This window comes from Myxocyprinus asiaticus, chromosome 48, assembly GCF_019703515.2.
Source record: "Myxocyprinus asiaticus isolate MX2 ecotype Aquarium Trade chromosome 48, UBuf_Myxa_2, whole genome shotgun sequence".
In the NCBI taxonomy this organism is placed as follows: domain Eukaryota; kingdom Metazoa; phylum Chordata; class Actinopteri; order Cypriniformes; family Catostomidae; genus Myxocyprinus; species Myxocyprinus asiaticus.
The window spans coordinates 18,384,324-18,456,412 of record NC_059391.1 but is presented as its reverse complement, the minus strand read 5'-3'; the positions used below and the strand labels follow the sequence as shown (position 1 = coordinate 18,456,412).

Genomic DNA, 72,089 nt, shown 5'->3' with positions numbered 1-72,089 from the left:
AATGATTGTTCTAAGCCCTTATCCAGCAATCACAAATTACTGAAAAAGGCTGTGAAAATTCATTGGTCAAAAATATGGGAACCCTGTTAGGGGTCTTTCATCTGCAGGATTTCCAAGTTATTCCAATGTTGTTTTTCATCCTAATGTCCATTCTGATGTGGTCATGTGTATATTCATCCCATAGAAAAGCTGGAAGGTGAGAAGCTCAATGTTGCTGAGGTGACCCAGTCTGAGATTGCTCAGAAACAGAAGCTACAGACTGTTCTGGAGAGGATCAATGATGCTCTGAAGGTCTCCACAAGGAGTATCAAGTGGAACATTGACTGTAGGTCCCTAGAGCTTTCTCTTAAAGCTTAAACTTGTCATTGAAATGCTGCTGAATGAAGAGCAGAAGTGCTATGTGCTGTTAAACATGGACCTGTATTGGACATTCTTGATGTGTCCATTTAGACATGCAGTGGTGTACTTGGGCTTTACAACAAAGGAACGCTTGTTAGGTTTAAACCACTATTGATGGGTATGAATGTAGCTTTAGTCTTCAAAGGCTCAGAAAACACTTAAGGTTATGTAACAGCATCCTTTATTGGATTTCAATCCTTGCACTTTGTTGAAAAGACACTAAAGAGATTGAAGGTTGTTTTATTGCATTTTATGAGGCAGAAAGATTTATTCGCTTTATTGATTATCGTATTAAATGGAGGCGAACATCAATCGTGTGTTCTTAAGTAACAGTTCACTAATGCTTGCTAAAGCTGAAGCCACTTCTCAGCTTGTTTCATATCAACACGGATCTTAGTTCATTCAAATAAATTCAGGGACTCTTAAGAATTACATATACTGATTTATTTTTTACATTTGTTTGATTCTTGCTAGCCGTCCATGCCAAAAGCATTGTAGCAATCCTCCACCTGTTGGTGGCGCTCTCACAGCACTTCAGAGCTCCAATTCGTCTTCCAGACCATGTGTCCATACAGGTGGTTGTGGTCCAGGTATGTATGCTTTTAGATCGTAATGTTCTATGACTTTGCTTATAAATTGCTTTTGTTATAATGATGTTTGAAGCAGATAACAGTTGAATCAAGGGACTTTAATAAATTATATACCATAGCATTTAACATAACAAATTATTCACCTATATCCTTATTAGGACCCTATAAATTATATGAGGGAAATTTTGCGTTTCCATTTTTCTTTTTTCTTAATTCCATGTTTTAAAGTTTAAACCAGTTTTATCATCACAAGGGTATCTAATCAAATGGATTCATTAAACTTTGCTCAACTTTGAACAATTAATGTTCAACATAACGTTACATGAAGTACTTCTATACAAATCCTCACAGCATAATACAAAGCAACATTTGAGTTATTTTAGTCAGATAAAGTGCTGCATAACAGAGCATCACAGTTTAAATTAAACAATTTATAAAAATATTATGTACTGTATTTAAAATGTAAATATGTTCAAATATGTTTTATTAATTTATAATTGTTGTTGCAGTTGTTATTACTACATAGATTATTAAATTGTACTTTACAGAAGCAATATATTTCTGTTATCATTTCTTCAATTTCTCGCATCCATTTAAATGGAGCTTTTATTTTGTTGGAAAAATTAGTGAATACAGATAACCACACACACACGCACACACACACACACAAAACTACTAAACCTCACTAAAAAATGCACTTTTTTTTTGTCTTTTTTTTTTTTGTCTGTTATTGCAAAAATGTCTATGTCAAAATATGTGAATGAGGCAACAAATAAAGTGACTAAAGAGAAAATTCTGATGAAAATGTGGATGCCACTGAGCTAGCATCAATTACAGAAGCATATAACAACTGCATATACAATAGTACTCGGGGTTTCCACTATCAGGAATTGTAAAATTGTCATTCATAGGCCTTCAAAAATCATAGAAATTAATAACATCTTATAAGTCATATAAATCTGTATAGTTATGCTCATCTCTAAAATATTTTAGGGGCTAGAAATTGCTTTTTTGTGAGTGCAATATCAATTAAATTATTTTTGTAAATATTATCCAGTAATTATGAATGACTGGAAAAGTCATAGAAGCTAATCTGCCAAAAAGTGTGTAAACCTTTTTTGGAAAAGTTACTCGTATACTATTACAGCTAATGATGAAGAATGGATTTTAGGGAAATAGTTTTGTAGGAAAAGAAAGAATCTTCGGACACCCTTTATGTTAATACAGTGTACTTATGTATATACGTGTTGTTGCATTGTACTAACATTTAAACACAGGTAATTTAAATGTAATTACACTGTTAACCAAACCCTACCCCAATTCTAAACCTTCCCATACGTCAAACTCAGTAGCACTAAATGTGCATCTTGTGAGAATTTTGCAGAACAACATGTAGTTACACAATAAAAACATTGGATTATATGTAATTTAATGTTAGTACGTACATAGTAGTTAAATACACATAATATAAAGTGGGACATAAACTTATTTTGAATTTTGCCCCAGTTGCATAATGTAAGGAACCCATTGTTTCCCATAACAGATATTTTGATGGGTCTTACAAACGGCAACAATTTGTTAAGATATTGAACTTGATTTTCATAACCAATCTGTCCTCTTCTGTTTAGAAACGAGAGGGCATTCTCCAGTCCCGACAGATTCTAGAGGAGATAACTGGCAACACTGAGTATGTCAACACTGCCATCACCCTAATTTTCAAATCTCACCCACATGCGTTAATAAATGTGTCAATATCAGGCTTTAAAAATCTTGGCACCTTTTCAATGATTCCTTTCATATGTTTGAATCATTATGCATTAGATCACTGATTACAACATGGTGTTTGAATTTGCCATGGTGCTATTTTGTCACCCTTTATGTGGACACACACCCACACACTGACACACATATATGCACAGCTGACTGTAGAGTGGTCCAGCAGGCACGTGGCAGCTGGGAAGATAAGTGTGTTTTTGCACGTTTTTGTAGAATACTTCTTGAGGCTGTTGTCATACACACACTGAAGCTGCTGCTGCCCAGGCTGATGGCTGGCAGGAGTGATTAGAGAGTGTGGAAGGAGGGGGCCTCATGGAGAGGGTCCCCTGTCCAGGGCTGTCCCAGACTTGCATGACCGATTTGATCACCCTTCTACCCACCCAAATATCTGCCCTATTTTGTGCCTGGCTTTCCGTGATCATAACAGATATTATGGCACTTGATTTATAAGACAGGAATATTCATTTTTTACTGGCTTCCCACAGTCATGGAAAACCTGGATATATCAGGTGATTTTAAGGCCACATCCACACTTTGTTTGCACTAAAAAAAAAAGATAAATATTATATATATATATATATATATATATATATAATACAGTATAACCATTTCGATTTCATAACAAAATTCCATCAAATTTAATTGAGTAATCTTTAGCAAAAAAAAAAAAAAAAAAAAAAAGCTAAATATTTTAAGTATTTAATTTTGTTAAAAATTACACAAATTCAATTTGATGGAATTTTATCAAATTGAAATGCGTAAATCTTAAAAATAGACAAAAATTGTGGAAACTCTGTTTTCTGTTTCCTGACATTATCGTTTTCCATATTCTGTGGTGAAAGAGAGCATTTTTTAAACGTTATGTTTTTGGTGGAGGAAAATGCCATTCTAGTGCAGATGAGATGGGTAAATGAAAACGTATTAGTGTGGACGTGGCCTAAAACTATTTTTTTCCAGGCCTGGAAAAGTCATGGATATTAATAACACTTTAAAAGTCATGGAGATTTCTATAGTAAATATAATTTTAATAAAATATAATTGCTTTGAAATCTGTTCGTTTCAGTGAATCATTTAAAAAAGTTCACAAATGGAAATTGATTAATTAGAGAATCATTTTGAATCAAAATTATTAAAAAAATCCTCCTCATTCAGTAATCTGAAACAAATGGAAAGGAAATGTATTGATATTGGTTTATATAAATGAAGTGCACAACTGATATTAGTCCTTTTTGTATAACACTGGTCAATTACATCATACTGTGGATTGATTTCTGAACTCCTAATAAATACCTCTGATAAATGTCCAAATGGTGCTGCCGTCTCCCCTATTGTTTCGATTTTCAGCATCCATTCACTTACATACAGCATAGAGTATATGAACATATACCGTAGCTAAATATATTTAGATTCAAGATATACTACATTTTGAGTCTAATTTAGTATCTAGCTTGGTATACTGTATTGTGACAATAGTTTTATCTTTTCTGTTTCTCCATAGGGCATTATCTGGCAGGCATGGTAAGGGTTATACGCTGTTATTATTTGCTGTTATAGTAAGTTAAATAACACATTTCCCTCATGGGTTTGTGTCATTTACTGGGTTTCTACGTATTTGTATGTGCATTTTGGGATATCAAATAAAAACTGCTAGATGGAAACACCAAGATGCAAATAAAATCTCCATAAAAAACATGTATGCTTGCTTGAGGTGGATACATTTTTTATTCGATAAGAAGAAATGATGGAAACTATCATGGAAATGCATTTACCAAATAAACTCCTATTGAATTTATCAGGAATACAAGATGCGCAAAAAGTCATGTACCTGAATAATTAGTTCATAACTGGACTAACTAGCAGACCAATCATTGCATCTGAAATGTTGCTCTGGTCATCCTGAAATAACAGTGTCCAGAAAACCTTAACCCTAGCCTGCAAAGAGTTTGCAGAGCAAATAAGTCGAATACAAACTTGAACAGGTTTATTGACACTTTTGAAAAATATCTTATACTGTAGATCTGCACTATAAAGTCATAAGGAAGGAGGATCACACACACACATAGTGCTCCCAGAATTTTGTGACGCGCTGTCGCTCCCCGACATGAGACAAACTTCTTTACCGTGTTTTGCTGATGTGCTATAAACTGCGAATATTTTATTAATATGAGTCACAGTGGCTACAATTTATCCGTAAGCGACGATTTTGTTCTTTTGAACACGTGGGATGGAAATGTGTTTTTTATTTTCGCCCATTGTTTTTGCGATATCATGTTTTTTCGCATAAATTAAATTAGCAACTTGGATGAAAACATAGCTAATGTTTGTTTGTACGTATGCTATTTCTTTAATAGTTAGTTATTTTCTAATTAATGGACATGTTCTCTCACACAGAGCGTGATGCTTTTGACACTTTGTTTGACCACGCACCTGACAAGCTCAATGTGGTGAAAAAGGTATGATGAAAATACATGAATATAGCCAAAGACTCAAAATGTACATCCATAGACAAGCCTAACCACATATGTCACTGTTTTCTGCAGACTCTTATCACCTTTGTGAACAAGCACCTAAATAAACTAAACCTGGAGGTAGCTGAACTGGATACACAGGTATCACCTCATTTAAAAGACACTGACAATAATAGTACAGTATTTTTGTGGTGGAATGTCATTTTTGTATGTTTAAAGGGGTTAATTCACTCAAAAATGAAAATAACCAATCAATTAAAATCATTAACTTAAACCCACAAAGGTTTGAAACCTGAATGGTTCTGGTTCTCATTGAACTTTGGCGCTCAAAATGCCGATGTGAATTTGAATCTGGCTTGAAATGTGTCCTTATCTACTTAACTCTTTATACCTTTATTTCCTCTTCTCTGTCTACTCTTAAAAAAAAAAAAAAAAAAAAAAAAGGCAAACGGTAAAAAAAAAAAAAAAAAAAGTTTGTTTAAACCATTATTGCAACATGTAGCATTAATATAGTTGGTGTCTGAAACAGGATTATCTTGTTCTAACTGCTGCATGTTTGTAGTTTGCAGATGGTGTGTATCTGGTTCTGCTGATGGGACTTCTGGAAGGGTATTTTGTCCCTCTCTACAACTTCTATCTTACCCCTGAGAATTTCGACCAAAAGGTATGAATTAGCAGCACGTCTGTGGTTCCCATGCTGCAGTGTGGAAAGCCATCTTGGTGTGCTTTGTTGAGTGTCATTGAGTAGGGGTGGCGTTGACAGTCGGCCCAGAGCACAGGCGGCTCACCTGGGTCACATCCAGCAGGCCTGGCTGCTGCCAAATGGGCATGTAGTACCAGGATGCATCTGTAATCTGCCTCTGTACAGGAAATGGATAAGTGGTGTGGCTTGTAGCTTAGCGTGCTTATGTGTGGGTTTCAGAGATAACTACTTTAGGTCTATCTACAGTCCAGTTTGGTGAAATGATGTTCTCTTTTTAACACGTGTCCCACTTTGTCCTTCTTTAAGGTGTCACAATATGGCTTTTTTTTTCTTTTTACCTGCAGGTTCAAAATGTGTCTCTCTCCTTTGAGCTGATGCAGGACGGTGGCCTAGAGAGGCCAAAACCCAGGCCTGAGGGTAATTAGAGCATGTCTTTGTTCTTTGCAAATCCTATCAGCTTACTTTTGTCATTGTACTGTTAGGCTATTTTCTAATTATATTTTTCGGCTTGTCAGACTCAGAACTGTACACTGCTACTGATATTTCCATAGTTCTCAAAATGTTGCCTTGTCTTGGTTTTGCTATAAATGAACTTTCCATGATAGATAGATAAAGACTGTTGTAAATGTATAAAAGCATCTGCTGTCAAGTTCCTGACAAGGTCATTTTTTGTTCATCCTTTTATTCCTCTTTCAGATATTGTGAATTGTGACCTAAAATCAACACTTCGAGTCCTTTACAACCTTTTCACCAGGTACAGACATGTGGAATGAAAAGAAACACGAAACATATCTATGGGGAACACAGATTTTTTGACAAGCAGAATATGGTGTTCATTATGGAGTATCGTATAATGCCACTATACTATTATTATATTCAACCATCATTTGTCTTTAAGTAATTTTTCTTTTCTTGGAATCTAGATGGGTGTAAAAACACTAAAGAATTTAACACTAAGAATATAAATGCTTTTATACAACAGCATTCCATTCCTCCAATGATCCATTGAAGTCTTGTGAACTGAAACTGTGACTCTTGTTTGTGGAAATGGAATTAGCAGTTTTTTATTTGTTTGAAATATATTAATCCTCAAGTGCCTATATAGTATTTAAGGTATAAGACACAATCCTATCTTGTACTTCACATTATTCATAACACTACATTATTTTATTAAATTCACAGTAACAGCTCTTTTTTGTTGCTAAAAGCAATCACAAACTCAAACCCCACATCAGCTGCATTGGATTTTTTGCAGCTCTATTTCCAAGTGGGTGTCTGACCAAATAATTATGAGTTAGTTGTAATGAGTGGCGCGCTCACTGCGTATCATACTTTTTGCGATCAACAGTCTTAATGTCTGGGCTGTTGTTTTAATTTTCCACTCAGTAGTACCATGCTTTTCCTGAATGAATTGAAAGTGCAATGGCATCAACCAAAAGTATTTTTTACTGATATACTGTTGCCACAGAAATGTGGCTCAATTTATTATTTTAATGTATTTATCGAAGACTCCAAAGCAATGGTTGCAATTGGTTTGCTTTTTTGGTCTTTTAATTTATTTCTCTTAAATATTTTAAGTGTCTTGGATCATTATTGCAAAAATTGCATTTGAAATGAAAATAATTTACAAATAACCCCCCCCCCCCCCCCCAACACATATTTTCGACAAAGCCATGAATATGTAAGACGTGTTTATATTGTTTGATGTATTCCATTGCATTAGTATTTTATAGAACTGCATATCATAGTTATACAACTGAATTCTACATTAAACATGATGAATCATCTACCCATTGTGATTTTATTTCTCCATTCCATTTCCTCTCCCTCTGCCCGAACCAGTGGCTGCATTCTTGAGTGCTCTACTTTGATTTAAATCGTCTTGTCACAGATAGGCTCCGCTCACTTCACTCTCTGGAGCAGATGCTTGCAGCTTTGAAAATACTGCAGGGATGACCAGCAGACATGGGGACCTTTTGTACTTATTTAAGTGAAAGGCTGTTAGGGCATCATTTACTTCCATTCAAAACCATCAGCATCCACATGGGGATATGCTTAAGAAATGCGTCGACATTCTTAGTGAATTCTTTCAAAAATGACAGCAAATCAATATGATGGTCTGATCTGATCTCTTACAATTTTGCATATTCTATTCGATGGTGCCTGAGTCTTTTACTTTGGTTTATCATAATCTTGAGTCACAATCTGAACAAAGACACTGAATATCATATGAATGATTCTGAATGATTTCAGAGGTTGATTTTCATGCACTGGATAGACTGGTTTGAAATAAAGGGAAATATTCTGAGAGACTTCACTTGGATAGACTTCCCAAAGCTCTTGTGTCTTCCTATCGGAACAGATCAGGCATTTTTCAGAAAATTACACTTGCACCAGAAGCTTGTGTCTGAATTCATGTGCCTGTTTGCTTTAGGAAATTGTAAATATTTATAATGTTTGTATGCATTATATGCTAGATAGATAAGAAGAAAACATTAGAATGGAGAACGTTACATAACTTAATTGTTTTATTTTTTTTTGTTGCAAAAAACACCACCAAAGCGTTCAATTCTGGTGACTTTGAGATAAGCATTTGTTATTTTCTTGAGTATGAGTAGCATTCATGTAAATATTGTAAAAAAGCAATATGCACCACAACAAATAGAGCAGAATGCAGGTGTCTCGAGACGTGTTTTTATCAGTTGAAGAAGTTATTTTTAACTTGACAGCATCAAAAAAATGCAGCGTTCCCGTGAGAGATGCTAAAAACACAGTGAAACGTGACGCAGTTGTCAAAAGACATCCATCTAGCGAATGTTTACATGGAAAATGATTTAAATAAACAAACAGCAAACACGTTAGGTTTTTACAGCCCCTTGTTCACATGACAGCACTAGCTGAAGTTTCTCAAAGTTACCTCCCAAAAAGACAGCCTTTTGTTTCAGTTGACTGTAGGTAAATTTACACTGTATCCAGCGCTGTATTCGTAAATATCCCAATACTGTTTTACTGTGTGAGAAACCGCTCCAAATGATCCAGTGAGAGAGCAGTCCGAACGAATTGTACTGAATCACGAATCGATTCAGACCGTTTTGCAAGCCTGTATGGTCAAATCACTGAAAAGAACCAACTCAAAAGAATTATTAATTCGCAAATTGGGCATTGCTATTTCTTTTAAACAGCCAACAGAAATACGGGACACATTTTATTATTGATTAAATATTCTGAGTAAATATTTTTCAGGGCAGTCAGAGCACTCATGGTACGCACAGTGCATACGGCTGTACAGCTGCAGGCGCCACTGCAATTAGTAGTAGTATTACTATTAGTATTGAATATTACATAACTTTACAGAAGTTATATATTTCTGTCATCCTTTTTTCCTTTAAATATACCTTTAAATTTTACCTCTATGTTGTTTTGACCAAGGAACTCTGACTTGACTTTATGAAGGCAGTTTCCCAATCCAGAAAAGCTGGTTGCCACGTGATTCAAAGTGATTATTAAACCACAAAAGGCTGCTATTTCATAAATATGTATGTACTCTGTATGTGCCTCGCAGTACAATGTGAATTTGTGCTCTGTTTACTGTCATCTGCTACAAAAAGAGCACATAATGCTCATGACGGTGTTTTTCCTGTAATAGCCTAGGAGGAGCCATAAAGGTGCAAGCAGTCTGTGTTAACACATCACTGTCTCCACACATTCACAAATGCTCACGTTTGAATTGCATGCAAACTATATTTATCTCATTAAATCACAACTTTTGTGGTTAAAGAATCTCACTAGGACATAACGTGATTTTAATTTGTGGGCTGAATGTTTACATATTGACATTCGTAGGTCAGATGGTATCGGTTTTTGGTATCAGACAATTTTTACGAGTACCAGTACATGAGTGCAGTATCGGACCCGATCGGGACATCCCTATTTTTTTTACCAAGAACATCTCCTTTTGCGTTCCATGGAAGAAAGTCATACAGGTTTGTAAAAACATAAGGGTGAGTAAATTATGACAGAACTTTCATTTCTGGGTGAACTATCCATTTAAGAATGACGACTTTAGAAATAGAAATAAATTAAAGGTTCCCTGATCCTTCTGAATTTGGGTTCCAAGCTCCATCCAGAGAGATTCTGAGAGTTACAGCAGCTTGAAATGCAACAGAACATCAAAGGCAAAAGAACATTCACTCTGAACATCAAACACAGCTTTAAGGACTCCATTTATAAAACATTTACAGGGAAGAGGTGACATACAATCTGCTAAAGAGCACGTATAAGTGGTTTTGGCAATACATGTTTATTCATGCTTACATTTTTAATCATATCTGGTCAACATACAGTTGAAGTCAGAAGTTTAAATACACCTTAGCCAAATACATTTAAACTCAGTTTTTCACAATTCTTGATATTTAATAGTAGAAAACATTCCCTGTCTTAGTTCAGTTAGGATCACTACTTTATTTCTAGAATGTGAAATGCAAGAATTATAGTAGAGAGAATGATTTATTTCAGCTTTTATTTCTTTCATCACATTCCCAGTGTTTACATACACTTTGTTAGTATTTGGTAGCATTGCCTTTAAATTGTTTAACTTGGGTCAAACGTTTTGGGTAGCCTTCCACAAGCTTCTCACAATAAGTTGCTGGAATTTTGGCCCATTCCTCCAGACAGAACTGGTGTAACTGAGTCAGGTTTGTAGGCCTTCTTGCTTGCACATGCTTTTTCAGTTCTGCCCACAAATTTTCTATCAGATTGAGGTCAGGGCTTTGTGATGGCCACTCCAATACCTTGACTTTGTTTTGCCACAACTTTGGAGGTATGCTTGGGGTTATTGTCCATTTGGAAGACCCATTTGCGACCGAGCTTTAACTTTATGGCTGATGTCTTGAGATGTTGCTTCAATATATCCACATAATTTTCCTTCCTCATGATGCCATCTATTTTGTGAAGTGCACCAGTCCCTCCTGCAGAAAAGCACCCCCACAACATGATGCTGCCACCCCCATGCTTCACGGTTGGGATGGTGTTCTTCGGCTTGCAAGCCTCACCCTTTTTCCTCCAAACATAACAATGGTCATTATGGCCAAAAAGTTCCATTTTTGTTTCATCAGACCAGAGGAAATTTCTCCAGAAGTAAGATCTTTGTCCCCACATGCACTTGCAAACTGTAGTCTGACTTTTTTATTGCAGTTTTGGAGCAGTGGCTTCTTCATTGCTGAGACGCCTTTCAGTTTATGTCGATATAGGACTCGTTTTACTGTGGATATAGATACTTGTCTACCTGTTTCCTCCAGCATCTTCACATGGTCCTTTGCTGTTGTTCTGGGATTGATTTGTACTTTTCACACCAAATTACATTAATCTCTAAGAGACAGAATCTATCTCCTTTCTGAGTGGTATGATGGTTGTGTGGACCCATGGTGTTTATACTTAGGTACTATTATTTGTACAGATGAACGTGGTACCTTCAGGTGTTTGGAAATTGCTCCCAAGGAAGAACCAGACTTGTGGAGTTCTTGGATGAATTCTTTTGACTTTCCCATGTTGTCATGCAAAGAGGCACTGAGTTTGAAGGTAGGCCTTAAAATACATCCACAGGTACACCTCCAATTCTGTACACCTCCTATCAGAACCTAATTGGCTAATTGTCTAAAGTTTGACATAATTTTCTGGAATATTCCAAGCTGCTTAAAGGCACAGTTAACTTAGTGTATGTAAACTTCTGACCCACTGGAATTGTGTTATAGTCAATTAAAAGTGAAACAATCTGTCTGTAAACAATTATTGGAAAAATTACTTATATCATGCACAAAGTGGATGTCCTAAACGACTAGTATAGTATAGTTTGCTAATATGAAATCTGTGGAATGGTTAAAAAATGAGTTTTTAATGACTTCAACCTAAGTGTATGTAAACTTCTGACTTCAACTGTACCTAACAACTATTGATGTTTTCCTACTATCATTGACCCTTCTGTAGTCATTACTAGATGACTATAATTTCCAGAAGAAAGAAAATGCACAAGGTCTTCCTCACCATTTCCTTTTCATGCTGTTATTTGATTGTGTCCCAATAGTATGTGAATACAACGTTCTGTTAATGGCAGGCTCAGACACGCTGATGTGCTCTCTCGGGGTAACGGTAACAATTTAACAAGATGCTTCATTGCTTGTTCTCCAGATCCAATTATATGACCATTTAATTACACCTTTCATCTCTCTCCTACTCTCTCCATCTGTAAAGCATATATTGATCTTTAAGGATTTAGCATGTTTCTCCATTTTTGCATGGTCACCACTGTGTAATATTTGCTGGATGCATTTTGTTATGTACAAATCTTTGCTCAGTGAACAAGGGCGTAGCAGCTGCGGACACATCCCCCGCACTGTTTCAAAAGATGATATGGTCCCCCACACTTTTTCAAGCTAGGACAATCTTTCTTTTAAGCACATATTGTAAGTGGAGTTTATGTCAACATCAGTGTTGTCATTAAGTTATTCTTTTTACATTATGCTTGTGAGGTAAAAGTTTGATCGGTTCTTTTTGCCAATTTAAGCAGATTACTAGATCTGTGTTAAATATGTAAGTTATTTTTAATATCAGCTCCTGTTTTTTACCTCTGTGTTGGTGTTCAGTAGACAAACTGTAGGAAAAAAGATAGATCTGCTGTGTTCTTAGAACACTTAGGCATTTCACTGAAGTGAATAGATATGTAGACATGCTTTTTTATACATGAAAACATACGGACAATATTGAAACTCATAATAATTATAATAAGACTATTATTGTTTTGATAAAAGTCATGCGCAGCAGCTCACAAACTAGTGAAATGATTGATTTGCTTTGTTCTTATAATGCTTGAAACCTCTACTAAGTGACTACTTTAAAATATTAATACTGCACTGTAAGTGTTGGGTTTGTGCGAGCCACCTACTCACAGCTGTGTTTGATTGCTAATTCATTCATTTAATTTCATTAAGACAGATAGAGTGAAGTGAGTGAATGAGTTTAAATTGTCTCTGCATGATAAAATAATGCATGCACTTCTGTGAAAAGGCTAAAAGGTTGCCCTTATAATCATTTTGCTTAAATTAATCACCAAAGTATAGTGGGTCCCAGAGACTGTTTACTATGATGTGTGGTAAAATGGCTGTTTTTACAGTTTTAAAAGATCTTTACAACACCCGCTTTAGTCTGATCTTACCACAAGATGGCAATGGTTCATATTATGGCTGAACATTAACAACCCTTCTGTGGCTCCTTTTGGATATGAAATATTACAAACAGAGATTGGTGTTTTGTATATCTGCCTTTTATACCACTTCCCTTTAAACCCTAATATTTCCTCATTTTATATTTTTACATTATTTTACAACTTTAGATCTCCATAAACCTCATTGTAATGAGTCAAAAAAGCAGCCTAAACAACTAAGTACGAGTGACCGCCTTGCAGTTGCAAAACATCACTTTAGGACCCCTTGAGAGGACCACGTGGGACAGCATGTACGTGTATTCGCGTGCGGGGGTGCTAAAGACACAATTGAGGCAGGCATTTTGAAGTTTCTTTAAAGGTTTCACAGAAATGTTTCCTTTGTGAAGCTTTCGTCGCCTTCATGATCTCGCGAATATTACTCTCCCTCAGTCGGTCACACCACATTCAGCGACGGCCTTTCCCTCCCGCCTGGAGTTCTGCGGTGACGTCACTGTGACACGCCCCCAACGCAAACTCCGTTCTTCACGTTCATTTCATTCTTGCCCTCATTCCGCGCATACTTCACATCGTTGTTAGATACGCGGAATAGTCGCGCTCTCGCGCTCCGACTACAAGAAAATAAAGCGATCAGCTGGAAATAAATCCGTGCACGCGCTCGATCAGATTGCTGTGCATCGCACATTTAAAAGACTGAGGTAAGTGTGCGCTTTATACTTTAGTTGACAAGAGCGCTTAGAAGTTAGGCTATATAGGTTTCCTGTAAACTATAATAATAATTTAAAAAAAAAATGTACTCGTTATATTTAACACTGTATACGGTTTATTAAATGGATTATGGATTAGTTACCAAAGATTGTGAGAATAGTATGAATAGTAGCATTCAGTGACACAATTAGCAGGATAATTAACGAATGATACTAATAATAATCGGATCCTTTTTCTGTATTTCAGACAAACTAGGCTATTAAAATAAATTGTTTTCTTGTTTATAGATTGTGCAAACATCTGCAGAGATTTTCATCACATCTAGAGGTCCAGAATTTTTTTTTTCCTACAAGCTGTGCCAACAAGTTTCCCACAATCTCGTTTTAACTGTGAGTCCATATTTACTTTAATAGTAATCCTCGTGCTGATAATAGTCAGTGTTATTGATTTATGGTTATTAAATTGACCTCAGTGACTTGTAGACTGGTTGCTTACTTGGTCTGATGAAAAAACACCCTGCATATTCACTCTTTGCTTTCCTGAAAGAAACAAACAAAAACAAAAAAACATCAGTTTTGTGTACATAAATAAAGGCTTAGAGAGAGTCCATGGTCCAGACCCTGTTAATAATTAATCTAGACGTTTGAAAGCTCCCTCTGACTAAAATTAACCTACAGTAGCGTGCTGCCTACCTCAACTGCATTTTCGGGCATCAGAAATGGGTCAAAAATCGCAGGTTTTTTGGAACGGTGTGTTTCGTTTTCTGGTATATTTAAACTAACTGATTGGACTTCAGTGGCATTAGGGGCATTTGCGTTTTTCAAAAAAAAAAAAAATATATATATATATATATATATATATATATATATATATATATATATATATATATATATATATATATATATATTTATTTTGTTTTTTTTTAATTATTATTATTATTTTTTTTTTTTTGTAAACGTTACATGAGTTAGACGGACGTCTCGCAGTTCCTTCAGCCGAAATATTTTTAGATGCAGCGTGAGGTTTAGTTGAACTTTACTTTTAAAAAAACGCTTCTCGAGACAACTGCGTTCGCATCTAGCTTTGTTTTGTTTTGGGTATTTTTAGCGCGAGGAGGCATTCAGTCTGAACGGCCCCTTATTCGATCATTGGTGGAATCAGGCCGAGGTGGGTTAGTGGCGGCTAGAAAAGTTTAATATATTTGAGCTTACACATTATTTGCTTTTAATATCAATATTTCGAATATGCCTACATGCCTTTATACTGTAGAAGCAATATCATATTTTTTTTCTTCTTTTTGTTGTTTGTTGATTTCCCCCTCTCTCACACCACTGTCTGGCAGTTGTTTGTTGTCTTCAAAGAAATGGACCCCCTACACCATTGTGTTGTTGTTTCGACTTGCCATTCTATTTAACTTACGTAAACAGAGTAGATACACTCTTTTAAAATTCAAACACACCCCTGCTCCGAAAAACGTGAAAACTTCTCAACAGTTACAAATTATCTGTTTTATTCAGTATCTGTTATAGTTTTCATTTTGCTTTTCTTAGGAATTAATGCAGATTTTGCAGAGTAGGAACATATGGCCTTATAAGCATTCATTTTAAAGCTATGAGCAGTAGGCTTATCTGTTTACATTTTTAAAAAAAAATTTTAAAATTTTTTTTTGACAGTTTATATGTGAACTGAACATATGTTTTCTTCTATATTTATGATTGTAGTAAATATACAACTTTTCAGAGGGAGGGTATCAGGTAATGCCATTTATTTTGTCAGAGAAGAGAAAAAAATCAATGTGCCCAATTCACTAGACAGGCTTCCTCTGGGAGCATGGGATTGTGGGAAAACGGGGGAAGGGGCCCTTCATTGTTCCTGCTCTTACTGAAGCAGGGGCTTGTGGAGCGTCTGAATTACTCCACAAACAGTCCCGCTCCAATGCTGACATCTGGTTTGCCACTTAAGCGCACCTGTAGGCTGAAAGATGTTAAACTGTGTATTCATTCCGGCTCTGTGCTAATTCAGAGGAACGGCCATTTGTTTGTCTGTTGCTGGCACTCACCATCTAGCCAACCCCATTGTTATGCCAGCAACAGGCGATAGTGGTGAAGGCACCATATGGCTTGTGTGTGCCTCGATTTTATCTAGTAATTTAGCTTATCAACACCATTATGTTGTATTTTGTCCTTTTCTCTTACATGTCTTTTTATGAAAAAGAGGGTGATTGAGTAAGTTTAGTTGCAGGAGGGGACTGTGATATATGCAGCCAAACTACACTTCTTAGGGTCTTGGAATTAATGTGTTTTCCAATGTAGTTTTAGTGGGAAATTTATGACATTTTTTGAACTAACAATTGTAGACCATCTACAAAAGCACGCTGACAGGGAAATGCTAATCAAACAGGGCAGAGCCAAAAACTAGTTATTTGACAACCACACATCTGATAAAGCTTGGTCTTATAATCATAGTTGAAGGCAAATGTTTTATAAGACTTACTTTATGTATCTCATCTGTGTGGTGTCTATTTCTTCACAATATGTGTTCTTTTTTCATGCAGATTACCCACAGAGAAATATTCAGACTTTAGGAACATTTGTCACCAACATACTGCCTATTGCCGCCTTTTTATTAATAAGTGAAAAATAATCTCAGATTTTGCTGAGCATCAAAACTTTCTTGTTTTTATTAAGTTTTGAAATCCACAGCATAGATAATTTTACATAAGCAACAGGTGTTTAGGATTTGTATTGTAAGACAAAATAAAAGTTAGGATTTTAAGAAGTTATCGTATTCTCGGATACTAAATTGGTCTTACAATCTAAAATAACTGAATGTTTCCCTTTTGAGTCACTCGTGTTTATTGCCTTTGCTGTTGCATTTCTTTTGGCATGCACAATCACAAGTCTTGTATGATAACCGGGAGGGAGGTGGGGGGTGGAATACGAACCCGAAAAGATTTGTCGGAGCAAAATGCGAGAAGGGAGCCTGAAGGGGTGACAAAGGAAAATTCATATGTAATGAAATTTGGGTTGAGAGTTTGTCAGTGCAACAATAGCTCAGTGGGACTGTGTGAAGCAGGGGCACGGGTGGCTGGCTTTGTTCAGGGAACACAGGAACAATAGGGTGTCCTCAGTAGCCCGGGGCGGCAGGAGGCCCACGCCGTGCCCTGAGGTAAACTCTGTTGTCACAAAAGGGCCGCTCTATCCAAACAGCCTACCACTCCACAAGACAAGGACAGCCAGAGTGAGAGCGAGAGACCCTAACTGGAACTCTGCCACTGACGTCAGCATGTCTGCTTGAGGCTGATTACTGGACTCCCTTTTAGCTGGATAGTAAATGTTGCTGGGCTTGACCTAGCTTATGGAAAGTTTGTGAGTGAATTCTGAAGGAAGAAAGGAAGGAAAGTAAGAAAGAAAGAAGGATGGATGGATGGATATGTGATGTACACTCCATCAGTTCGTTACTTTGTGAGGTTGAGCAAAAACTGTAGAGATTTCCTTTGTATAGGATATTATTTAATCTTAAAATCTGTTTGCCAGCTTTAATGTTCCTTTTGCTCAGTGGAAACACCAGAACAACAACTTAGGGAGAGTCAGAGTGAAATAAGTAACTAAATGAGTCAGTTCCTGACAAAAACACAAACCCAGTTCCAGTTAACAGACCATTATTCACCTCCTGTAGAGCTTTAATCAGAGATGGTTGAAAATGTTACCGACTTGAAAGTTCTTCTAAAGCTCTTTTAGGGTAGAGTTAGTAATGTTATCGAAAAATTCCACTGCAGACTGTGTCAATGCATCTTTTGTGGATTGATACGATAGTAAAAATGTCTTGCTCTTACAAAAATAACAAAAAAGACCCACATTTTTCTTTTACCTGTTGAGACAGAAGATTAAAAAGATACCGCTGTGCACTAGATGGATTTTAGGCGATGCCAAGAAAGGGCGAGCAATTCTGTTTTGATACAGTGTGATCAGATGTACTGTCTGTGAGTTTTGAAAAGACTCACTCCGATGTTTATAAGAACCATCTATGTTCCCTGTGAGAAACCGTGTCTGTAGTAAATCAGGAGGCGACCGGAGTTCATGGCACCCTTTGGAGTAAATGTATTTGTCGCCTGGTGGAAGTTCAGGAAAGCTTATGAGCAAACACTGGTCATGCTTCTAAGGAGCTCACACTTATTTGAACATGTCGTCTCCTCCATTTCCTGGACGAGGCATTGTGGGATGGTGTGGGGAGAGTGACACCCCAGGAAGACATAGGATAATAGCAGGGTCTGACTCAGTGAAAAATAGCCTCCTTTTGAAGAATGAAGCCTGTGGATTCTGGCCCGCAGTAACTAGAGGAAGCCGGCCTGCTCCCAGATTGTCTCACAATACTTGAAGGAAGTTGACTTTGTATGTGGCCTCTAGTACCATGTAGGGATTTAATTTAGTCACTTAACATGATTTATACAAGTAGGACACATTCCTACATCCTTGTTGATAGTGGAGCTTCATTCCTGTCGATTTATCAGATTTTAGGTATAGGACTGGGGTAATGGGCATTAAACTTTTAAAATTAAATTTTTTCCCCAACCAAACATTTCCATGATTTTAGGGGCAGGGGTAAGGGTGAGGCTAGGGTTAGGATAGGAATTTTGTTTCAGGATCAACCAAGTATGTTGATTCATGAACATGACCTGCTTGGGTAAATAATGTTGTGTTAAATTAGTCCTCAGATATACTCACTGCATCTAATTCCATGTCGCTAAACTCATAAACTGTTTGAAAAACGAAATAGGGCTAGGATTGGAATTTTGTTTCAGGATAAACAAAGGATGTTGATTCAAGAGTATGTCTTAGTAGCGTACTACATCACGTTGTACAAATGTATCACTCATGTATACTTATTGCATCTGATTCCATGTCTCTAAACTCATGATCTATTTGAAAAACGTCTGTAAACATAAAAAATATGTCTGGTATTGTTGTCAGCAGACTTTTTGCAAAGCAATTTAAAGAAGAGAACTTTCTCTGGCCATTAGACAATAACTTTCCAGCTGTTCAGCCATCACTTTGGGGTCATTAGCACTTGGTTAAGAGGATTACATAGCCGGAGGCAAAGCAATAACAGTGCTTACATGCCCAGTGTCCTTTAGGAATCCATGTGGTGCGATTCGCAGATGTGTTTTCGCTTGGATAGTTGCAGGTTTGTATGACCTCCAAAATTGCATTGAAAAAGGTTATAACCTGGGCAGCAAGCAACGTGCAGACAGCCAAACTGTACGATTTTTGTTCAGGTGGATCTGTCTATGCCACCCATGTTTGGTTCATTTTTGGTTTTGTTAGTCTAAATCTTTAGACTTGCAAACTGTCATTTCAAGGATGGTTTGACAGAGGATTAGATTGTATCAGAGATTGTGATCTTTTAAAGGGAATGTTCGGGATTTAATACAAGTGAAGCTCAATCGACAACATTTTTGGTATATTGTTGATTTTTTTTTTTTTTTCGAGCTGTCCCACCATTATTAAAAAGAAAACCATTTTTATCTGATTAAAGATGCTTCTCTGCCAAATTCACTGAATAGGCCTCACAGCCCTTTCTTAAGAACCCTTCACATTTCTTGCATCTTGAAGACATCTTCCTCAGATAATGCTTTTTGGATTCTAAGGCAAGGGTTTCTTTGAGGAAGGATTCTCTGGCATGATTCCTCAGAAATAAAAGGACATGGTTTCATCTAAGCAAATACTACACTGACAGTCATGGTACAAGATGTGCTGGCCGTTATACAACACATGCCATTGAAAGGCAAACGCCTCTCTCTCTTAGAGAAGGACTGAAAGAAGGGATTTTTAGGTCATCCTTAACTGAATTTCCTGGCTGATGACAGAGTAATGTAGAGACTAATAGCATTGTGTGTGCATCTCGTGTCACTGCTGGAAATGCATTGGAGAAAGGCTCTATGCGATCACTTACAGACACTGGATATATGAAAACCTTTTGTTCATTATGCCTTCACTTAATAACTTAATAAGCCTTCTCCATTATATCTTATGTATCTCATGTTATGAAAGTGGAATAGGCTTACAGGGGTTAATGCAACCACATGGGGGGATCTGTTTCGTTTGATTGAATGGCGCATGCGGTGGCATTACAGTGTTTACTGTGCTGTTGTTGTGAACTGGAATGAGATTTTGTATGCTTTTTGACACTGTTCAAATTGCTGAGATGAAATTGATCTAAAAAAGTCTTTACAGGGTTTATTTGCCATAAAATGCAAATAACTCTGGTCTGTCAAGCTCAAAAAAGGACAAAAAAAGTTATCTGCATTAGTCAATATGGTTTTTGTGAGGTACATTAATACAGAAATGTTGGTGGTTAAGTCATTAACTGATTAGGCAGCAATGAGGAGGCGTTCTTGCATTCACACACAGCTGGACAGAGCACAACTCCGAGAGTCTCAAGACGTGTTTTTCGATGTTTAAAATGACACAGCATCCTAAAACGCTGTTTATGACGTGACACAACCAAAGTGAGACACTCCAAAAGTGTCCGTCTGACAGATATGAATGTAACCGCATCCTTAGAGAAGCCCTAAAGTCTACCTCAGACAAATTTATGAAGTCAATTGCTAAATGGATTGCTGGGAACTGTAGTGATAGGATTATTTTCAATAGTATGGAAATAAACAATATATTGCCTAAAGCCATTTTTCTATTGCTTAATCAATCAGCTGCCACAATAATATATTGTTTATTTATTATATGTATTATATTAAAAATTATTGAAATATTATCCTTTATAAATATTTAATCATTATATACAGTATTTAATTATTTTTATTTGGGGGACTTTCATGGCAATTATATAATATAGGTCGTGTGGTTAAATTGCAATTAATTGTATGAATTAGTTAGCATATGATATAATTAATTTGATTAAAAAAATAATCAATTGACTGCCCTAATTTAAATTAACCAAAGTCGCAAAGTGGTGGCAGGCAAAATTGTAGCTGCTTTGCTTCGACCTAGCTGCCAACTTCATGAATAGGGAGTCGCTGATGTGCAGATGAGACCAGGGCTGTTTGATTACTGCTTCATTTAGTAATGAAGTGAGATTGAGAGTGTCCCACAAACACTTTACAGAAATCAGCTTGACAGTTCTGCATTGAATCAAGCTTAATGTGTGATTGAGACTAAAGTAAAATGCACAGAACTGCATTGCAGAGCATCTAGATGCATTGCTTAGCATTATGAATAATTTTGCCATTGACACCGTAAAGGGATAGTTCACCCAAAAATGAAAATTCTGTTGTCATTTATATATGTCATCCTCGTGTCATTCCAAACCTGTATTTTCCATAAATTTCTTTCTTATTTGTTACACAAAATGAAATGGAAGGCAGAATATTAAGAATTGACATCCTCAGGGGCCTGGGTAGCTCAGCGAGTAAAGACGCTGAGTTGTGCGTGGATGCCGTGGAGCATAGAGCGAAGCCTCCACATGCACTATGTCCCCGTGGTAGCGCTCAACAAGCCATGTGATAAAATGCACGGATTTACGGTCTCAGACGCGAAGGCAACTGAGATTCGTCCTCTGCCACCTGGATTGAGGCGTCACTACGCCACCATGAGGACTTAGAGCGCATTGGGAATTGAGCATTCCAAATTGGGGAGAAAAGGGGAGAAAATTAAAAAAAGTATTGACATCCTCAGTTAAACATTTACATTCATTGTATGAAAAATAGGATGCAATGAAAGTTAATGGTGACTGAGGTGGTCAGTCCCTAACATTCTGCCTAATGTCTCCCTTTTTGGAGGAATGTTTGGAATGACAAAAGTGTGAGTATTAAACGATGACAGAATTTTCATTTTTGGGTAAACTATTGCTTTAACAGAAATGCCACCCCACACAAATACTTTCTGTTGTCATACACATATCATTACATTTTATTACAACAAGCTGGCACTTTGGTAGTGTCCTTGCCTGTGGACAACACAAGCACAAACATATTTTGAGGTACCCTTATCCATTGGCAGAGAGAATGGACCAGAAGAAGCGAGACATCTGCCCAGGGTGGATGTGTGCCTTGCAGTTTGTGCTGAATCGCACCCATGTCTTTCGTTTGGCCGGCTGAGGTGGCCTGGAGGGTAAAGTGTATTGTAAGTGTGACCACAGTACATTGTTGCATGACTAATCTGGGCCTTCCATCTGCCACGGGGGTCCCGCACAAGCACGCCTCTCTCCAGCATCAAGCACTGCCATATTGCAGCAGTCACAACATCTTGGCTTTCTTTGCCACTTTGTCAGAGCAAATGCACCAGAGCAGACAGACTGCCCAAACCGCCTGCCCGCTCGCCACACAGCCAGGAATAATGGGACGGTTACATCATGTGCACACATAAGATTTGTCCTGACATCCAAAGATGAAACGGCTAGTGCAAATTAATTTTGGTTTTGAAAGGTGATGTGTCCTAGTATGACATACAGTATTTAGTTTAAGTAAGCTCATTATCTGCAGTTTGGTTTCATCTGTCTGTCTGACTGTCTGTCATGTCTACCATTAAAACTACTGTTATATACAGTATATAAATATTTCAATCGCTATATTTACCATTACATCTATGGCTATACTGTATATACCGCAATATATACAGTATTGCTATATCTTTTGCTATGAATATAATGTTATATCTACTGTTATATTTACGTTGCTGTATCTATCACTATACAGTATCTATTGCTATATCTACTGTTATATCTACAATTATCTCTACCACTGTATCTACCATTATCTGTCACCATTTCTACCACTATATCTATTGATATATACACAGTACTGTATATCCCACTATATCTATTGCTATATCTATCACTATATCTATTGTTATATCTACATTATATCTGTCATTATATCTCACTATATTTATTGCTCTGTCAATCTATCAATGTACAATATCTGTCGCTATATCTAACATTATAACTACTAATATTTCTACTGTTACAACTATCGCTATATCTACCATTATATCTTTCACTATATATACTGCTATATATATTGCTATATCTATTGCTTTATTTTCTGTTATGTCTGTTGCTATAACGGCCGCTATATCTAACGCCATATCTATCACTATGTCTATTGCTATATCTACTGTCATATCTATCGCTATATCTATCTCTATATCTATCACTGTAGTTATGGTTATGTCTACCATTATACCTATTGTTATATCCACCAGTATATCTTCTGATATATAATATCTATCTAGTGTTATATATAGTGACCTGTCTATAATTTTATCTGTCATTCTATCTGTTGTTCGATCAATATATTGTTCTTTATAAAACAGATAGTTCCGATCCTGAATTTTGATTGGATGAACTGCATTTGAAGCCATTATTAAATGACTATAAACACTTGACAAAGCACATACTGTGTCAATGCTCCAAGTGCTCCATGCTCCAGCCTCTTGTGGCTTATTGCTTTAATCTATAGTTATATCCATCTTATATCTTTCTTTCTTTCTTTCTTTCTTTGTTTATGTGTCTAGGGTTTCATACTGCTTATTTCTCACTGAATTTCTTTCTCTTTTGAAGTGTGAATTCTTGTAAATTACAGGGAGGATGTGTGGTGTGTCGAGAGCCGCCTCTCTTGCTCTCTTCGATTAAACCATCACACTCTCTCTTTAATCTTCTGTGATCCAACCCACTAGCCAGCTTTTGTTGATTTTAATTCAAAACCGATGTAGGAATTCTCAGATTTCCAAGATATTACCATACAAGTAATTATAGCATGCACAGGTTCGACTGGCTGGTAGTATTTATATGAAAGTAAACCACTTTGGATTTGAGAGATTCAAGAAGTTCCATGATAAGCAAGCAGCATGTCAGGAAAAAACTAAAACTTTTTTTTTATTTTTTATAAAAAGGCCAAATTTGAAGTTAAACTGGGATATAGTACATTAAACAAACACTTCTAAACAAGAGTGTTTCCATGATGTGGATGAAGTGGATAATTGCAGATTGCATTGTAATTGTGGGCAAAGCCAAATGTGCACACATGAGTGTGCTGGAAGTGATTACAGTTGAGTTCATCTCTAAGTCAGGATGATGACGTTTAAGACCCAAATCATTTAGCAGTTTGCAGCATGCAAGAATGTTTATCACTCTCTCAGCAGTACCAGTGAGTTTTTGCAATGTCAGCATTCAGTGCATAAAAAAAACAGTCAGAGCTTTAGTGTGAGACCCACCCACCCAGTCACTCACACTTACACTCATATGCTTATATATTACTATAGTCTAACCCGAACCCTAACACTTCCACAATTGTTTTGTCTTTTTAGAGAAAATAAATAAATTACTCATCAATTTTTTATGTAATTTTTATCTGTTGTTTTATCCCATATGAGGACATCTCTAAATGTGTGTATGTGTGTGTGTATGTTTTTTTTCTTCTCAGATTTGACCTCAAACTATATTTGTGTATGTACACACACACTCAAAAACACATACAGCCCATCTTTCCCACAATTACACACACACACACCAACACATTGTGAAGTGTGCTCACATTTGACAGGAAACACATGGTAGTAGCTGTACAATAGGCAGCACTGTTTTCACTGGGCATTTCCCCAGTAAGTGTGGCTGCCAGCATAGACGTGACTTGAGAAAACAGATTTTGTAGTTAACAGTCACTTTGAGTGGGAATACAGACCATGTTTGTGGTTCTGTATTGTTTTTTCACTTCTTTAGTTTATCTTGAAGTTGTGTGCGCACACACGTTCGATGTCATACTGCTCTTGGCTGTTTATAGTAGCTTGCTGCACTTGGAGCCGATTTGCTGCCAAATAGTCACACTCTTTCCTTGATTTGTAGAATTATGTTTATAATTATATTGTGATTCGACGCTGATATTTTGCAGCTTTTGCACAAACAGTTCCCCTGAATGGGATAGTTCACCCAGAAATGACAATTCTGTCATCATTTACTTGCCTTCATGACAGAATTTTCACTTTTGGGTGAACTATCCCTTTAATATGACACTTACAGTGGTGGTCGTTTGATGCTGATGGCATATGATTTGGCTTAATCACTCTCTCTCAAGCTCTGGGACTGAAATTTGTCATTCAGCAATCTTCCACCACAAATTTCAAAGCTCTTCTGACATCACTGACAGCTTATAAGTGTTTTGGTTTAAGTGCCACTCCTAAATTAGCCAGGCTTATGTGTTTTCTCATTTCCTCCATGGGCTTTGAATCATGCCTTCATCTTTAGCTTTCAGTTAAATGGTGTTTTATGTTTTTTATGGGTGATGAGAGAATGTTTTAATCATATTTAATGTACTCAGCATTTATTGTTATTGTTCATTTCCAAACCATAAACAAATTCAATCTGTGAATAGGCAGTTTTTAAGATGTTTTGCATCTTACTGACAATATTTATTGCTGTGCTATCCTATTGAACACACTGTACCAAACTCAATAACCTTGCTCTTTCTCACACTTACAATAAAGTCCCATGGTATTTGTTTTATGGACATAGTACCATGATGATATCATGTTTTTGGGCACCACCATTGATATTGTCATGATATTTTTTGAAGTACTATGTTCGTACCATGGTAAATAATTACGGTAATGATCAGTAGAAGTGTATATTTCAAAGAACAATGATAATGGGGGGCTGGGTAGCTCAGCGAGTACTGATGCTGACTACCACCCCTGGAGTCGCGAGTTCAAATCCAGGGCATGCTGAGTGACTCCAGTCAAGTCTCCTAAGCAACCAAATTGGCCCGGTTGCTAGGGAGGGTAGAGTCACATGGGGTAAACTCCTCGTGGTCGTTATAATGTGTGGTTCTCGCTCTCGGTGGGGCACGTGGTGAGTTGTGCGTGGATGCCACGGAGAATAGCGTGGGCCTCCACACGCGCTATGTCTCCGCAGTAACGTGCTCAACAAGCCACGTGATAAGATGCATGGATTGACGGTCTCAGACGCGGAGGCAACTGAGATTCATCCTTCACCACCCGGACTGGGTCACTATGCCATCACGAGGACTTAGAGCGCATTGGGAATTGGGCATTCCAAATTGGGGAGAAAAGGGAAAAAAAAAAAAAAAAGAACAATGATATTGCCATCTGATACTATCACTGTACCTCAAGGGCATCAATTAAATTCACATGGCCTGGGACAACATTTAATGGGTCACAAATGTTTTGGTTTTTGTGTCAGGTTGGCATTCCTTGCACTCCCTAGGCCCAAGCTCAGAGGTCCCAGTCATTGCAATGGATCCCAGCAGTTGGAGCGGCAGTGAAAGTGCTGGGGAGGATATTGAGAGGATGAGCGACTCGGCCGATAAGCCCATGGACAACGACGCTGAGGGCGTGTGGAGCCCTGACATTGAGCAGAGCTTCCAGGAGGCTTTGGCCATCTACCCTCCCTGCGGCCGACGGAAAATCATTCTGTCCGATGAGGGGAAAATGTATGGTGAGTAAAAAAACAAACAAAAAAACTTTTGGCCAAAATGAACTGTGAAACAGTTTTCTTTATTTTTCCCACATGAAATAGGCTGAATAGGAAAAATGACAATTTTGTAAATTTTGTAAAAAAAAAAAATACATAATTTTAATTATCAAAGGTGACATAATTTCAAACAAAGCCTTTTTTGGGTTGTGACCTACCAGTTGAGAACCACTACCTTAGTGTGTTGAAGTTTCTACATCTTAGCATAATTTACAAACAGACCTTTTTCCTCAGTATCAATATTATGATGTTTTGACTGGGCATGTGTTGTTATGACTGCAGTTATTGGCTGTTTTAACTGCATGAAATTGTGAGTTGTTTGTTGAGGTTGGGGGGAAAGTTATCATCATAAAGTTGTCAGGAAAAGTATTAATAGTTCATCCTCAGGTGAGTCAGTGAGGTCCGTTGGGCCACTGAAACTGGAAAACGGGTCTCCAGCGGGCCAGGCTGTGGAGCGAGTGGGCTTTCCAGGGTTCTGTTGTAAAGTCAGCGTGAACCATTAGTTAGGAGCAGATGGTCTTGTGGCCAGGGTTGGGAGGGTTACTTTTAAATGTAATCCATTACAAATACTGATTACTTAGTAAAAAAATTATTCAGTAACTTAATCCAGTTACCTCAATAAGAAAGTAATATAATCAGATTACTTTAGTTACTTTTAGATTAACTCAAGATCGCATATGTGAATAAAGTCAAGAGAAAAGCAATATTTTCTCAAAGACTTTTAATCATGACTTCTGAATGCAAACAAACCGTATTTGAATAATGTTATGAGTGATGTAGCTATCATTATATACAGTATAATAAAAAAACATGAAAAACAGGGACACTGCCTCCTTAATAGGAAAACAGAATATGTTCAAATGTAGAACAACACATTTTTAGAAAATAGTTTATTTTCTCATCAAGCAAAGTTAGAACAGATGCAATTAATTCTGTCTTGGTTAACATTAAATAAAATCTGACAGGATATACCTCAGATTCAAAAACACTACAAAGCTGAATTCTGCCATGTACTGCAGTTAGCATGTAGAATAATTGGCACTGACCGTTCATTAACTTCCACCTGCAATAGGTAGATCACAGATCTTCTTTATCATCATCATTATTATTATTAATGCCTCCAGTGTCTGTCCTTTGCTTGCTCACAGTCAAAAATCAACAGCTAACATTTATGGGTGATTCTATGTTTATATTTAAAGAGGATTTTAATGACAAAAAAATAAAAAAATACAAATACAGATAAAATATTTAAAAAATCTTGTTTTAAAGAATAGATCAAAATAGATTTAAACCTTTTTAGTGTGTCTTGATTTACTTATTCCTACTTTCTATGAGTTTTCAAATGTTACATTTGCCAGTATTTCTCCCTCACCCATACTTTTGAACTTCTTAACAATACATTTATAATAAGTATCAAAATCAGTTAAATTATCCATTGCACTTTCCCTTAATAACTTAATAACATTTTCAATTTATTTGGCATTCATGTGTATGTAATGAGGTAAGGTGGGCAAGGAGGAGGCGGGAACCGGCTAAACAGTCAATGTAAAGTTCAATGATAAAACTCAACATAAAACAAATAAACAAACACAGACACACATGCAACACGGCCATGTGCATCTCTCTCTCTCTCTCGAACTGGTGCCTCCGGCTAGTCTTTATTCCCCTCCCGGCTAATTAGCCCGATTCAGGGCCGGCCATGTGTCCTCACGGCCCGGCCCCGCCATCCTCCTCGTCACAGTATACAATTTGGATTTTTTTCAACAAAGAAAAAAAGAAATGCTGTCCCAATTACAGTTGTCATTACAACATGAATGCATTTCAGAGAACAATTTTAGAGTTTCAACTGAAGTTAAGATGGAAATGAGAAGTCACTCTAAAGTTTCGACAGTAGGCGTCCGGTGTACCGGAATATGGGCCGTTTGCCAGGGGGAGTGGTCGTTTCTCCACTTCTATTCCCGCTTCCGCGAAAATGATCGAAAGACGACCTGACGGCAAAATTAGGGAACACTTATGACTAATTTTAGCTATCCTAGCTAACATGATTTTTATACGGGTCTTACCTTTAAATGCTTCTATAAATTATGTATAAATTGTACTGAACTGTAATGTTGTTTCCCTTTTCTCCATTGAAGTGACAAGATTGTGGAATTTCCACAAAAATTATAATATTTCTCCAGTGGCCATTGTGATGAAACAGCACTTTTAATGGTTTGACCTCGTTTGGAGAGCACAGTGTTGATGTGAGACAGGTGTTATTTGCGCATGCGACAGTAAGTGGCACCAGATTCACGTGAGTCACGAGAGCGAACCAGAAGAGATCTTCAGCGCGCATCTGATCATATCTGTACCACTGTAAAGCAAGCAGCGGTCTTTATCATTTATGTCAGGAGGATTTTTTGTAAGATTGTAATCCTGCTAGTAATCCACATTTTTACCAAATGTAATCTGAATACGTTGAGTTTTATGTAACTGTAACGAATTACAGTTACACTTTTTTGTTACAAATATTCCATTACTCCCCAAGCCTGCTTGCGGCTGACACCAGCTGCGCTTAATCCCCCTCCCAAATCCCCACAGCCCAAATGCCGCACCCACCCCCCTTCAAACTCCCGGCTGGGGTGATGTCATGGAAAGAGTGAATACTGCTCTTTTTTTCTCTTTGGATATTGAACATACTCTTGGCCTTGTCCACAATCAAAAGTTCTTACTTTGCCTGAACACGTCAAGTTTTCTTTATCAAGAACAATTTGGTAAGCAAACAATTCTTTTTTTTGGGGAGGGGGGGGGGGGATTTTTCCCTTTTTCTCCCAATTTGGAATGCCCAATTCCCAATGTGCTTTTAAGCCCTTGTGGTCGTGTAGTGATTTGCCTCAGTCTGGGTGGTGGAGGACGAATCCCAGTTGCCTCTGGATCTGAGACCGTCAACCTGTGCATCTTATCACGTGGCTTGTTGAGCATGTTGCCATAGCATATGTGGAACTCACCATGTGCCCCACTGAGAACAAACCACATTATAGCAACCATGAGGAGTTTACCCCATGTGACTCTACCCTCCCTACCAACCGGGCCAATTTGGTTGCTTAGGAGACCTGGCTGGAGTCACTCAGCACACCCTGGGATTCGAACTAGCGAGCTAGCAATCTCCAGGGGTGGTAGCAGGCGTATTTTACCACTGAGTTGTCCACTACTGTTCAAAAAGGTGGATACATTTATAAGTCATATTAATAAACTGCTCTCTGGAATACATGATTTTGATTGGTCAATTTCACCATTCTGCGGTCAAATATTATTTTATAATGACCACCAACTGTATAATTGACTGTTGGCACAATTTCCAACATAGCTATGCGTAACTGCTTTTTTTTTTGTGCTTTTTTTTTCTCACATAATATAATTTAAACTCAAATCAATATTTTATGTCCATTTTTTTATTTGGTAACTAGCAGTGTAATAAGAGGGATAATGTACAGTCAGCCACAAACAATTTCCTACATAACTATTTGTCTTCAATCACTCTAAGGTCTTTCTTACCACATAGTTTAATAATTTCAACTTAAAACAATAAGTCATGTCACTTTCTTTTTTAATTTCGTAAGTAGCCATGTAAGAAGGGGAATAATTTTAAGTCAGCCGCAATGATTACAATATCGCAGCACTTCTGTGTTCGCCTCCTAATCACCGTGGGTTTAGTTTGTGTAAATGTCCAGCAAACTTTTCAAAGTTTCTTTGAAATCTTTTCTAAAGTCGAATGAATACCAAATTGACAACTTCCCTGTGAGACACCTGTTTGTTCCCATGGCCACTGTCGTTTGTCCTGCAGGCATTTCAGATTCCCTCTAAATAAATTGGCTGATGTTTGTGGGGGGTTTTACGGGCCGTAGAAGCAAACCTATCACCTCCTACACTGGTGAGCGTGCAACATTCCATAGTCGAGCATTTGAAGTCACTTTCGTTATTTCGTTGTCCACAGCAACTGTTTCTGATTTAATTTATCTGAGAGCACCCATCACAGACCCATACAATTCAAGATCCCTGTACCTGGTCCTGCTGATCATCAGGTCTGCCAGCGCGGTGGGTTAATTAGTTGCTGTCCCTATAGCAACCGCCTTTCACTTCAAAACAATATGTAATTTTTTTTCCTGGTGTCGTAGCTCAGCTTATCTCACTGTTTACCTTAGGGGGCTCTTTGAAGCCTCATGCAGGCATGAAACCTGGACTCAAGCCAAAGAGTCCCAGTTTAAGCCATAGATGGTACAAACCACTGTGGCAGCAGTTTGATTTCGCAGGTGACCCTGCTGACCTCAGTTTATAATGAGTTCACGCATCTGAGGACATGAAAACAAGGTATCTCAATTATTAATTACATAATATGCTGATTAATTAATCAAATTATTTGAAAATAATTGCATATCTATATTTGCTGAGAAAAGCCCACAAATGAAGATAATTTAAAGACAATACATCATTGTGGAAGATGAATAAAGTGTTGAATACACAATAAAAAAAATTGCCATTAGAATATTCGTAGCTTTATTTCAATATCATTAAACAAATGTTTATCACCGGCTTAACACAGCAGTGCATTTTGCAAATGCAGTTTGTAAGTCTTGTCTGAGGGACTGTTCACACAGAACATGTTCTCGCATTCAGCCTGCAATATTTTTATTAATTGTTGGTCTAAGTATACATGCCACATTTTTAAGATGCTGTATCAAGTTCACAGTTAAAATCACATTTCGAGACACATGCATTCTTTTTTCTATTCTGCTGGGCTCCTTTAAGTTGTTTTTTAACGCAAGGTGGAATAATTTGTGTATCTCTTTTTTTAATTATTAATTTGACTAAAATAATGTTAAATTTACAGCAAAAAACAAACATTAATTTTTTAAAGCTTTTCCTGTAGACATTCCTGGCTCTCCATTAATATTACAACAAACATCCTTTCTACTGTGAAATATGCATATTTCTTTCTCTCTCTCTCTCTCTCTCTCTCTCTCTCTCTCTCTGTATATATATTTAGAATTAATGCAACCTCTCTGTCAACTAATATCAAAAACCACTTGGCTCTGCTTTTACTGGTACTTAATTTAGGCAGAGAAAGCATGCCGTAAGTAGATTTGACAGTCCCCCATTGGGGTCGATGAAAGCAAGATCTAATCACACTGGTTTCACATATGAGGGGATACAGTGTCAGGGCTAAACATAATCTCAGTTAATTAATATTTCTTAACCAATTTATATTTCCACATCTATCTCCACCTGTGTTTGCATTAAGAAATGTAGCATTTTAAGCACAACAAACAAACAACCATGTATTAAGTATTACTAACCCAGTTTTCTTCTCATAAGCTATCAGGCACACGTATGTTGCCAAATCTATATAGTGAATATAGATTATTTTAGTTATGCTCAACTCTAAAATATATATATATATATATATATATATATATATATATATATATATATATATATATATATATATATATGTGTATATTACGATGTTATCAGGTATTTGTATACAAAAATGACAAGCATTCTAAAATGGAATGTGATGCTTTTTAGTTAATGTACTTTTTTCATAGATGTCTTGGCAGAAGTGTATGTGCTATTGTGCTGACTAGGTTGTTTAAATTGTAAAATACACCTTCTATTTCATTTTAAGGAAAATATTGTGTTCCATTCATACCAACAACAGAACCTGAATCTTTCTTAATTTTACATCAAAGCACAATGTTCTTATAGTCCATTCCAGAAATTGTAAGTGTAAAATAATGATTATAACAGACCAATAAAAAGCTATGTTCAGACAGTCATGGGCTTTGCAAACATAGTGTGTGCCTGTGCCTTTCACAATAGTATAACAGACCTGCTAGGAGACTGGGGGAAACTAGGCATTATGGGAGTTAGAGTCATTCTGCTTTTATCTGCTGGTTAACTGTATGCTGTTGAATCTCAGCCAGCCATGGATGTACATGACAAGCCATCCAAAAACACTAAACAAGCTTTCAATGTTTTCCTTTTATTATTTTTTCTGAAGTATTTTGTCTTTTTCCTTATTTCTAAGAGGAAAAGACAAGTAATGAGTACACCCACGCATTTGGAGAAACAACCAGCACGCAGTTAATGAGTATATTTATTTAATGATTTGGTCTTTTGCCTCTTTATATAGAGGGACATTAGAGATGACAGAAAATGATGTGGAGAAAATCTGGGAATGGGATAAGAAAATGTTGCGAGCCAGACTCAAACTAGTGTCGCCTGCATTAGCACCACAGCAGTAACTACTTGCATGCACCTATGAAAATACTCAAGAATTTTGGGTTTCTGTAGCTCAACTGGTAGAGCATGGTACTAGCTGCACCAAGGTCATGGGTTTGATTCCCAGGGGACACACAGTCTGGTAAAATACATGCATTAAAAGTGCTGTAAGTCGCTTTGGATAAACGCGTCTGCCAAATGTGTAAACATAATGTTATGTTATTTGGATTGGTCAGTAAGCCCCAGACAGTCACTGAAGATATATAGTATCCCTGGTTGTATCAGATCTTATATCCTAGCTATCAAAAATAGTTATTAAAAAACTAGATGCTATTAGTGCTAATTATTCATGTAAAAGACCCATAATTGCTTACTCACTGCATTTACTCAGCCAATTATATTTTAAATCCTTGAAAAAAACCTTGTTTCTGGAAGATGAATACACCTCACCCTACAGGTGTTCTTAGGGTCGCACCAAAAGACTTTCCTCCAAACAATCAAGGATAGGTTAGGAACAGAATGACTGTCAGTGTGAGATGTGGTTTGGTGGAAAAAGTGGGATTCAGGTGGACGACAGGTGGTGTCTGAAAGAAGTGGTTGTAAAATCATGTAGGCCATTGCTTTTGTGTTGAGGGTTGTATTGTGTGCCAAAGGAGGTCCCTGGATGTGGTCCGTTTTAAAAAGTTCATTTTTCAAAATCCAAAAAAAAAAAAAAAAGAGCTATGTATATTCCCACTTTAAAGCCAGTGCTTTGCTTCTTTTGTGTTGCATAAAATGGGGCCACGGATGAGTAATTTTGTTTCGTTTTCTTTGCCAGTGGTACAGAGTTTAATCATGTCTCCCCAGGGATGGTATGTGAATTTGAAAAAGCAAGGATGGAGACCCAGAAGACCGGACGGACACAAGAAATGGGTTCTGTCTGAGCCGTGTTAATGTTCTCATTTGGTTTTGATAGGTGTGAGAGACATGGATGGAACCGCATCGAGAGCTAGTTAGTAGACCTGTCACAGCACGCTCTGTCCTCGCAGCCCTTAACTGTTTGAGATGGATGAGCGATTGAAACAGACACTGAGATCATGTTACAAAGAGTCCTTGATCCACATAATACACGTTATTGTCAGTCAGTGCCGGCTGTAAAACAGCTCTTGTTCTTCATTAGGCTCTTTTTGTTTCTCTGCATTAAAATCAATTTTGGGGTATCTTACACTAGTCACATGTTTTCGTTCAAAAAATCACAAGTTTGATTGATTTTCTAAAGGTTTTTGACATATTTTTAGTTATTTTTTCCTGTATTGATGGATTTCTGGGTTGATGGATGTAATTAGTGGTGCTTGCTAAAGTAAATTGAATGCACTGTAAGTCACTTTCGATAAAAGTGTCTGCCAAATGCAAAAATATAAATATACATTTAAAGCATCACTAATACTATTGCTCATACTTTGATTTAGGGATTCGAAAGAACTCCTTGTCCTATCTGTTAAAATTTGTCCTGCACAGTTTGTATCATGGCAATAAATGATACCTCAAATCATGTGGGCTGCTTGGAAGGGGTGTGTTATAATTTTTCTAAGTCATCAGACTTTAGATTTTCACATGGCAGATGATAGACAGGCAAAAAAATTCCATAGATTTACATTGAGGGATGGACCCGAGCCATATCTATCTAGAGACTTGGGGGTGGACTCTTATAACTTTTATCCACCTAGCAACCACCCAGAACACCCTAATAACCAACTAGCAATACCCTAGCAACCTTCAAGTGCAACCTGGCAACCACATAGCGACCACCCAGCGACTCCCTAGTATCGTTGCAGTGAGTTTTGCACTATAAAACTGCAGTACATACAAGGATAAAGTTGGAAATCTAACTTTAAAACCTCTCAGATGACTACACTACTCCAAAAGGTTTTGTGAATTGTCATGAACACAAAAGTAGCTTTTGATCAAGAAGAATAGCAAAATCAAAAGCACTGATCTTATTTTGAGTGCTCAATATAAGGACACATTATTGGTACATTAAGTGCATACTCAACATGTCTTTGTTATACAAGTTCTGTTTTCAATCTTAAAGTCATTTGCGTGTGGAGTTTACCCTGGCAGACAGAGAAAGTTTTAATTCTCTCTTCACAAAGTATACACAGAGTGACTTTATCAAGCAAAACTAAAAGAGAGAGAAAGCAAGACTGAGAAAGTGAGAGAGAGAGGTCATTTGGGGTTGTTTGGATTTTCCATGTGTGATTTCCAACAGGCTGGTGTGATGTTTCCAGCCAGCACACCATGTTAGGACACAGTCAGACAAACACGCTTGCTCTCGTGTGCATGCACACACACACATACACATTCTCCCTTGTGCACTCACAGGAGGCTTAATAGCTCCCATTAAAGAAAACAGCTCTAAACCAACTCCTTCCATTCTGTGTTTGCAATTTGGCTTTTCTATTGAAAAAGAGAAGATCTCAGCTTTATGGAGGTCTTTCAACCAGATTGTTGTACATGTACACACTTTCAGGGGTTTAAAGGGATAGTTTACCCAAAAATCTAAATTCATATTGTCTAGAGGACTGATAGTGGGTTTTGCCAATACCGATAACTAAGGTGGGAAAACAGACTAATAGCTGATTAATCGTCCGATAGTTATTAAAAAGTAATAATACGAATGAAAACTTTCCACTCAATGTAAAATAGTGCTGAACTTTAGTAAGCCATTTCCATTTAATAAATTTCTCCCACACTGGTAACTTCTCCAGTGCCTTTGCCTGTTTGCCATCTGAAATGAATGAAAATATGAAGTAAAATATTACAGGTCAAATGTGTTTGCTGTTCAGCAGTAACATAAAACACTGCCTTACAAAGCCAAATAGCAACTGTATGCTTCATCACTTATGACAATATTCATTATATTATTTTATTGTCATAATAAATCTATAAATGATGTACAAGAAAGGGAGAGAGAAACAGGGATAGAAATAAAATCAACTCAATCTTATATTTTTAAAGGTAATTTTAGAATCAGAATCAGAATGAGCTTTATTGCCAAGTGTTCTCACCTACACAAGGAATTGTTTTTTTGGGTGATAGGAGAAACAAGCAGGTGCACACAGAAAATTATAATGAAGCACAGAATATAAAACAAGGTAAGAGTATAAATAGACATACAAAAAAATTGTATGTGTAACATAGAATGGCATATGTACATGTGCAAGTGGTAATATATATGCAAGGTAGGTATGTACAGTTATTGAATTAAATAGGAGTGAATTTACATATGTACATGAGATATGTATTTACATTATTGCACTGTAGGAGTCCTGAAGGCAGTTTAATTGTTCATGAGGAAAATGGCCTGAGGGTAAAAATTGTTCTTGTGCCTGGATGTCCTGGCGCTCAGTGCTGTGTAGCGCCAGCCAGAGGGCAACATTTCAAAAAGGGAGTGTGCAGGTTGTGTGAGGTCCAGAGTGATTCTACCTGTACGTTTCCTCACTCTGGAGATGGACAGGTCTTGGAGGGTGGGCAGGGGGGCATGGCATTGTCTATTGTATATGTGCGCTCACATGAACACACTGTATTATATAACAATGTGCCCATGAATATCACATTTATTTCAGATGGATATATTTTACCATGCCTAGTTTTTTTTTGTACGTATCTACGTCATAAAATTAGGAAGCTTGGACAGAAGTTCATTTTGTCAGAATGGAGAAAAGTTTAGGAAACTTTATAGTCAAAAAACTATAAAACGGAAAACTATAAAACTGTTCCTCTGCGCGTGCATTCACGCAATGTACTGTGATCACGCTTGGTCTTCTGAAGCATGCAAAACTCAGGCAGCATATTCATATAAGGTTTGCATTAATGATTGATTTACTACTGATAATTAACTTATAAATTCACTTAGAAACAAAACCTCTTCAGAGCGCTCATGTTTATAATCTAACTGGAACAAACTGGATGCTCCTCAACCCAGAGAAAAAAAAAACTCAACGGATCTGCACAAATTCATAAGCGACCTTTTTTTTATTTTCAAAGCAGCATATTAAGAGGAAAGGTAAGCAGTTTCCATCCTTGACTTATAACACTGTTCTAACCATTCGAACAGCTAATGTTAGCGTCCTCTCCACCTTAGTTATAAACAAATGTATTATCAAACCATCTTTAGTTGTCTTAAATGACTGATTCATTGTACCATGACAATAATAATAACATGTATTGTATACATACCTTGGCTTTTCTATGTCGATGTTTTAAACCCACGTTTGAAGCGTCTGTCTCTATAAGTAGCCTAGTCAAGTTGCACAACAAACTCCACGCGGAGTCAGTGATTGTTGAACCATGGAGTTCCGACTGTAGAACGCTCCAGTGCCGGCCACGGCGGAGTTGAATTTTTCTGATAGCTGATAGTAAAAAAACGCAACTATCGGCCCCAATTAATCGGTAAATCTGATATAACGGTCGACCTCTAATATTGTCATTGTTTGGGTGAATTATACCTTCAGCATTGCAGTGTCCCATTGTTCGCATAGACAAAATCTAGCAGCGTAAAGTCAACATGAAATGGCAATCACAACCAAGACGTTACAACCTTCCAAGTGAAAGTGGATAATCAATGTGGAAGAAATAGCACAGAACTTTATCTTATTCATTGGGAATATATCGTGAAAAGGGGGTATTCCATAACAGAATGTAGCCAGACCTGAATGCGAGTTTAGAGTTCATGAATATTAATTAGCTGGAACGTTGATTGGCTATTCTTCTGAACTCACTTTTATTTACGCTCAATTCGGAAGCACAAATAAGCATGTGTCATATTTTACTTTGGGGCTGTTCACACTGACTGCGTTTTTGCAGATGTCTGCGGAGTTTTTCTATGTAAACATATGCTAGACGGATGTCTTTTACCACTGCTGCATCTTGCTGCATTTTGCTGTTGTAGCGCCTTGCGCAGAAGCCCCACGTTTTTAAGATGCCATATAAAGTTGAAAAACCTTATAAAAACGCATCTCGAGACAACTGCATTCTGTACTATTCTTTGCACTGCTGCATCTGACACGTTGGATCTGAAGGGCCCCTTACACCTGCTAGAATACACAAAGTCTAATGTAAATTTTGCTTTGGTATGTTAAATACATGGAGATCTAACACCACTCAAGCCATATTTTAATAGCAGCTGATCAAGTTCGGTTGATTGGGCTCTAAGTGGTTTTGGTGCCCCTGGTCCATCTGAACATAGATGGCAGTGTTTGCTGGATCAGGGGGGCGAGGGGGTGTCCACTGGAAAAGAAAAGACTGTCCGTCACAGTCTCTTGCCATCTGGCCTTGAATTTTCTCCCAGACCTTCCCTCTGAAAATGGGTTTGCAGATGGAGGGGTGTCATCGTGTTATGGGCTCTAGCTGTCACAAAGGACAGCTGGCTAACTCTAATCAGATGCTAGCAGGCCTATGTGTGCATATAAATGTGTGTGTATGTGTGTGTGTGTGTGTGTGTGTGTGTGTGATTGGCTTTATCTGGCAGGGGGAAAAGCTGGCCGCACCCCTCAGACTTGCTCTCTGGGAAACACCTGCATTGAGCCTGAAGATCATTTCAGTCTAAGCTGCCTGATACCCAGCGAGGGGGATTGTTCAGACCACCATCTGGTTTGAGAGGCTGACCTTTACTTAGAACCATATGGCATTTTGTCATTCCTCACTGTTACTTATGGTGTTGCGGTAAATCAGCAGGTAGATAGTTAGTTAGCATGATTGGGCATTGTAGGCACAATTATGCCTGAAGTAGTTGTTTTATCATAATCACAGGTTTTGCTTTAAGAACCAGATTTTTACAATGGACATCAAATAATGACTCAATACCAAACCAGTAAACAATATTTAAAGGAATAGTTCCCTTTTCTATTTTCAAAAATAACAATTCTGTTCTTTTATATAAAAAAAAATGCATAAGTGAAAGGTGACTGATGCTAAAATTCTGCCCAACATCTCCTTGAGAACCACTAGTGTAGGTGACTTTAAAACATAAATGAAATGCAGAGCATCTGGAATGGTTTCAGCTTCCAAAATGTCACAATCTGGCCAAAAGAAAGTGAACACTTATAATTATGAGCTGCTTAGCTTATCTAGCTTCATCTGCAAAGTTTAACTAACTGTTCATTCGGCTCAAAATTGTCCTGAGGGGTGGATTGAAGCTGTCCTTTTTAGGCAATATTGTTTTAGTAATGCTATCTTAATTCACTGTATTTCAACCTTTGGTTTTGTGAAACCTGACAAGCTTTTAGGTGACTTTTGAACTTTTTGAACGTTTACTTTTAGAGTGGTGAAGTAACTATTGCTGTTTGAGGAATCATCAAATGACAAAAATACAATAGATATTATAATATTATATTATTTTTGAGAGATTATCATGTGCAATTGTTTACTTTTAAATATACATAAATATATGTGTAAATATATAATACTATGTATAAAGTCAGGTTTTTTTTTCTCATTTTTTTTTTTTTTACTGTAATTATTATTGATATCTACAGAACTATGCAGTCTGTTATTTTTTTTTATCTCTGTGCAGCCCATGAAATCCAGCAATAAATATTTCAGCCTCAACTGTGAGTTTATGCTCTTTATTGCTGAGTCATGGACCTCCTACAGAAAGTCTTTGTATTGTGAGTTTAGGCCATTGTGATTCTAATGCATTCTGAGACCTTAGAGTCATCCATCAGGCCTGGCAGGGCGGCGGGGCCATTGTCCCAAAGATTTGGGGTTTCTACGATGCCTGCGCCCACACACCCTGGGCCCCACACCCCGAAACTTGCAGGACATTTCGTGAAAAGAACAAAAACTGTTCTCTCAAAGTGAAATGTGACTTTGACTTGTGAGTTGAACCAAATTCTCCCTGCTTTAAAACAATTCCAACATCTTTTGTGTGCTTCGATCTTTTGGGAGAACAAACACACCAGCATTCCATTCTGGAGACCAGTGTTCCAAACACAACATATGGTAGTGACTACCTAAAGTCTCTGTTCATGTTTATCAGTGTGTATAGGAAACACTGACACTCTGGGTTCAGAGCAGTCCATGGCCTGCTTTTTGCTTCTCTGTGTTAAATATAGAGATCACATTTTAAATGAATAGTTCATGATAGTATGTCTTGGCTTCAATCACAGTCATCCTGAAAGTATGGCTGCTTCTGCGGTCCTGCTAAGCTTTGACAAATGACAAATTCTCTTAGAAAGGCCACTGAAATAATGCTTGAGTGCAATAGTAGAAGCCACGTGAACATTTGAGAGAGTGAGTGAGCCACATGTTAGGCACACTATTAGCCTCTGACATCACCCTTTTTACGCAATGACCCATGAAGTCTGAACCCTCTTCAAACAGGTTCAGCAAGGAATTGAGTTCACTTGCAAACTTAGAGACTTTTTGTTAGGTTAAGTGTGTAATTTCTGTGCCTCTAGTGTCATGTTGAGATCCAGACTTATGCCACTGGTTGAGCCGGTCTTGCTGTATCAGGCTTCTATGGTGAATTGCACTCAGGGGAGATAAACTTTGATAAATATTACAACAGGTTAGGATATCACATACATCACATATGTCTTTCATTGAGTTCAGTGGCACTTTGAGCCATCAAAATAGACTAATAGATTAACAGAAGTTTAAGATGTCAATGCAGAGTGATTGATGAACCCTATTCTGCACAATTTTGGCACAGTCCTTTCCCTCAACTGAAGATATGCTGAGGTCAACTCAAGTCATCCACGGGTCAAAGTGAGGTCCATTTATCAGCTGTGTTTTAATTGTGATCAGTGGGTGTTCCCCAGGGCTCTGTACTAGGTCCTCTGCTTTTTGCTGATTGAGCTGACCTTAGAATAGCTCTTGATATTTTAATTTGGTGACCTTTGACCATAAACATCCTGAATGGCTTTTGTGGCATGACCTCCACCAGCACAATCTCCTAAAGGAATGGTGTCTGACCCCTAGGGGTTGCTAAGGCAAACTCAAGGTGCCCATTCTAGCCTGTCCATATAACTACATTTTGTACCGTTCTCAATTAGTGATTCATCTCTATTAGAGTTCTTTACCCCTTGTGTTTGCTTTTAGCATTTTTTCAGAAAAGCACGGGTAATGGCCCAGTGTTGAGTCATTACAAAACTCGGACAGATAATTTAGAGACCTCTACTTGGTGCTCAACACTGCTTGACATTGCTTAGTCATCACAAGACTCTGATGTTTCCTGTTATTGGTAGATCAACAGTAGACAGTTTTTGATTTTGACTGGCTGTGACATTAAAAGGGCAATGGCTATATATTCTGTAGATATAGATATATATACTGTATATATAAATGTATTTTATCAGTCATCAGACAGTAGCAGAAACATTTCTATATTATTAGTCAAAAAACACTACAAAAATAACTAAAAGGTGCCATGGTAATATTGACATGTACCATAAAAATACCATAGTTTTTTGGACATGCATCTTGGTAATACCATAATTTTGGACATCTAACTAGGTACTATCCTGGTTGTTTGGACATGGTACTATGGTAATGCCATAGTTTTAGGGACATGTACCATGGAACTATCTTGTTTTTTTGTACATGTACCACAGTAATACAATAATTTTCTTGGACATGGTAGCATGGTAATACCGTAGTGGTTTGGACATGTACCATGGCAATAGCATATATTTGGGACATGTGCCATGGTAATATCATAGTTTTTTGGACATGTATCACAGTAATACCATAGTTTTTTTGGACATGGTAGCATGGCAATACCATAGTGTTTTGGATGTGTATGATGGAAATACCATAGCGTTTTGGACTTGTACCATGGTAATTGCATATTTCTGGGACATGTACCATGGGAATACCATAGTTTTGGGACATGGTACCATAGTAATACCATCTCTGTTCTGACATTAACCATGATAATCTTTTTCTTTTTTTTTTTTTTTTTTTTTTTTTTTACATGGTATTGTGGTAATACTATGTTGTTGATTTTCAAATGCACCATGTTAAAATACAATGTTTTTTTGCACTGTGGTAATTATGTTTTTGCAATACTTCAAGTATTATATAAATATGGTGGTATATTAATATGCTAAGCATCAGTAACAAAGTATACAGTATATCCGAATACAGTGGAATTATCTGATACCATCAATGTCCCACAGTACATTCTGAAAAGAAGTGTTGACTAGAAATCTGCTGTCATTCTGTAATGATAGTTGTTTATCTTATCTTGTGTCTTTGATTAGTTTGTGCTTTGGTCTGTCTAGCAGCTCCACAGGGGGGCCTCTCAAAACTCAGCACTCTTCAACAGGCTCTCTCACTCTCTCTCTAGTCCCCTCTCTCTCAGAGGTTGTTTTGCAGGTTTGCCAAGTCCAGCTGAGCATGTTTTCAAGTGAGTGAAAAGAATGAATTATGCAGCAGTAAGCATGCTTACAGCTGGCCCGTTTGGAGGGTCTTTGATCTGAGAGTGCAGTGTGCATGAATGCCTGCATTGTGAGCGAACAGTGTGTGTGTGTGTGTGTGTGTGTGTGTGTGTGTGTGTGTGTGTGTGTATGCATGTGTTTTGGAAGAATAGGGAGGCCCAGGTCTGGGTTAGAAGAGATTACACTGCAGGCACGTTCGGTAAATGCTATCTGGAAAAAATACCCCAGTGCTGTTTGTTGGCTTCAAGTCATATATTGTCCTTAAGGGAATAGCTCACCTAAAAACGAAAATTCTGTGATCATTTACTCACACCCATGTTGTTCCAAACTAGGATGACTTTCATTCTTCTGTGGAACACAAAAGGAGATGTCTTTGTTTGTGTTCATGTTATATAATAGTTCAACTTCAAGTATTTACAGAGATACATTTTTAATAACCATCATTCTTTGGCTTATTAGTGTAACCTCAAATACTATTAAAACTCTGAAGCATACTTAAAAGAAACAATGAATTATGATCAATCTCAAATTAGTGCACTCACTGAAACACTTCCATTACAGTGTATAAATAGCCTATAGGTTATGTAATTTTGTCATCCATTTACAAGCATTTCTTTGTTTTTTCTTACAGGTCGTAACGAATTAATCGCTAGATACATCAAACTCAGAACAGGGAAGACACGGACGAGAAAGCAGGTTAGTACACTAGGAAGTACGCACACAATTTCTAGCATTACATAAAGGACATTCTGAAAGCCTCAAATAAATACTGTGTTGGTTACAGAGACTGAATTACAAGTTATTTCCTGTAAATTCAGATAGTGAGAGTTTCAGGCGTTCTTTATAGTCATCCAAATGTTTTCTCACTGGCTTACTTCCTTAGCTACTGAAGTATTCTTCACAACAGCAAACACCTGTTGCTTTGTGCTCTAATCAAATTCAGTGCAAATCTTTTCAATTTAATTGTAAAGTAAATAAAAAAATGAAGTAATGAAATTGCATATGTCTTTTTTTTTCTTTGTTATGACAAAATGATGTTAAAGGTTGTATTAGATGTTCAGTTTGTAATTAAAATGCATGTTTTTGTGTCTAATGGCAGAGGGCCTTTCATCTCCATGGTTACAAAATGTTCCTGTATGTGTGTGTGTGTGTGTGTGTGTGTGTGTGACCAGGTCTCTAGTCATATCCAGGTTCTTGCCCGGCGGAAATCCAGAGAATTTCACTCCAAGCTAAAGGTACATGCCAAATTGTGTGTTCTTTCTTAGGCTATATCCATATAGTGTGCGTGTGCGTGTGTGTGTGTGTGTGTGTGTGTGTGTGTGTGTGTGTGTGTGTGAGTGTGTTTGTGTGTGTGTATGGGTGCCCTGCTGTTAGGCTGTCTGTAGCCTAGATTCCCTGTTTGTGACTGCGCTGCTTAGTATGCACTGGACTGGTTGATTGGTTTTCGTCTGCGTGTTTGTCGTCTGTTTTCTTCCTGTTTTGTGCAAAACTGTGTTTGTTTTGGAGAGAGATACATTTAGCCAGGCATTGAATGCACACCGATATATTTAGGTGTATGGGTTGTGCAAAGATGTTCAAGGGCGATCACAAAATTTTAAATGGTCAAATGCATCCATGCCCCCCTTTAGACAACTCATGATTTATCCATACTGTATGATATTGTATGACCATCTGTCCATTTTCAAAACTATCTGGAAATTTTACTTCTATGCATAGTTTAGTTTTTGGATAATCGTCATATTTGTTTTTGCTTGAGAACATATGATACAAATTTTTATTTTATTTTATTTATTTAATATTCAACATGGTAAAATGTTGATTTAATATTTAAGTTAACAAATAATAATTTTACAATTATTAATAATTTAATAGTTTCAAAAAATAAATAAATATAAAATATTTTGTATAAATATATATTTTTATTTCATTTAAATAAAAAAATAAAAATGATTCAGATTTTCATTACACCAAGTACAAAAACATGCATGACTTCTAACATGATGTGCTAAAGTAATAGTTCACCCAAAAATGAAATTTTTTTTATTTACTCAACTTTGCACATGTTGTTTCTAACTAACAATCTCAGTCACCATCCGCTTTCATTGTATGGACAAAAGTCTTTTGTGTTCCATGGAAGAAATTATGTCGGAATGACATGAGGGTGAGTAAATGATGATGGAGGTATTTTTTATTTTTGCTGAACTTTCATTTTAAAGGTATGTTAAGGGATCATGTGTTTGAGCAGAGATGGCATCTGGTGGTTAAATACCGAATGACAATTAACTGACTCAACATTTCCTTCTCAATTACAAAGATCATGACAAATAGAATAAAAGGTCTGAGACCTTTCATAATTTGCTTGTTATAAATGCACTATGACATGCTTCAAGTGCGCAAAGCATGCCGACTAAAAGCTAGAGAGCATAGTGCAGTTTTAATACAGTACCTCGCAGACCTCTATGGCAGTTTTCTGTGCGTACCCTCAGATTAAATCCTGCAGGCGCCCATGCCTTGCACACTATAATACCACCTAAGAAAATAATGTTTTGATGGTTAATACCGTTTCAAAGATTATCAGTTTCAATACAAGTTAAGCTTAATTGACAGCATTTGTAGCATAATGTTTATTTCCACAAAACTTTATTTTGACTTGTCCCTCCTTTATTAAAAAAAAAAAAAAAAAAAAAAGAAAAATCTGGGTTTCAGTGAGGCACCTACAATGGTAGTGAATGTCTGTAAACACTACAATACTCACTGTGTGTAAAAAATGTGTGTTAACATTATTTTAGTGTGATAAAACCGCTTACTAACTATAACTTAGTTGCCATGAAGATGTAACGCCACAAACCCTAAAATGACCGTAAAATGTCGATTTAATCAACTTTCCAGCTCAAATAATACACTACTTTTAACAGCAGAATTAATGTGAGTGCTTTTATAAAATTAAAAGCTTCACATTTCTGCTTTTTATCTCTCCAAAACTGGCCTATTCACTTCCATTGTAATTTTCTCACTATAACCTCAATTTTTTATTTTTTAAAAAAAAAAATTTATTTAAGAAAATGAGGGATGAATCTAAATAATTTTTTTACATAATCAACGTTATGTCACAAATGCTGTCGATTGAGCTTAACTTGTATTGAACCCGGAATATTCCTTAATACTAAATTCTGAAAAGAACCGTGTGTTTGTCTGAGAGTTTCATTGTTTAAACTGACTTTACACCTCTGTGAAATAATTTGCAGTTATTTGTAGCCGAGGACTGCAACACCATATTTTACATTTCTATGTTATTTGAGGTCATATGTGCTTTTTGCAAAGTCTATTTAAACCTGCAGTTTATAGAGGCAAAACTTGTATTTAGTCTTTCAGTTTAGTTTTATTTTATTAGCCAGATATAGTGAAAAGTAACAGGAAAGATAGAAAGAGGAGGAATAGGAAACATATTTTCTTAATATATATTGTCCCAGCATCTAAGATGCTACAGAAGGCAACTCTGTTTATCAAAAGCTCAGACTAACTGCTGCTTTCATTTGCTACAGCTGACTGCTTGCATTTATAAAGCCTTTCTTCCTGAAACAGTGCTCTCATTTTCCAAACAAGTAACAAAATCCCAATTTATGTGTGTATTTATGCTACAACTTTCTTATCCTGTCGAAATAAACATAAGTTTTGCATCACACCGATCTAGGTTGAGTTCCACACTTCTCAAGAAGTTTAGCTGTCTATACTGTACATTCTGGTTTTTCATGCAAATGAAATGTTGAGCTGACCCCGAAAAATGAAAAATCTATCATCATTTATTCACTCTTATGTTTTTCCCAAACCATGTGACTTTCTTTTGTCTGTGGAACACAAAAGGAGATGCTAGGCAATCAATCACTTCCACTGTATGAAAAAAGATGCAATGAAAGTGAAAAGTGACTGAGATATATCCCTTCAGCTGTATTACAAACATTCTAGTTCAGTCTTCTATATGTGTCATTGAAGGACCAGACTGTGAAGAATGATGCTCTCAACAGGATGGCAGCCATGTCTTCAGCGCAGATCGTCTCAGCAACGGCCATCCACAGCAGACTTGGTCTGGCGGGGCTCCCACGGGCCACCTTGCCTGGTGCGGGAGGGGTAAGAGATGCTACACCACCTAAAATACATTTGTTTCCATTCAAAGGACAAGCAAAAGAATATATTCATGCATCTGTAATGTTGAATGCTACACTGCAGTGCATCATATGCAGCGTTCCCCTCAAATAAGTTTTTATTTTTTTATTTTATTTTTTTATGTTTATAAGCATCAGGTATACTGACTTTTTTCCCCTGCTCTTGTAGTTTTGGCAGGTGTCAACAGGGCAGCCTGGCTCCTCACAAGAGTAAGTACATATAGATTATACTCTTGAATGTCTGTTAAGCAACTGTGGAAAGCATGGTTGTATTTGTACATAGTTAGACATAAAAGCGACACTTTAACATAATAATTTCTCTGCTTCCTCAGTGTTAAACCGTTCCCACAGCAGAATTACCCCATCCAGACAGCCACAGCCATCGCAGGTGTGTGCATTCACTGTTGCCTTTGAACTTAATTTTACTTTAATGAATGTGCATGCTTACATATAGCCTAAATACTTAAAGTTTACAAAATTAAGGTTCTTAATTATAAGAACTATTTTGGCTGTATACGGTTATTTCTAGATTTAAAAATATGTTACATTATAGGTTTTTCAGTTCTTCAGCATATTAGTTTCTAGGTTCCTTAAACAATCAGTAGCTACATGGATGGTTTTCATAAGAACTAGAGAATATGGCATCATGCTGTAGCCTTTTAAGTTTTAATTGTAACCTTTATTTTTAATTGTGCGTGTGTGTTTAGCTTTCGAGTCCCCCAAACCCCCAGCTACTGCAGTGCCGGCATGGCAGGGACGCTCTATCGGCACCTCCAAACTGAGACTCGTGGAGTTTTCTGCCTTCCTGGAGCATCAGCGGGACCCAGACTCAGTGAGTCAGCACACCTACCCAGTCTGTTCTTCCAAGACTTCAGAACAGACATGCTTCACCACACAGACAAAGTACCACTGTCACTCGTATTTAATGTTTGTTTCATACATATTTATTATGATCTAGTACTCATCCAAAAGACGAACTGGTGTTAAAGGGTTAGTTCACCCATGCCATCCCAGATGCGTATGACTTTCTTTTTTCAGCAGAACACAAACTAAGATTTTATCTCAGCTCTTTTGGTCCATACAATGCAAGTGAATGGGTGGCAAATTTTTGAAGCTCCAAAATCCACATAAGGGCAACATAAAAGTACTCCAGACGACTCTGGTGGTTAAATCCAAATATTCTGAAGTGATTTGATAGGTGTGGGTGAGAAACAGATCAATATTTAAGTCCTTTTTCCTTCACTTTCACTTTCACTTTCTCCTTCTGTTTTTGGTGATTAACATTCTTTGTGCATATCGCCCCCTACTGGGCATGGAGGAGAATTTATGACAAAAAATGACTTAAATATTGATCTGTTTCTCACACACACCTATCATATCGTGCCTGAACACATGGATTTAACCACTGGAGTCATATGGATTACTTTAATGTTGCCTTTATGTGGATTTTGGAGCTTAAATTTTTTTTCACTTGCATTGTGAGGACCTACAGTGCTGAGATATTCTTCTAAAAATCTTCATTTGTGTTCTGCAGAAGAAGAAAGTCATACACATCTGGGATGTCAGAAGGGTGAATAAATCATTAGAGAATTTTCATTTTTGGGTGAACTATTCCTTTAATATTGTTTACAAAATCTAAATAGAAACATTTTCGTTTGTTTTTATAAAAAAAAAACATTATTGAAATAAAAGTGACACTAAATTATGTGAAATAAAATAAAAATGACCTAAAATTAATTTTAATTACATTTTACACTGTAAATTATCAAATTTGTAAACTTTACAACCTGCCTTCATTAAATGAAAATGTCTTTAAAATGCAAATAGATTGCAATAACACAAGATGGCCCTGAGAAATTTTATAGTGTTAAATATATTTAAATTATATCAGTTAAATGCATTAAATTTAGCCATCCTAAAATGCTAAAACAATATCACTGTCAAACTAAACAGAAACTAGAAAACACTGAAAAACGAACTGACAGTCATAGAGACAAATCATAACAAAATTTAATTATAACAAAAATTAAACAAAATTGAAAGGACAAATTGACATTAAAAGCTAAATTAAAAATCCTCAACTATATTAACCCTGAGAGGGTCTCACATCCTTTGGTGTCCTCAAATTAACAGCCAAGAAAAAGGGCTTATGTCCAACGTCCTATTTAAGCAATAATCTGGCATTAGTCAAAATTAAGACCGACCTTTTTTACAACATGGATGGATTAAGAGTGAGACCTTGGATGACCTACAGGTTACCAAAATGTCTTGCGTCCCTTTTAAAGCAGACCTGTGCCATCTATCATGTTGGCAGCATCTTTATGAAATGCTTATCCCTCTGGTCTGGCCTGACAGCAGCTATAAATCTTGTGTATGCAACGATACATAGAATGAGTTGAATTCCAAATACAGTCATCCAGTTACACAAATTTGAATGAACCTGAAACAGCTTACAGAAGCAATCTGAAATGGTACATTACTTATACAAACATTATTTGGAAATAGCATTTGAACTCATCAATAAACTATAATAAGCTTGTTGCCCTGACAACATCTTACGCAATTATAATAAGTGTTGGGTGTAATCTGATTACAAAGTAATAAGTTACTGTTATCTAATCACTTTTTAGTCAGTGTAGTGTAACACATTACAATTTAAATTCTTGTAACCCGATTACAGTTACTGACTTTCAATTAAGTTACTTTTGAGTACATTACTTGGTTTACACATATTTCTAAAATAATATTATTTTTGTACTGTAGAATAGGTTTAACCCTTGTGCTGTGTTCGTTTTGTGCTAAGACATTTTGTGTTCCTGGTCAAAATGTACTAATGTGTCATTTTAAAGCTTTGAATCTGGACTTTACAATCCATATAGCTGATCCTACCACTTCTTAAATAATGCCTTTTAATTTGCTGACAAATTAGAACTGTTTCATTCTCATCATTTCCAAATTTGTTATCACAACAATTATATTCAGAGTTGGTAAAACCATAAAAAAGATGAGATATACATGTTTTTAATATTGTTGGAAAGGTCTCAGTTTGTAGAATGCAATGAGCCAGGAATACAAGTGTAACAAAGTGAAATAAAACCAAAAAAATGTAAAGAAAACTGTCCTTTTATTTTGTTTTCAGATACCATATGTGAATAAAGTCAAGGAATTTTATTCTAACTGGATTAAGTATATATATTAAAAAAAAATAAGAAAACAAAAGTTATCCAGGTCAAAATGACCGGAACACAACATAAGGGTTAACATAAATGATGTTCATGCATACATCTATTTGTGTTTCTGTGACAGCTGAAGGGACAAGAACAATAAACAAGGAGGAAATGTGGATTTTTTTTCCATCGGTTGCAATTCGTTGGAAAAAGCTAAAGTTTTCTGGGAAAACTGTTTAAAGTACTTTAAAGTAACTTAAAAGTAACTAGTAATCTGATTACTTTCCATGAAGTAAACAATAAAGTAATCTGATTATAAATTTAGATAAGTCATTTGTAATTTGCTGTAGATAACTATTTTTGAGTTACTTACCCAACACTGATTATAATTGCGAAAGCATTCTTTTGAAAAGTTGTTGTGCATTTACAAAAATGCCTGCAATGATTGTACTGTTTATGTTGTATTTTTCTCATTACAAACTTTCTTTACAGTACAACAAGCATCTGTTTGTGCACATCGGCCAGACGAATTATTCATACAGCGATGCACTCCTTGAGACAGTGGATATACGTCAAATCTACGATAAATTCCCTGAGAAAAAGGGGGGGCTAAAGGAGCTGTTTGGAAAAGGGCCTCAGAACGCCTTCTTCCTGGTCAAGTTCTGGGTAAGTCAGAATGCATTTACAAAATTACGCAGTTACTTGTAGTATCATTGCTGCAAATTTTGCATGACCATGCACCACTCATATTTTATTCCAAAAATGTAGTTCGACATTGGTATAGCAAAGGTGTTCCCGGTTGTATTTTTTGGTGTTTGTAGTTTTAGTTCCTGCATTACAGTATCTAGTGGGTCACCAGCATCTATTTGAATTCATGCTGCTGAAAGCAATGTGCACAACACCTTTACGTTTGATTAAAGTGCTGCCTAAAAGCCAGCGGTGGCATATTTAATCCCAGCACGGTCTGAATGTGAAACTGAGCTAGTGCTGTCCTTTAATTCTGCTGATGCTGTGTTTGATAGGGAGGCTTTATTTGAACACCTGCCGCTCTAGACGACAGGTGCAAGCACACGAGCGAACCAGGCGGCGGCAACATCCTGTACAGACTGATAGAAAGTGCACCCCCCCACATGTCCATTCTCTCTCTCTCTTTTCATTGAAACACTGGCACCGCTCTCTGGAGTTTAACACTTATTGCATTCTTAGAACGCATGCTTACCACAGCCATTTTTGATTGGTGGTCTTAGTCAGATTTCACAAATTGACCATTTTCCTCTCTATGAGGTTATTAATTTCTCACTGTCTGTCTTTTTTCTTCACAGGCCGTCCTGAACTGTAACATCCAGGAGGATTCTGGAGCATTCTATGGCGTGACCAGTCAGTATGAGAGCTCAGAGAACATGACCATTACCTGCTCGACAAAGGTCTGCTCCTTCGGAAAACAAGTGGTTGAAAAAGTTGAGGTGAGGAAGGAAATCTTACGTAGTGAAATCTGATGAAGTTTAAATGAGTATGATAAAAAGAAGGACTTAAATAAGATTATATGAGAAGTTCTAAATTAATCTGCATAAAGGTCATTGACAAACATGTTTGTCCGAGGTGGTAAAAATGAGAAATCTTTAAAAAAATGTATTTAAAACACATGTCAGGTTCATAGAAATGTGTCTATGTTGGTCTCATAATTTTTGGAAAAACATTTATAGCATTTTCTGCACAAAAGAGAAAAGAAAAAAAAAGAAAAAAAAAAAGATTTATTGATTTCAAAAATGTTAAGTGGTAAAACCATCAAGTAAGAAGCATTAAAATTCTCAAATATATTTTTCGCAATTATCATGAGTTTTTGAGACACTGATATCAAGAAGTTTTCTTGGGGTTACTCCATATGACCTGAACAAAATGTGTAATACATTTTTTCTTTTTTTTTAAATCACAGCCATGAGGGTTCTCTGTTGTTTTTTGTTTTTTGTCACATGACAAAAGAATTGGCTACATGCATTTTGGTACACCACCTGACATTGATTTGGTGTACAAAGGTTTATCAAATACAGTATTAATAACAAAATTGTTTCACTGCTTATTTTTTAAATAAATAATAATAAAAGATTATTCACAAACTACTTATACAAACTATGTTTTTTTTTTAAGAATTCCAGCTTTTATTGAGACTTTTTTATTTATTTATTTATTTATTTATTTTTGTGTCTCTGGACAATTATACCACTTTATAAATTTTTTTCTTTAAGCCTGAGAAAAAATATTAAAAATGATTTTTAACTTAGAAATTGAAAATTATATTATAGTATAGGTGTATTTAAGTACAATAATTGTTTTGTGTGAATTGTATTTTTACAGAATTTTTGCATAACTTTTAATTGAGCCGGACAAAAAAAAAAAACACTGTGGGTCATAACCTTGACCCCATATATGTGGATGTATTTTTGACTTGAGCACTCTAAATGGAAGGGAAAAAAAAGATTGACTGACATTTTGGCATTAAATTGTTCCAGAATTATTTCTGATTCATGATTATGATATACCCATTCGTCAAGTTAAACATTTATTTATTTTTTCCCCCAGTTGAGTTAAAGGGATGTTATTTAATAATTTTTAATTAATTATTTTAAGTAACTTTAAACCCCTCTCTAAACTAAAATGTATTTTTTATACATTTCTTTTTATTATTTCACTATCATTTTATGAAAAAAATCTTAATTTCTTTACATTTTCTTAATATTAATAAGCAGATTCTTAATAATTCTTTAATTTTCTCCAGTGATTAATAAAATGTAACTGTTCTTGTCTTCTCTCCCTTGCTCTCAAAGACGGAGTATGCTCGGTTTGAGAATGGTCGCTTTGTGTACAAAATCAGCCGGTCACCCATGTGTGAATACATGATCAACTTTATCCATAAACTAAAACACCTGCCTGAGAAATACATGATGAACAGTGTACTAGAGAACTTCACCATACTAATGGTAGGTCTCCATGTAAGAACACATTTGCATAATTTTTTTAATGCATGTCTTTGTAAGATTTTATAGGCATTTTTATTTATTAGTAAATAAAAACCTGACAACTTTTGCAAAACTAGATTTTTCCAGATGTTCTGACTTTGACTTTAAACCGTTTATTTATGTAAAACATCAAATTGCAGTTTTATCATCTCTTGTTGATGGCATACACACATACACGAGTTTGCCTTTGCAGCTAACAGCATTTCTTGCTGTACCTACAGGTGGTGTCGAACAGAGAAACACAAGAGACGCTGCTGTGCATGGCCTGCGTGTTTGAAGTATCAAACAGCGAGCACGGTGCTCAGCATCACATCTACAGACTGGTCAAAGACTGAGGCTACCCGTCTCGTACGAGCAACACAACGAACAGTCAGCCAGCTACTCGCTGCCCACAGAGAGCGAAAAAGGAACTCGAGAACAGTGGTGACTTTATATTCACTGAGGCTTTTACCCGCAGCAAATACACAGCTGACAGCAGCCAATGGCGGAAGAGCCTGTCGGACTAAGAAAAGCCTTTGAATGACTCACAAGCTCATTTAGGTGGCTTTGCCTCTGGCTTTTGGCACATTTTGTGTCTGGAATGAATAACTACATTTATTATATTTTTTGTCATCTGTGTTTCTGTGTTTTTCTTTTTAATCTGTTGCGTGAGTAAATTGGCGGTACTGTTTTGTTACTTTGTTGGGAAGTCTGTGTTTAACCTAGTGTTTTGGATGGACATTGCTTATATAAAAATGTATTGGCATAGTTTTTTTTCTTCTGTTATTTCTGTATTTTATTCTCACACTGAACTGTATATTGCAAAAACTTTGCCCCCAGGTATTTTTCACCTTTAGTGAAAAGATCATAAAAAGGTACTGTATTATTTATGTGGAACTTACTGCCTTATACACTGTGCACATGGGCCGTTCCCAGTGTGACCTACAGTTAAACATACTAAAACACTATACTTAGATACATGCATTTTATTTTAATAGAAACTTTTAGAAAACAGCTAAAAATAGTTAATTGAACAAATTGCAGGATATACATAAATCAAGCCATTTAAGATGTTAATTTGTGAATTTTCAGAGCGTATAGTTTAAGAAACTAGCACATTTTTATCAGATAAATGGTCTGTTACTTCCCATATTAAAGGAATATTCCGGGTTCAATACAAGTTGAGCTCAGTGAACAGCATTTGAGGTATAGTGTTGACTAATACAAAAAGTAATTTCGACTCGTCCCTCTTTTTCTTAAAAAAAAGCAAAAATCGAGGTTACAGTGAGGCACTTACAATGGAAGTTAATGGGGACAATGGAAGTGAATGGGGACAATTTTAGGAGAGTTTAAAGAGAGAAATGTGAGGCTTAAAATTGTATAAAAGAACTTACATTAATTCTTCTGTTAAAACGTGTATTATTTGAGCTGTAAACTTGTTTAAATCATCGTTTTTACCGTAATTTTAGGGTTTGTTGACATTACGTTATCATGGCAACGAAGTTGTAAAATTGGCTATAACTTCACACAGAAAAGGTTAGTAAGTGATCTTATCACAGTAAAATCATGTTAACACACATTATGTTTATGTCTTGTGGCTATACTTTTGAAACAGTGTTTTAACATTAAAACATTGGCCCCCATTCCCTTTCATTGTAAGTGCCTCACTGTCACCCAGATTTGTGCTTATTTTAAAGAAAAGGAGGGACAAGTCAAAACTAATTTTTGTGGTAACCAACATTATGCCACAACTGCTGTCGATTGAGCTGAACTTGTATTGAACCTGGAACATTCCTTTAAAAGAGGCTACACAAGCAAGGAAATTTAAATAGCAAAATCACCAAAGCATAAAAGAATATTGTGCCTTAGTGTTTACCATCAGTCTTGTCTAATTCTGAGTAAAGGTATGTAATCGAACTTGACGTTTGTATTTTGTCCCACAAAAATGTTGACTTACCATATTTTTTGTCAAGCCAGTCTAAGAAATATAGGTCACTATTTTCTCTTTTCATACACCAAATAAATACACTCTGTCACTTCTGTTCATGCCAAGTGAATGCTACAGGTGTTGAAAGTGCCTTTTTTTTCCAACTCAGAAAAGATTTGAAATGTTGACACCAAAACAGCGAGTCAGATTTGGATTCTATCACCATAATGCCTTTGACATTTTAATTCTTTTGAAAGCTGGGAGAAATGTGATTAATTCTTAAACTGGCTGACAGAAACGTGTTGTCTCTCTCTTGTGCATTTAGCAATTTTGATGGATAGATATGACTTTTATTTTTCGATTTTTGCTTTGTGGACCAGTCAACAATGCAACATTGTTTGACTGGGGCAAAGGACACAGTATGAAACTATAAATGGCACAAATGTTTTAACAGGACTTTAACCAGCAATTCCTTCTCTAACCTGTAAGGAAAGCAGTTCATTTTGGTGTCATGTATATAAGGGAAGGACGATAAGATTTTATGTACACAAAGAACCAGATAACAGTCCAGCAGTCATATTTCTCTGGGTAAAATGACTCCCAATAATCTGAATTAAATTTTTATATCAGTTTTATTCACCAAACAAGATTGCTGCATGTCATATCTGAATTTTTTTTTTTTTTTTTTTTTGGTCACTCGTTTTGGGTTTTTACCTGTTTGGGAGAATATCTGTTAGCAAAATGAACATTAAAAGAGAACACTAATGTACTTGTCAATTCTTTGTCATTTTTCAGTAAGACAAGAGTTAATCTGGAGAGCACTGAAGTGTTATTAAGTTGGGGTAGCTTTTTAATAGGTGGACACTTTTGTCAGTTAATTGTTTCAGTTGTGTATGTTTACCTTTATGTTGGAAGGATGACACAAAAAGAAAATGAAAATAAACGTTTAGTGTTTGTACCGCACACTGCTTTGAATAACATTTGTATTTACTATCTTGCACTAATAGCTTAAACAGTAGTCTTCCTATTGTTTCTGACAAAGACAAACCCAGTGTGGATCACACAAGGATCTGTGTTTTTTTGTGGAGTGTGCTTAACTCGGTTTTATTAAAACACATGTAATGTTTACTAAGACCACCAGATGGCAGTATATTGTAAACAATTATTCTCAAGAGCCCGCACTGTTTATAACGGGTTGCATTTTTAGTTAATTCATTGCATCCCTATTTTAATAATTGTGTTACAATCAAAAGTAACAAAAATCGAATTTTAAAAATAGAATTATAAAAATTTCTAATTATAATTCTCTATTAATAGTTATAATAAAAATACAATTATTATTATTTATATTACCATTATATTACAATAAATTATTTTCTATTATTATTTTTTTATCATCATCACATTATTAAATTAATGGGCATCTAATGATGTATGTCGATGTGTGGCTATAGTAATACAGTAAAACTCGTGTATGTAGGCCTGATGGCTTCTTTCATCAACAAAATTGTCCTTGGGCCTCACTCATCTGAGGATATTACGCCCTAAATCCTTGTTGACCCATGGGAATTTTGGAAGTCTGGACATCCGGTTATGCACAACTGAATAGGCTAATACCATCAGCAGTGATTCACACTGAATTCACTGCTGATTCATTAAATGTCTCACCGACTTTTTCTTTTTTCATATAAGTAATCAAACCTCCCCAGTGAACTTCTTTACAGTAAGTCTGAATATCATGTAGGCCTACAGAATATTCTAAATGTCATCTAGTATACTCAACAAAAAAATCTTTCATTCTGCTATTAAGATTTATGCATTTCAACTGACTGACAATTTCCCAACAAACTGAATGAAGTAATCTATAAATGGTGTACATATAATGAATAAATGTGATGTGTGAATAAAAACAATGAGGAATATAAACTTTTCAAACATAATTGACAAAATTAATATGTTTTAAACAATACAGTTTGGCAACTACATTTGCTTTGGCATTAATCTAACTAATTTTATATTTTGCAAACTTAAGCATATTCAGATAAATTTGCTTAAATCTTACATTTTCAAGTAAATTGGTAACACTTTACTATAAGGTTCCATTTGTTAACATAAGTTAACATGAACTAACAATGAACGATACTTTTACAGCATTTATTAATGTTAGTTCATGTTAATTTCAACATACTAAAAAAATGTATATTAGTTAAAGCACTATGAAGAACTAACATGAACAAACAATGTATTTTTATTAACTAACATGAAAAAAGATTACTAATGCTTAAAAAAATATTGTGTGTTTGTTCATGATATCTAAATTAACCTAATGCATTAACTAATGTTAACATATGGAACCTTATTGTAAAGAGTTACCACACATTTCTTTAGAATATATTAAAGGAATATTCCGGGTTTAATACAAGTTCAGCTCAAACGACAGCATTTGTGGCATAATGTTGATTACCACAAAAATGTATGTATTTCGACTTGTCTCAAAAGTATAGCCACAATACATAAACAATATGCATGTTAACATGATTTTAGTGTCGCTTACTAAACTTTTCAGTGTAATGTTGTATTCAATTTTACAACTTTGTTGCCATGACGACGTAGTGCCATAAACCCTAAAACGACCATAAAAGTGATGATTTAAGAAACTTTGCAACTCAGATAACACACAAGTTTTAACAGAAGAATTCATGTAAGTACTTTTATCAAATGATATGCTTCACATTTCTGCCTTTACACCCTCCAAAACTTGGCCCCATTCACTTCCATTGTACAGTAAGTGCCTTACTGTAATCTCAATTTTAGCTTATTTTTTATTTTAAAGGAGGGACGAATAAATCAAATTTGGGGGGTAATCAACATTATGCCACAAATTTTGTCGATCGAGCTTAACTTGCATTGATCCCGGAATTTAAAAATAGAGATGTAGCCTATACTCTATTAAAAGCACTTGGAATTTATAGAAGTTGTACTATTTTATCATAACATTCATTAATAACATTAGCAAAGATGATTACATTATAAAAGACTTAAAAGATCATTAACAGTGCATTCAAATAGTTACAAATATCATGAAACTTGTATTCATACAGCCTATTTTCACTAATTGTATTATCCTATTCATATTTGAATAACATTGTTATTAAGCATTTTATAATACTTGATTATGGCGTATCAATCAAAGTTATAATAAATTATTTTTTTTATTATTTATTTTTAAATAAAAATATTCATTTGTATGATCATTGCTCATGATCATTACAGTGCACTATTTTCTATAATGACTGAGGTTGGTGGCGTATATTGTCATGTGACCTTGGAGACACAAACAGTGAAGTGTGGGCGGAGCCTGCGCGCTCAGAAACACGTTTAGGGATAAACACAACTATCAGTGGAGTGTTATAGACGCACATGCAGACAACGCTGTCAGCTGGCCAAAGTGCCATCTCTTTACCTCCTGTTTTAAAACGCCTATTTTAAACCTACTTTCCTTCCAAACCTGTGCGAAATCAACTTTCCAGATGCCATGTGGAGAGTGGATGTTAAACTTCATTTTGTTCCCATTTAACATCTTCAAAAGCCTGTTTCCGTGAACTGGATGTAAATCATCATGGAACCAGAGGCGAGCAAAATCTCGGTGTGGGTATGCCGGGAGGAGAAACTGGTGTCCGGGCTGTCCAGGCGCACCACCTGCGCGGACGTGGTGAAGGTGCTGCTGGAGGACCAGAACATGCAGCAAGGTGCGAGCGCGGTGATGCTCACCGGCTCCCCACAGTCGTATTGTATCGTGGAAAAGTGGAGAGGGTTTGAACGGATACTGCCAAATAAAACTAAAATCCTGCGCCTTTGGGGCGCCTGGGGGGACGAGCAGGAGAACGTGAGGTTCGTACTGGTGAAGAACGAGGCGTCCCTGCCCAACAACGGACCGCGGAGCGCCGAGGCGCGGGTTGTGCTCAGCAAAGAGAGTCCCTGCGTCTACAAGGGCACGGCCAGAGCAACCATGGCGTTTCCCCAAGAAAAACAGCGCAGGATTGTGAGAAAGGCTTTTAGAAAATTGGACAAGATGAATAAGAAGAAAGTAGAGGCTTTGGCGAGAGACAGGCCCTCTGTGGAGAAAATGGAGACCATTGTGCATCTTATTATTTCACAGGATCACACTATTCGCCAGCAGATTCAACGGATAAAGGAGTTGGATGGTGAAATCGAGAGGTATGAATCAAATGTGCACTTTGACAGAATGAAAAGACACGGTGTAAACTACGTTCAGGACACGTATTTGCTCGACCAGGGTTCGGATACGGATTCCAGCGCGCAAACGGACTTGTCTGAGGCCATCGCGCAGTTTGAGGAGTACGCGTCACGTTGCGACCAAGTTATTCAACTTCAAGAAGAACTAGCGGAGCGGGAGGCTCTCATGGATATACTTGCGTGCGAAATTCAAGAGGAACTCAACCACAGGTGGATGAGACGGCGACAAGAGGAGCTCTCCAACAAAGACACTGAGAGTATTGCTGAAGAAATGGCCCTCAAGGTGACTTCTGTCCCTGAGGAGCCAGTCTCAGTTGTGCCTGGCTCCCTGTCAGACGATGAACTCCAATTAGAGGAGGAGAGAATCATAACACAACTGGATACAAGTCTGTACATTGGGCTGCGCTTGAACGCTGATCTGGAGACTGTGAGGAGCGACTTGGAAATGAGTCAGGAGATTCTGGACTCGAAGGAGCTGGAGTTGAGTGATTTACTTGAAAAGGTTCACAGATTAGACGAATTAGAGTGCGGACGGTCGAAGGACAGCAAAGATGAGCCTGTTGAAGCTGAAACTGAGCAGTTGCCCTCTTTGGATAAGGACAGTGTTTGGGTAGAGCAGGCGAGGGGACTGTCGAAAACCTGCAGCGCCAATGATGATGACTCGGACACGGGACTGAGTTCAATGCACAGCCAAGACTCGGATAATCCACCTGTTTGCGAGTCACTGGTGTGATTTGTGTGAGTCATTTGATACTGTGCGAACTCAGGGAACATTTCAATGTAATATTCTCTCTTTATAAGAGAGAAATGCATGCAGAATATACCAGTGTAGTGTTATGGTCGCCTCACTCTCTGATTGCCTCCGATACGGGTGATTCTAATAACACGTCAAGAAAATGTCCTGGTCCTAGTACTCCAAAATCAAAAGAAACACATAAGAAATTATATTTGCATATAGAAAATAAATCCTATTTTTTAGGGCCATTATGATTTTTTACATTGTGACATTTTCAATGACAGTTATGCACATTTTACCGCCCAATTGTCATTACCACAATGCGAAAAAAGATGGCCATGAGGATATTCTTATTACCGCTATTTGAAAAAAGATGGTCATTGTGATATTCTCATTACCACAATGCGAAAAAAACATGATAATTGATATTCTCATTACTGTAATGCAAAAAATATGGTCATGATGATATTTTCATTACTGCAATGTGAAAAAAGATGATGATTATATTCTCATTACCAAAATGTTTAAAAATATGATAATTTTAGTGTTCTCATTACCGCAATGCAATAAAAGATGGTAATTATGATATTCTCATTACCACAATGTGAAAAAAGATGATGATTATGATATTCTTATTAACGCAATGCTAAAAAAACATAGTCATTTTGGTATTCACATTACCGCAATGAGAAAAAAGATGGTAATTATGATATTCTTATTACCGCAATGCGAAAAAAGATGGTCATTGTGATATTCTCATTGCCGCAATGCTAAAAAACATGATAATTGATATTCTCATTACCGCAATGCAAAAAATATGGCCATGATGATATTTTGATTACCGCAATAAGAAAAAAGATGATAACTATGATATTCTCATTCATCCTGATGAAGAGCATGTAGCTCGAAACATCACGTTTGCTTTTTCTGTGGTGAGTTCATTAAATTTATTTGGGAGCAGCAGTGTGCCGACTTTGTTGTGAGTTTTTATGATATTCTCATTACCGCAATGCAAAAACAAAATGGTCATTATGGTATCCTCATTACCGCAATATGAAAAAAGATGGTAATTATGATATTCTCATTACCGAAATGTGAAAAAAAATGTAATTAATAAATCATAGTAGTACTTCTTTGGTACTACTTTTTTGCTGATTATAATTTTTTTAATCATTATACTGTACAACTGCGTCTTTCTAAATGTAATACAGTAAAAAAATGACTGTGTTACTGTAATGAAAATCATAATTAAAAACAACGGGAAGAGTAAAAGTAAAACATCTAAATGCATTAGAATAATGAGAATGGGTGGCAATTGTGCTTCGGGATCCTGGAAATAATGTCACAATGTGAAGAATCTTACTGGTCCTAAATGTAGGCTTCATTTTCTTTATGCAAAATATAATTTTAATAATACTTTTTTTTTACTGATTGGGGATTAATATGACAAGGACATTTTGTTTACAGGTTTTGTGAGAATCACCCATACATATGGAGAATAGCTTGTAAGGTGCAACTTACCAAATAGTAACTTATTAACCAATGCATAGACCAAGAGATGTCTGCTGTGTGTAGATCAGTGTTAAAATATGGACGCTATTTAGATGTATTTGTTTACTTATAAGGCCTAATGTTAAAAATCTACAGAATTATATTTTGTAGAAATATTTAGGCAAGATATAGCTGCATAGTGCCAATTTGAGGTTATCCGTTCAATATCATGAACCATGTTCGCCAGCAGAGTAATTATTACTAATAGCTTTTAAAAGATGCAATGGTTTATCTGAGATGTAGGCATAACAAAAAAGATCCTAAGCTCTGGGAACCAAAACTGTGGGACTCAAAAGTAGGCTCACCACCTGTGAAAAAGGTGTGCAATGCACTGTTGTGTTTAGTCATACCTCTGAGGAAGTGATGTGTGAATCCCTGCATGAAATATTTGCTTACAGTAAAGAGAAAGCTGAAGCAATTTAAATGAGTCTGCTGCAATTAACCTATTTATACTCTAGACATACTGGAATTTGCCATTTAGTCATTGCTGTTTATTCTTTCTCTTTATATCCCTTAATTTTCATGTCATAAGGCATCATACAAGATCAGATGTGTTCTGTGGTTGACTAAGTCTCTAATCTCACACTTATTAATTCTCCATTGCAACAAATAGGACAATAATAGCATAATTATAACATGCAATGCCTAAATAACTGACTGCAAACTAGATGACTTATGAATGCAGTTGTAGCTAATTCATTGTTCCGTAAAAAGGTATTGGTGTGGTTTCAAACATTATTGATTAAATTAATGTTATGCACCATTGACTTATGTGAATTGAAGGGATAGTTCACCCAAAAATGAAAAGGAGGTGTGAGGCAGAATGCAAGCTTCAGTCACCATTTACTTATATTGTTAAAAAAAAAAAAAAGGAAAAAAAGGCTGCAATCAAAATAAATGGTCACTGAGACAAACATTTTGCCTAACATCTCCTTTTGTGTGCCACAGATTAAATAAAGTCATACAAGTTTGGAACAACTGGAGGGTGAGTAAATGACAGAATGTAATTAAATCTGCTGAAAACATGCTATAAACTGTGTATTTTGATCCAGCATCATCTCATCTGTAAGCAACAAACACAAATTTTCTGAAGTTTTGGCATGGCATAAAAATGAACACAGCGAGATGTCACAGAGTTCATAGATTCAGTTGTATATCAAGAGGATTTGAGTTAATCCTTAAGTGGGATGTTTTAAAACAGAGGAATAAAAGGGAAATAACCCCCAACTCTTACTACATTATTTTTTTCTTCTTCACTTTTTCATTTGTTGCAGCACTGGTGACACAAAATAATTATTGCATTTGGAAAAGCCCAAGTATATTGGTGCCACTGGGAATACTGTATTTGCAGATGAAAGAAGCAATTGGGTTAAAGAGTGTTTTTGTGTTCTATCTGTACAACCTTTAATCAAACAGCATTTACATCAAATTAAAGCCGAGGTGCAGTGCACTGAAATGAGTTGTGTTTATGGTCTACTTTTTATACTCTAAAATAGAGCCAAAGTAATTGGCCATTTAATGTCATTTTCAGAAATGTGGGGGGTACAGTGGGGTAAAAATGTTACCACATTAATGAGACCACATTAATAAATAAATATTTTGGGATTTTGAAAAGTTTTAAAACAATGCTGTGGTGTAAAATAAAAAAAACATTTCAGATTCCACATACTTTCTAAGTCCCTCCTCAAATGTAATTTTTAAAATTGATCATGTGAACTCCTTTACACAAAAGTCCATATTTCCTTGCTTCCATTGAAGCACACAAGATGCTCTTTGGAACATTATCAAATCTTTCTGGATAACATGGATCATCAGGTTTTACACAAGCTCATGGAATCCATGCCAACTCGAGTGCATACCCACATTAAAGCAAAATGGGTACATAACAAATATTAGGAAATGGTGAAATTCAGCATTTTTTCAGTTTTTCAGTTCAGTTTTTTCATGATAATATCATGTGTTATGAAAAAAAAAATCACTAGTGGTCTCAGACTTTTGGACTCTACCATATCTTCAAAGGGAAACTGGGGGTAAATTCTGTGTCCTGTTGGCAACAGTGTGTTCTGTGATTAAAGTAGAAGAGGAGGAGGGAAGGGGGTTGGGGAGGATGATAAAGTGCCATTAATCTGGATTGGATTGAACCATTTCAAATAAACAACTGCGAACATGCATGTGCGCATGCAGCCCCTGTAAAACTAGTGTCTCTTGTGGGTTTGGAAAAGATTCAAGAACAGCTGGACAAGCCGAGATCCACAGCCTTCCAATGTGGGACAAACACTGGCCACGTTGAATTGGAAATCACACAGAGGGGGCTAGAATGACATTGGAAAAACCTTCAGCATTATTCTTGGAACTGCAGTGTGTATTGTAAAAATTAAGATCTATTGTTTGCCATTATTTATTTCCCTCTTTATCTGTCTAAAATAAAAGCAGGGGTTGTGATGATAAACCATTGTGTTTATGGGTTTTGAACAGGAAGGATCCTTACAGAAAATGAGTTTTTTTTCATGCACAAGAATATTCTGATTAAGAATTTGGTCATATTACGATTATGCAGGCATCATATCAACACCTTAACCTGACTGCCATAACCAGATTAAGCCAATGTTTGTAGTTTCTAGAAATCTGAAGAAGATCAGAATTTAGGTCATGTAAAATCCTTATTCTGAATATTCACTGTATCTGAACTTTAATTTATATTTGTGCTCTAAAAGCAAAAGGCTGACAACTTGAATGACTTTTTAGGAAGTCGGGCCTAACTGTACATTTCTTAGCATTCTCGGAACATGTTAGACATCATTAAACTGCCCTGAATGCAGCCCGCTCTACTTATATCTCCAACATCATTAATAAAGCTAACAATAGGCCTAAAGTACTGTTTAGCATGGTAAACAAACTAGTGCAAGCACCCAGCCACAGTATTTGCCAATCTGATGACACTTGCTGTTCCTTTTTGCACCACTTTCAGGGAAAGCTGGACACTTTTCAAATTATCGTCCAATTTCGAATTTACCATTTGTCTCTAAAATCATGGAAAAGGTTGTCGCCATTCAGCTGCAATCATTTCTAGCTCACAACAATCTGTTTGATATATTTCAATCTGGTTTCCGCTTACATCACAATACTGAAACTGCTCTAGTAAAGGTTGTAAATTACCTTTTACTCTCTGGTGATTCGGGCAATCTATCCATTCTCTTACTACTTGACCTCAGCTCAGCTTTTGACACTGTCACATACTTCTACTTTCTCGCCTTTCAGAGATTCGTATCTCAGGCGTTGCGTTGTCCTGGTTCTCTTCATTTCTCATGGATAGGCAATACTATATCTCTATGCACAATTACAAATCCCTCACTGTTCCACTCAAACAAGGTGTTCCTCAGGGCTCAGTTCTTGGTCCATTACTATTCATTATCTACATAATGCCTCTTGGACAAATTATTCAACGTCATGGTTTCAACTATCACAGCTACGCTGATGATATACAAATATATACAGCTTGCCAGCCAGATTCTATTCACCAGACTGCCTCGTTATCCTCTTGTGTCAATGAATTGAAGGGCTGGCTTAACTCCAACCTTCTCAAATTAAACTTGAGTAAAACTGAAATCATAATTATTGGACTATCAACACTAACAGAAAATCAAATTAATGTCCCTAGCTGTGACATTGATGGTACTCTAATTTTCCCATCTGCCACAGTCAAAAACTTAAGTATCATTCTTGACCCTTCATTGACTCTAGATGCCTATATTAACAAATTCCCTAAAGCAGCATTTTTCCAACTACGTTGTATCGCCCAAATTCGTCCCTATGTTAGCCCGAAAGATGCTGAATCATTAGTCCATGCATTTATTACATCTCGCCTTGACTACTGTAACGCCCTTTTTTTCTGGACTACCGGCACACTCTATCTTCCGCTTGCAATATATTCAAAATTCTGCTGCGAGAGTACTAACTTACACTAAACGATCTGCACATATTACTCCCATCCTATTTAACCTCCACTGGCTACCTGTCGCATCCCGTATCGCATACAAAAATCTACTGCTTACATTTAAGTCACTCCACGGTCTAGCTCCTTCTTACCTTTCTGATTTACTTTCTCCCTATACTCCTATTCGCTCACTCTGATCTTCTGGGTGCGATCTTCTTCTTGTTTCTAGATTCTGTCTTTCGTCTATGGGCGGCAGGTCTTTTTCTGTTGTGGCACCTAAGACATGGAACTCAATTCCCCTGGCACTCTGAACTACTACCTCCATCACTGAATTCAAAAGTAAGCTCAAAACCTATTTGTTCTCTCAGTATTATCAGTTATAATGTGTATATGCATCATGTACTGCTCATTGTATTTGTATGCTTACTTGTACTGGATTGAAGTGTCTAATTGTTTGTATGATCTGTTATCTGCTATATGCAACTGCATTTGCTTTCTGTTCCGGACTGGGCAACTGTCCACTGTCCATATGATTGTCTGTATGTTTGTTATGTTACTGTTCTTTATTGTGAAGCTTCCTTGAGCTCTGGAAAGGCGCTATATATTAAACATATTATTATTATTATTATTATTAAAACTGTGGGTGATATTAAACATAACATTTTAAAAAGTCAAGCAATTGAAGAAAAGCAAGAAAACTTTTTTTTTTACTGTCATGGCCTACATTTTGCAATTCATTGCACTCTCATGCATTATTGTTAAAGGAATATACCAGGTTCACAAGTTAAGCTCAATCGATAGGATTTGTGGTATAATGTTGATTTCCACAAAATAATCATTTCAACTTGTCCCTCTTTTTTTCTCTCTAAAAAAAAAAAAAAAATCAAGGTTACAGTCAGGCACTTACAATGGAAGTGAATGGTGCCAATATTTAGAGGGTTTAAAGGCAGAAATGTGAAGCTAATAATTTTATAAAAGCCCTTTTATTCATTTTTAAATTACATTAATTCTTCTGTTAAAACTTGTATATTATTTGAGCTGTAAAGCTGTTTATATTATTGTTTTTACAGTCGTTTTAGGGTTTATAGTGTTTATGTACATTGTCATGGCAAATTGTAAAATTGGCTATAACTTTAAAAAGAAAAGGTTAGTAAGCGATTTCATCTTTTAAAATCATTTTAATAAGCATATTACTTCGTTCTTGTGGCTATACTTTTGAAATAGTGAGAATTTTAACATTTACATATTGGCCTCATTTGCTTCCATTGTAAGTGCCTCACTGTAACCCAGATTTTGGCTTTTTTTATTTTTTTTATTTTTAAAGAAGGATCAATTGAAATAAATGTCTGCGGTAATTAACATTATGTCACAAATGCTGTTGATTGATCTTAAGTTGTATTGAACCCAGAATATTCTTTTAAGGACAAGAATTAATGAGTTGATTAAATTACTCCCCAAAGAGTGAGAATCTCCAGCAATTCCAGAAGGGAAGATAAGGAAAAGAACATGCATGTCTTAGTTTATTTGGGTTGAGCTGATTGTGTGTATGCAGGAATATTCCAATAGCGGTGGAGCATGTAAACGTCTTATTCACAGTTTTGTATTTTTTGAAAGTAATATTTTTAAAGGCTTAACCAAAATGTGGACCTTAACCAGAAAATAATGTGCATGTAAACATGGTCAATGATTTTCATCAACATTGTTTTTTGTAAAAGAAAATGATGTTCTCATTACCTCCTTAGCCTGCACAGGCTCAATACACACATTTCATTAAGGTTAACAACACAACAATACAGTTTTGACAAGATCAAAGACATGTCAGTCAAAGAGTCCTTTAAGCACTCTAAATTATGTCACAATAAGATGACAATAATACAAGAAAGTTCCATTTGAAGGGGCACATTCAATTAAGTGCTGTCATTCATTACAGGAATTGATGCATGAAAGATGGCTGATACGAAATAAATTAGCTGCAGGAATTACGTAAGCTAAAATATCTCAAAGGCAAAAAAGTATGTCAGTTTTGAACTTGGCATTAAAGTTACTACATGTAATCAGTGCTAATTGTTGTATTAGATGTACCTTAGATTATAGTTAAATAAACAAATTTGAATATCTGAAGGCAAAATAATACCTCTTCAAAGCACTTTAGAGGAACAATCAGTCACCAGTGCAACCATTACAAAACAAAACTATTAACAAACCATCTCTTTTTACATCCTTGCAGGGATAGTTCACCCAAAAATGAAAGTTCTGTCATTGTTGACTCACCACCATGACCTTACTCACACTAAACCTATGGAAAAAAGATGCAATGAAAGTGAATGGTGACTGAGGCTAACATTCTGCCTGACATCTCCTTTTGTATTTCACAGAAGAAAGAGAAACTGCATGAGTAAATTGTGACAGAATTTTCATTTTTGGGAAAACTTTAACTGCCTTTTAAATTCCTTGCAGGCAGACATTTCTGCAAAGCAGCAGAACCGCTATAAAACGTATGGGAAACATTTTGTTTTCATTTATTTGAAGACTGTAGAGCAAACATCAGCAAATGAGAGGCATCTTAGGTTATCTATTAACTCTGAGGAGCATGTTAGTCTTTGATGTCGTCATTCTAAGCACATGTTAGGTGCTTTTCTGACCTTCCAGCGCCTGCTAAGGTGAATTCCTGCTTTTATGTGAAATTCAATCTGTATTGAAGCAGCATTGTGTTCCCTCGCCTGCTCCTGCATATCCAGCAGTATTACGAGTACAGCTATTTTGAAATACAAAGCCTGAGCTAACATGTTTTCTTAAAAATATGGGCAGTGCACGTGCTTACAGGGACACAGGTTCGAGTTCGGCCTGTGTCATGTGCTGATTCTATTTCAACTTCTAAGTAGCTAAAATAGGTATCAGTACATTCAGCAAGAACAACAGATGATGAACTTGTTATATCAGCAGCAGCAGCAGCAGCAGCAGCAGCTTGCCACGTTAAATGAGTACAGAACCACTGAGCATATTATAGCACCCAGGTGCACACATACATTTCCTGGACAACAACAACACAGCTCTATTAGCTTAAGAGCTCCATTCGCACATAATGTTTACATTTAAAGATTGCCTTTTTATATTATAATACGCAATAGCGCTAAAGAACAGACCAATAACAAATATGTTTAGAGGCAAACCTGCTTGTAACCTCTCACTTGTGTAATTTTGACTTTTTAATAATTGGTTACTGATAATGGGGAATGAACTGAAAACACATGTGGTAAACATTGTTTGAAGAACATGGCCTTCATAGCACATGCAACAATGCACACAGATCATGTGCAACAATTTTTTACAACAGGCTCAGATGAGTTTCCAAACCTGTTTGTATAGAACAGGAATGGTTATTGACGGGGCAAATGGAGGTAGGTATGGGCGGCTCCCTCATGAACACTTTAAAATGCAACAACAACTGTAATTACTACATTGCTTTTTGGTGTCTGTATATTTTTGTTCTTAACCATTTCATTTACTGATATAATGTTAATATTACAATGTACTGAAACTATTAAAATCTGCATTAAATATACTAACAACCAACATAATGCAGAAAGTAAAATAGAAGGCCACATGATGAATTTATGTTAATCAAAATCACCTAAAAACAGCAGCGCATGGTGTTACATACAATAAAATAATCAAGTAAACATAAAAAAAACAAAAAACAAAAACAAAAAATACCCTAATTTTTATAACTCCAAAATGAGAAAAACAACAAGGAATTTGCGGGAAGGTCCTTTTAAAAAAAATTTTTTTTTTTTAACTCTATTTTCACCTTACAATATATGGAGATTTATATTTTTTACTTTCAAAAACATTTATTTTACAGAAAAATTTCCTTTATTGTCCAATTAAATTAAATATATATTTTTAATTGTTATCATTAAGGTACATTACAGTAAACCAATGAACAGGTTTTTAATGTTTACATTTTATTTTTTATTACAATTTCAAATATTTTTTTTACCTTGCACACAACCCAATCACATGAGAAGCAATAATTGTAAGAGATGGTGAAACTGTAAAAAATCAAAGTGACTTACTCCCATAGAGAAAATAAATGGACCAATGTACGATGTCAAGTTTAACATACCCAAACCTAAACCTAATCATGTTTTTAATGGGAAAATAACTTTAGAGTTCCTCGGCAGAAAACATTAGGGTTTGGAACGAGACGAGGGAAGTGTATTACAGGTTATTAATATACATCTGCATAAATAAATATGGAATAAGTAACCAAATGTGCTTGCAGACATTTCCTTTCCTAGAATAAAGTGTTGGACAGGAGGCCTGTATTGCATCAACAACACAATTCTGTTTGTTAATTGGTTGGTCTTAATAAGAATAAAAGTCATGCCTGTTTGTACTAGCCAAGATGCACAATAAGATAATGCCTTAATATTTTCTTTTTTTTTTTTTTTCATGAAACTATGTTGGTGCACACATGCACACAAGCATCAGACTGAGTGCATGACATCATTTAGTGGTGAAATCTATATGCCCTCATGTGACCCATACAAGAAGATTATAAATTATAGTTTCCTCCAGCAGTGCCTCAAGAAGAGATTAACGTCGGTCAGTAGTGATGTTTGGTTAAACACTGTCCAAAGAGTCAACCACAGAGAGATGAAGAAAACATTAAAGTTAGCAGAGAATCTGTCTTCCTCTGCTATTACTCACAAAGATTCATTCACTGCCACCTGCTGTGCCCTGTCAAGTGGAGTTTTTCATCATTCTGGCATTGTATCAGGCCTGAGACAGTGTTTCTACTCATGCATGCACCAGTTGCACCATTGTGTTAGTGAATAACGTGTAAATTTGTCAGCATTCGAGTACAGTGATTTACAGTGAAGGAATGGGAGTCTTTGGATGGAGGATTACTCATTTACGAAAGGCAAACACATCTGGCCCATTGCCTTGACCTATTGCTGATCCCTGTGACAGTCAAAGACAAACCCAGTCTATGAGAAAACATGTTCTACTGGAGACACAGTGTTCCTCTCAGAGCTGTTTTATAGCCCAAACCTGACAACCTGATATTAAACCATGAGAAAAATTCTGTTTTATTATCTGGTAAATAGTTTTAAAAGTATTCTTAGCTGTTTTACTTCATTTAGTAAGGTATGCAGCTCAAACTGTTAAGGCCCAGGTATACTTCGTTTTTGCACGTTCCGGATTGGCTGGCACCTGGTTGACCGCGTTGGCTTTGTGAGTGTACTCTTCTGACCGCGAGCGAATACGAACATGTTTGATGCATGCCCACTAGAACTTCTTTGTGATACTCTTTTAGTACAGTCAATAGCAGACACATGCGTCAGCGACGCGCCCAGCCAAGGGCGTGTGCGTGGGCCAAGAAAATATAGGCGGCGCGCAGTTAAGCCGTACAGCTGTGCTGATGATGCAATTTGCGTCACACATACTCATATAGGATAATCATCATGATGGCGCCGCGTATGGCAAACCGCCTCGGTGTGGAGCGCTTCTATTGTTTTATTGTTTTTGTTTGTTTGTCCTGTGTTTAGTAATCTTTTTCCAGTCAGTTTTACCAGAGATGAACTGCTGAACATTCGACAGCATATACCAGTCAATCTTTTCCCGGATTTTGAATATTCGGACGTTTTGTTTACATTTTAGTCGGAGGCGCGGCTGTGTTGTTTAAACGCGCTATGAGACACAGGTGAGGGAGACTAGCAGGCACGCTGGTCTGCGGGGCTTTCGAACAACACTGCCGAGCATTCATCTTGTGAATCACCGCTCTCTTCCTAACAAAACGGAGGAACTACATCTCCTCACCTGCACAAACAAGGACTTTTCAACCTCTGCTGCCTTGTGCTTCACAGAAACCTGGCTGAGTGAAGCCATTCCGGACAGCACGTTACATCTGCCGGGCTTTCAGCTGTTCAGAGCGGATCGCATCGCGGAGTTAACGGGGAAACGAGAGGCGGTGGAACATGCTTTTACATCAATGAAAGTTGGTGTACAGATGTAACAACGTCAAAGAAGATGTGCTGTCCTAATTTGGAAGCGCTCTTTATTAACTGTAAGCCTTTCTACTCGCCGCAGGAGTTTTCCTCGTTTATTCTGGTGAGTGTGTATATCGCGCCAAACACGTGTTTGAATGCCACGCTGCAACAGCTGACTGATCAAATCACAGACACAGAACAACAATACCTGGACTCAGTTATTATTATTCTCAGGGATTTTAACAAAGCAAACCTCACACGTGAACTGCCCAAATACAAACAGCACATTACATGCCCAACCAGAGACAGAAATATACTGGATCACTGCTACACAACAATAAAGGTTGCATATCGCTATGTTCCTAGAGCAGCTTTGGGACTATCTGATCACTGTCTGGTTCATCTTCTTCCAACCTACCGACATAAATTAAAATCTGCTAACCCTGTAGTAAGGACTGTAAAGCATGGACCAACGAAGCAGAGCTGGAACTACAAGCCTGCTTTGACTGCACTGACTGGAGTGTTTTTGAGGCTGTAGCCACAGACCTGGACGAGCTCACAGATACTGTTACATCATATATCAGTTTCTGTGAGGATATGTGCATTCCTACTAGGACTTATTTTACAATTTAACAATGACAAACCATGGTTTACAGTGGAACTCAGGCAGCTTCGTCAGGCCAAAGAGGATGCTTACAGAGTTGGGTATAAAGTCTTGTACAATCAGGCCAGGAACACACTGAATAAAGGAATCAGAGAGGCTAAAAGAAAATACTGTGAGAAGCTGAAAAACAAGTTTTCAGCTAACGACCCTGCATCAGTGTGGAGTGGCATGAAACAACTTACGAATTACAGGACTCCTGCCCCCAACCCTGTGGTGGACCAACAACTGGCTGACGACCTGAATGTGTTCTACTGTAAATTTGAAAGGCCCAATCTCACACTCCACACCCACTCTGACCTTCACTTCACACAAACACCAACATCTCCTGCAACCCCCCTCCTCCCCCCTCCTGCTGCTCAACCTGCACTTAAGATCTGTGAAGATGATGTGAGCCACGACTTTCGAAAACAAAGGATAAGGAAAGCACAGGGCCCAGATGACGTTTCACCTGCATGTCTTAGATCCTGTGCTAACCAGCTGGCCCCCATCTTCACACAGATCTTCAATAGATCACTGGAGCAGTGTGAAGTCCCATCCTGCTTCAAACGTTCCACTATCATCTCCATCCCAAAGAAACCAAAAATCACAGGACTTAATTACTACAGACCTGTGCCCTGACGTCTGTGGTCACGAAGTCATTTGAGAGACTGGTGTTGGCCCACC

At 36.6% G+C, this 72,089-nt stretch overlaps 3 protein-coding genes across 7 annotated transcripts in view; all 3 read left to right on the top strand.

Annotated features, from left to right (window-relative positions):
• Positions 1–7,725, top strand: part of LOC127437174 (alpha-parvin-like) — a 19,888-nt gene extending 12,163 nt beyond the window's left edge. Inside the window, exons 5-13 of the mRNA XM_051691925.1 lie at positions 185–325; positions 874–989; positions 2,618–2,676; positions 4,264–4,283; positions 5,157–5,218; positions 5,306–5,374; positions 5,796–5,897; positions 6,281–6,353; positions 6,633–7,725. Coding sequence (XP_051547885.1) covers positions 185–325; positions 874–989; positions 2,618–2,676; positions 4,264–4,283; positions 5,157–5,218; positions 5,306–5,374; positions 5,796–5,897; positions 6,281–6,353; positions 6,633–6,709 — 719 coding nt within the window. The 3' untranslated portion in view covers positions 6,710–7,725. The remainder of the gene's footprint in view (positions 1–184; positions 326–873; positions 990–2,617; positions 2,677–4,263; positions 4,284–5,156; positions 5,219–5,305; positions 5,375–5,795; positions 5,898–6,280; positions 6,354–6,632) is intronic.
• Positions 7,726–13,663: 5,938 nt separating this feature from the next.
• Positions 13,664–55,245, top strand: LOC127437173 (transcriptional enhancer factor TEF-1-like). 5 transcript variants are annotated; one of them, XM_051691920.1, is made up of 14 exons: positions 13,664–13,847; positions 14,145–14,246; positions 21,873–21,995; positions 26,068–26,322; positions 42,673–42,737; positions 43,214–43,276; positions 46,032–46,166; positions 46,371–46,411; positions 46,534–46,589; positions 46,909–47,033; positions 49,861–50,034; positions 50,691–50,831; positions 52,191–52,343; positions 52,604–55,245. In XM_051691920.1, exons 4-14 carry the CDS (start codon positions 26,121–26,123, stop codon positions 52,715–52,717), a joined length of 1,269 nt encoding a protein of 422 aa, XP_051547880.1. In that variant the 5' UTR covers positions 13,664–13,847; positions 14,145–14,246; positions 21,873–21,995; positions 26,068–26,120; the 3' UTR covers positions 52,718–55,245. The 5 variants fall into 5 exon arrangements, with proteins under 5 accessions (XP_051547880.1, XP_051547882.1, XP_051547879.1 ...); XM_051691919.1 differs by lacking the exon at positions 21,873–21,995 and having other exon boundaries at positions 13,665–13,847; XM_051691922.1 differs by lacking the exons at positions 14,145–14,246; positions 21,873–21,995.
• Positions 55,246–57,704: 2,459 nt separating this feature from the next.
• Positions 57,705–62,289, top strand: LOC127437172 (ras association domain-containing protein 10-like). The gene has a single exon (XM_051691918.1). It carries the CDS (start codon positions 57,908–57,910, stop codon positions 59,276–59,278), a length of 1,371 nt encoding a protein of 456 aa, XP_051547878.1. The 5' UTR covers positions 57,705–57,907; the 3' UTR covers positions 59,279–62,289.
• The last annotated feature ends 9,800 nt before the right edge of the window (positions 62,290–72,089 follow it).

Bases quoted from the DNA above. Each gene is read 5' to 3' on its own strand.
- LOC127437173 (XM_051691922.1), top strand. From the start codon at position 26,121: ATGGATCCCAGCAGTTGGAGCGGCAGTGAAAGTGCTGGGGAGGATATT. The intron at 46,412-46,533 runs GTAAGTACATAT...CTGCTTCCTCAG, and splicing joins CAGCCTGGCTCCTCACAAGA to TGTTAAACCGTTCCCACAGC. The intron at 52,344-52,603 runs GTAGGTCTCCAT...CTGTACCTACAG, and splicing joins AGAACTTCACCATACTAATG to GTGGTGTCGAACAGAGAAAC.
- LOC127437172 (XM_051691918.1), top strand. From the start codon at position 57,908: ATGGAACCAGAGGCGAGCAAAATCTCGGTGTGGGTATGCCGGGAGGAG.